General features: G+C 41.4%; 2 protein-coding genes across 3 annotated transcripts; one reads left to right on the top strand and one right to left on the bottom strand.

Moving 5' to 3' along the window:
* Nucleotides 1-37901: 37901 nt before the first annotated feature.
* On the top strand, nucleotides 37902-39358 carry LOC127649013 (transcription factor HES-1-like). Its single transcript, XM_052133897.1, has 4 exons — nucleotides 37902-38035; nucleotides 38143-38238; nucleotides 38333-38420; nucleotides 38916-39358. The coding sequence occupies exons 1-4, from the start codon at nucleotides 37907-37909 to the stop codon at nucleotides 39356-39358; spliced, it is 756 nt and encodes a 251-aa protein (XP_051989857.1). The 5' UTR covers nucleotides 37902-37906.
* Nucleotides 39359-45529: 6171 nt separating this feature from the next.
* On the bottom strand, nucleotides 45530-71472 carry LOC127648893 (desmoplakin-like). Of its 2 annotated transcripts, none has more exons than XM_052133708.1 (24): nucleotides 71098-71472; nucleotides 70742-70829; nucleotides 68885-69006; nucleotides 66893-67238; nucleotides 64944-65069; nucleotides 64521-64580; nucleotides 64239-64406; nucleotides 63062-63166; nucleotides 62751-62846; nucleotides 60731-60856; nucleotides 59326-59478; nucleotides 58995-59149; nucleotides 58768-58894; nucleotides 58255-58441; nucleotides 57260-57504; nucleotides 56267-56445; nucleotides 55958-56096; nucleotides 55653-55846; nucleotides 55386-55548; nucleotides 53556-53639; nucleotides 53360-53467; nucleotides 53105-53203; nucleotides 48794-50620; nucleotides 45530-48408 (listed from the first exon to the last, which is right to left on the bottom strand). In XM_052133708.1, the coding sequence occupies exons 1-24, from the start codon at nucleotides 71325-71327 to the stop codon at nucleotides 45919-45921; spliced, it is 7617 nt and encodes a 2538-aa protein (XP_051989668.1). In that variant the 5' UTR covers nucleotides 71328-71472; the 3' UTR covers nucleotides 45530-45918. The 2 variants fall into 2 exon arrangements, with proteins under 2 accessions (XP_051989668.1, XP_051989669.1); XM_052133709.1 differs by having other exon boundaries at nucleotides 45531-48408; nucleotides 50123-50620; nucleotides 71098-71471.
* Between the last annotated feature and the right edge of the window lie 617 nt (nucleotides 71473-72089).

Genomic DNA, 72089 nt, shown 5'->3' with positions numbered 1-72089 from the left:
GTTTTGTCTTCAGCAAATGAAATGCATGCTCAATCGGATTCAGGTCAGGTGTTTGACGTGGCCATTGCATAACATTCCACTTCTTTCCCTTAAAAAACTCTTTGGTTGCTTTCGCAGTATGCTTCGGGTCATTGTCCATCTGTACTGTGAAGCGCCGTCCAATGAGTTCTGAAGCATTTGGCTGAATATGAGCAGATAATATTGCCCGAAACACTTCAGAATTCATCCTGCTGCTTTTGTCAGCAGTCACATCATCAATAAATACAAGAGAACCAGTTCCATTGGCAGCCATACATGCCCACGCCATGACAATACCACCACCATGCTTCACTGATGAGGTGGTATGCTTTGGATCATGAGCAGTTCCTTTCCTTCTCCATACTCTTCTCTTCCCATCACTCTGGTACAAGTTGATCTTTGTATCATCTGTCCATAGGATGTTGTTCCAGAACTGTGAAGGCTTTTTTTGGCAAACTCTAATCTGGCCTTCCTGTTTTTGAGGCTCACCAATGGTTTACATCTTGTGGTGAACCCTCTGTATTCACTCTGGTGAAGTCTTCTCTTGATTGTTGACTTTGACACACATACACCTACCTCCTGGAGAGTGTTCTTGATCTGGCCAACTGTGAAGGGTGTTTTCATCACCAGGGAAATAATTATTCAGTCATCCACCACAGTTGTTTTCCGTGGTCTTCCGGGTCTTTTGGTGTTGCTGAGCTCACCGGTGCCTTCTTTCTTTTTAAGAATGTTCCAAACAGTTGATTTGGCCACACCTAATGTTTTTGCTATCTCTCTGATTGGTTTGTTTTGATTTTTCAGCCTAATGATGGCTTGCTTCACAGCTCTTTTGATCTCATATTGAGAGTTGACAGCAACAGATTCCTAATGCAAATAGCACACTTGAAATGAACTCTGGACCTTTTATCTGCTCCTTGTAAATGGGATAATGAGGGAATAACACACACCTGGCCATGGAACAGCTGAGCAGCCAATTGTCCCATTACTTTTGGTCCCTTAAAAAGGGAAGTCACCTTTGGCTCCGCCCCTCGCGGCTCTGCCGGCCTCCCCAGTGGCCACTCCTCCTCCCAGGCCCCCTGAACTGGTCCTTGCACCACGGCCATCTCCTAGGCCACCAAGACAGGCCTCTGTCCTGTGGCCACCTCCCAGGTTCCCCAAACCGGCCCTTGGCCCATGGCCTCCTCCCAGGCCCCCTGAACCGGCCCTTGCCTTATGGCCAGCCCCCGGGCCATCTAAACCTGTCCCTGCCTTGGTCAATACCACCCCAGCCTCCTAAACCTGTCCCTTTGTGCCCCCGTGGACTGCCTAATTGCCCCTTGTGCCCCCATGGACTGTCTCCTCTCCCTTTGTGCCCCCGTGGACTGTCTCATTTCCCCTCGTGGCCCCCCTTGGACTTCCTGCCTGCCCTCTGTGCCCCTTGGACTGCCTCCTTGTTCTTGTGCCCCCCCTGGTCTGCCTGTCTGCCCCCGGTGCCATCATTTTGTTCTCTGTGGGTTTTCTTTCTTTTGTCTTGGGTTTTTAGGATCGTCTGGAAGCCGATCCTTTGAGGGGGGCTCTGTTATGTATACCCTGTCTTGTTTTTTCGTTGCCCTTTGTTTGTCATTTTTGTCACTTTTGTAGTTCCTTAGTTTTCACTTTTGGCACTCTTGTAACTCCATAGTCTTGTTTTCCCTCGTGTTCATTGTTTTCACCTGCCCTTGTTAATTTGTCACTTGCTTCTGTTAATCACCTTGTCATCTAGTTTGTGTTCTGGTTGTTCATTGGCCCCTTTGTCTCACATTCTTGTATTTAAACCCTGTCTGTTTGTTCAGTCTCTGTCAGTCGTTGTTTGGTATGGTTGTATGGTATGTTGCCTCCCTGGTATGTCTCCCCTGCCCGTGTTTTTCTAGTTTTGTGTTTGTTTCCCCATTGAGGTTTTTTCCTTTCTGTTAGTTTTTTAAATAAAGTTTAACTGCATTTGGATCCGCACCTCCTCGTCTGCCTGATTCATTACAATATGAGCCTAGAATATATGAAAGTTCCACTTTTTGAATTAAATTACGGAAAAAAACAATTTCCACGATATTAAAATTTTTTGAAATGCACCTGTACATCAAAATAACAAAAGGGACAGTTTGAAGTCTAACATAAAACACAGTAAAAAGTGTTAACCAGAAATTGTTCCCTGACCCTTCAAAATTTTACTGATGCAATGTTATCAGGCTGATGCAATCACATTAAATATTATTTTTGTCTTATTCATATTACCACATGCAATACATTTTAGGTGACCAGACGAACATTTTTTTTACATTGAATGTTTCTAAATGAATCCCTGCTATATTATTTAGTTAAATTCAAATCAGTTTAAAATAAAACGTCTAGGTTACGTATGTAACCTCCGTTCCCCGATGGAGGGAATGAGATGATTTGTCGAAGAAGCGATACTAGTGCCGATACTAGAGTCTCTCTTGAGTGCCGAATATACCTCTGATCTATGAAAAAAGGCCAATGAGAAGTTGGCAGACAGTATTTGCATACCCCGCCCTGGACATACAGGTATAAATGCGGGAAAATACGTCTAGTTCATTCAGGATTTTTCTGAGCAGCCGGAAATGGTCCAGCCACTACAGTGGCTCGGCTCAGCGACGTGGCCGGGAGGACACAACGTCTCGTTCCCTCCATCGGGGAATGGAGGTTACATACGTAACCTAGACATACCCAGTCTGTCGCTCACTTCAACGTTGTGTCGAAGAAGCGACACTAGGGGTCCAATTTAAATCCCGCCATGCGCTGAGCCATGTACATGTACTGCTGACACAGGAGCGGGCAGGTATTTTACGTGCAAAGGCGACCGGCTGTGTCAGACTGCACGTACGAGCACTGACCTAACTGCGCACCTCTGTGGGTCTTCGGCCCAGGAAGAACACCAATTTGCTAACAAGCGCCACTTCAGGGCGTAAAGATGCCTGGTAGAAGGGGCTTTGGCTTGGTTGATTGTGTCTACGACGGTAGGTGGTAGACCAGCTAGATCTTCCACATCCCGTCCAGGGCCAGACGTGGAGGTTCCAAAGGTCTGGTTGCGGATGCCAGAGCATGCCCTGTCCCTGAGAAAGAAGGTCTTTCCTCAGGGGAATTCGCCAGGGAGGGGCTGTCGCGAGGAATACGGAGGTCTGAGAACCAGGCCTGGGTGGGCAAATAGGGAGCCACTAGTGTGACTTGTTCCTCGTCCTCCCTGACCTTGCACAGCACCTGTGCAAGAAGGCTCACTGGGGGAAAATGCGTACTTGAGCAGCCCCGCAGGCCAGCTGTGTGCCAGTGCATCTGCCCCGAGGGGAGCCTCTGTTTGGGCATACCAGAGCTGGCAGTGGGGTCTCTCGGGAGGCAAACAGGTCTACCTGGGCCTTGCCGAACCATTCCTAAATCAGCTGGACTGACTGGGGGTGAAGCCTCCGCTCTCCGCTGGGCAAGCATTGTCATGACAGCGCGTCCGCTATCACATTGAGGTTGCCAGGGATGTGAGTGGCACGCAGTGAACTGAGTCGCTGCTGGCTCCAAAGGAGGAGACGACAGGCGAGTCGTGACATGTGGCGGGAGCGTACGCCGCCTTGGCGATTTATGTATGCTACCGCGGTGGTGCTGTTTGACCTGATTAGGACATGTTTGTCTCGAACTAACGGGAGAAACTTCCGCAGGTCAAAGAAAACAGTCAAGCAGGGCCCCTTTCCAATGGCCCGTGGCTGGTTAACCGTTGCGCACGGCGCCCGGACCCAATTTGGACACCTGCTGCAAGAGGACTCCTGTCTGCAGAAAGCAGAGGCCTGTCCAGGGTTTTCTCGTGACTCAAGTCTGGGGCCAGTGCTGAAGTGGTCTCATCTGTTTCAACCCCAGCGGCGCGACCGCCGCGGAGGATGTCATATGCCCCAGGAGCTTGGAAAGGTTTTAAAGGGACCGCCGTGCCCGGCCTGAAAGCGGTGAAGCATTTTAGCCTATTATAATTATATTTATAATATAAATATATATATAAATTATATATAAAATATAATATAATTATAATTAGGCAACTCGAATGGAATACAATAACGATGACCAGTAGGATCGTTACAAACAGAATTTCCAATACAAATTACTTCAAAAGTGAGTTTAGACTGTTTTATGACACATTTCAGCCCTAAAAAGCTCTCAGAGTGGAAGATAAACAGGGCATAGAGATCATCACTTCTGAATGAAACACAACCATGAGTCATTTATATGTTACAGGGCACACAAAGCACTGCAAACCTCTTATAATAATACAGACATTGGCTTAACTTACCCAATGAGATGCGCTAAGGTGCAGTAACCCACTGCGGTTGCGAGAAGCCACGACACGATAAAGTATTGAATGTCACGTGAATATGGGATGCTTGAGAATTTTGAGCGTTTCATTAAAGTATACGGGACCTTGTCTCACCGGCCGAACTTTTTATGCTTTAATACGGGACACAAATATACGGGGGACAAGTCTTTGTGGTAATAATGATAATCATTGTCATCATAAATGTATGTATGTATTTTTAATTAGATTGAATTAGATAACAGTGTTCTCTTGGGTGCTGATTTATCAGCAAGCTGCTTTTAAAATCAAAATGATGTAGTATGAACTATGCCTACTGATCGATGAGGTGGATCAGCAGCCTTGTCAGGAGCTGCTGTTGTGCTAGAAGTGGGTGACAGTGTACCAACATGTACGATTCTCCTCGTAGCAGGTTCAGTCTTTCTCCAAGATGCTGTACATAGCGGTAGCTGGCAAATCTACAAGAGTGAAAGAAAATTATTATTACCTTTAAATCAAAGCATAACCCATTATTGATGTTCGCCCTGGTAGATCTTGCCAGGAGGCTGTGGCAGTACAGTGGCAACACACTGACCAAAATGTTTTGCTCCTGTTAGTTAGAATAAATTGCAGCATAGTCTGAAATGTAATCACGTTTTAAAGTTGAGTCCACCATAAACTGTGCATATACCAGCAATGACTGAGTGAGTAGAGATTTGAATAATGTTTTGCCCAATATTCTTGATTTGAATAACTTGAATTTTTTATGGTTGCCTTTTTATTTTGTATATATAGCTCTATGTGTTAATGTCAATCTTATCTTGCTTTTATTCATTTACTTTAACATGGTCTTGTGTTCACAGGGTGCCCACATAAAATAGTTGCTCTCATTGGTCACCCAGTATAAATAAAGGTTAATTAATTAATTAATGAATATGAACATAATCTAGGTCTGCAACAAAGTCATAACCATAGAGGTGTGCAAGCTGAATATCATATGACATAATACATCCTGGTATAGAATCTGATGTTCTCACCATGTGTCATCAGCCATATCACCCTGCAGCTCTTGCATAATTGCCCACTAATGCTAAGCAGGGTTGAGACTGGCCAGTACCAGGATGGGAGACATTCTGGGGAAAACTAAGGAAGTGGTATTGGGGTGCTCACCCTGTGATCTGTGTTACTTTTATTTATTTTTTTAAACAAAAATTTTCCTCTGAAATGAACTTTGTGAAATCCCTGGAGGTTTTCGATGCTTATTGTAAAGTTAATCATTTTAGCTACTGCAAGTCACACATGGATAGATAACTTTCTACTTGAACGCGTTGCTGATTGGCACACTCATTCTGATAAGCAGCAGGCCTGATTGACGTACAGGGTTGAATGGCCAACAATGCTTTGAAGTCAGAAAAAGCATTGGATAAGTTGCTAAAAATGTAGCAAAAGCAAATGAAGCCTGTCCTTTTAAGCTGGTATAAGTTAAGCTGTTATAATTTTTTTTTTAAATATTCCATGTAATTTAACCCATGCTTACCTTGTTTATATGGACAGCACATACATGCTACAAATATCCTGTAATATCATTTATGCAAAGTGTAGTTAGAATGCAAATGTGAGACTGTAGATGATGTTCATTTATTGTGGGCTTTATTAAAGGCTTAAGGCTCCCTGTCATATGACTGACCTATGATTTTGAAGTAAAACCAGTGACTTAAAAGACACACACAGCATTCATATGGTGAAGTGCACAAGTGGATCTCCTTACTATATTTGACTCTTTATTTGACTCAAATATTATATTTGATTAATGAGCATTTAAGAAGAATACAAAACAAGGAGAAAAGGGCACACTACTTTAGCAGTTCAAAACAAAATCATTGCTCTGTTTGGAGAAATAAAATGTCCAAAACCAATTACAGTGTTCTATGTACTTAAGTACCATGCTGTGATAATGGACTATACACTAGATATTCTTTTGTTTTAAGAGTGGCAAACTGTTCATCAATCAGTGTTACAATTTCTAAACACCTTGTTGACTTTCTTAATGTTCCTGACACAACTGGGAAAGGGTTTCAAAAACCTTTTGGTCAGTAAGAAAAACTCAGCCTAAACATTGCAGATTGCCGGTGCCAATCATATGACAATGGCAGCAACATGCAGGGTGTTATGATGTGTGTAAACAGGAGAAGGCAGACGGGGGTGTGGATCCAAGTGCGGCTTTTATTGACACAACACAAAAGAAACCAAACACGGGAACAAATCAAAAATCCACGATGGGAAAAGGCAAACCAAATACTGGAGGATACAGAGGGCGGAGAACAACAGGGTAACCTTGGAAGGAACAGACAGGCAACAGGGTAACCACGAGAGAGAGCGGACAGACTGACAGGGAACATGAGCAGCGAGAGTGAAACCAGACAAGAGCGTGACATGGAACATCAACGAACGACAAAGAGAAGGGGGAAAGCGGGGTTTAAATAAACAGACAAGGTAATGACAAAATAACAGACAGGTGCAGACAATAACACAGTGATCAGGGCTGGGAGTGTGATCCGGGAATTGTGGGAAGTGCAGTCTCACACACGGACAGTGAAACTCAGGGCGGACAACAGGGCAAACGTGACATGGAACAGGATCGGTGATGGGTGAAATGGAAAACACAGAGCAGACAACAAGGAAACGTGACATAAACGTGACTAGTGAGACAGAGAACACAGGGCAGACAACAAGGGATCGTAACATTAGCCCCCCCTCAAAAGGAAAAATTTCGTCCTAAAGAACGAAATAATAACAAAAATGACAAAACAACAACAAAAATGTTCACAGAGAGAGGGGCTAGAACAGGGGGAGAATTGATAGACAAAAGGGGCCACAAGGGACACAGAGACAGTCCAAGGAGGCACAAGGGGCAATTAGGCAGTCCATGGGGGCACCAGGGGCAATTAGGCAGTCCACGGAGGCATAAGGGGAAGACAGGTAGACCAGGGAGGCCGAGAGGGCAGGTGGGCAGGCGGGCAGTCTATGGGGGTGTGAGACGGAGACCGGGTCAGGTGGCCTGGGAGGCGTCAACCGGGCAGGGACAGGTTTAGGTGGTCTGGGAGGCGGCCACAATTTGGGGACAGGTTTGGGTGGCCCGGGAACTGGCCACAAGGCAAGGGCCAGTTCAGGGGGTCTGGGCAGTGGCCACAGGACTGAGGCAGGTTTAGATGGCCCGGGAGCTGGCCGCAGGGCAAGGGCCAGTTCAGGGGACCTGGTAGGTGGCCACAGGACAGAGGCCGGTTTAGATGGCCCGGGAGCTGACCACAGGGCAAGGGCCGGTTCAGGGGACCTGGAAGGTGGCCACAGGACAGAGGCCGGTTTAGGTGGCCTAGGAGGTGGCCGTAGGGCAGGAGGAGGAGTGGCCATTGGGGGAGCTGGCGGAGCCACATGCGGCGGAGCCAAGGAGGACTTCTGAGGCGGAGCAGTCGAAGACTTGGGTGGCGACGCCGAAGGAGGCGTAGGCAGTGCCACAGAAGACCCTGGGAGCGGAGCAGAGGCAGTCAGAGCCATGGGTTACACTGTGGGCGGAGCAGAGGCAGGCAGAGCCGTGGCAGACTCAGGTGGTAAGGCCTTGGGTGGGTCAGGAGGCGGAACCGTGGTGGGCTCTGGAGACGGGGACGGAGGTGGCTCAAGAGATTGAGCCGTGGTAGGCAGAGCCAAGGAGGACTTCGGAGGCGGAGCTGTAGAAGGCTGGGGAGGCGGAGCCGAGGGAGGCTCAGAGGGCGGAGCCGAGGGAAGCTCGGAGGGCGGAGCCGAGGGAGGCTCAGGATGCGGAGCCGAGGGAGGCGATGGCGTAGAAGGCTCAGAAGGCGGAGCTGAGGGAGCCACTCGAGGCAGAGTCGAGGGAGGCTCAGGAGGTGGAGCTGAAGGAGGCTCTGGTGGTGGAACCGAGGGAGGCTCAGGAGGCGGAGCTGTGGGAGGCCCAGGAGGCGGAGTAGAGGGGGACTCAGGAGGCGGCGCCAAGGGAGGCGGAACCATGGAAAGCCCTGGGGCCTCAGGAGGCGGAGCCGTGGGAGGCTCAGGAGACGGAGCCGAGGGAGATGGCGCCGTGGGCGGCTCTGGAGGCGGAGGCCGGGAAGGCTCAGGAGGTGGAGCCGAGGGAGGTGGCGCCATAGGAGGTTTCAGAGGCGGAGACCTGGAAGGCTCTGAAGGTAGAGCCGAGGGAGGGGGCGCCGTAGGATGCTGGTCGTTCGTTCTGTTATGATGTGTGTAAACAGGAGAAGGCAGACGGGGGTGTGGATCCGAGTGCGGCTTTTATTGACACAACACAAAAGAAACCAAACACGGGAACAAATCAAAAATCCACGATGGGAAAAGGCAAACCAAATACTGGAGGATACAGAGGGTGGAGAACAACAGGGTAACCTTGGAAGGAACAGACAGGCAACAGGGTAACCACGAGAGAGCGGACAGACTGACAGGGAACACGAGCAGCGAGAGTGAAACCAGACAAGAGCGTGACATGGAACGTCAACGAACGACAAAGGGAAGGGGAGAAAGCGGGGTTTAAATAAACAGACAAGGTAATGACAAAATAACAGACAGGTGTGGACAATAACACAGTGATCAGGGCTGGGAGTGTGATCCGGGAATTGTGGGAAGTGCAGTCTCACACACGGACAGTGAAACTCAGGGCGGACAACAGGGAAAACGTGACATGGAACGGGATCGGTGATGGGTGAAACGGAAAACACGGAGCAGACAACAAGGAAACATGACATAAACGTGACTAGTGAGACAGAGAACACAGGGCAGACAACAAGGGATCGTAACACAGGGACAGAAACAAGAAGTCCAAGTCAGATTGAGACAATGTATGTTCCCTGTGATAGCCATAGCCTTAACTTGGTCATAGCTGATGCAGATAAATCATCAGAGCTCTCCATCACATTTTTGGTGTCCTTCAGAGATTATTCAATCAATTCAGTTCTTCAGTACAGTACTGGACCATAATAACAGAACATGTGAAGCACTTAACCCTTATGCATCTTTCAACCACCAGATAGGAGAGTTGGGATAGTTGAGTCGAAAGTGTCAAGGATCCATTACCAAATGCCACAAATACTTGAGGACTTGGCTGCACTTATCACATTTTCACATCAGAAGAAGGATGCTGAGATGGTGTCTACAGCATAAAACCTTCAAAAACAATTAGTCATGGCATTATATTCTGTCACCATCATATGGTACAACATACTGTATCATTTAAGTTAGTAAATTACTTCAGAGCCCTAATATGTCCATGGAACAACTTGAGGATGAGCAAAAGGTGTCAGACAGTACCTAGACACCTGAACAGCATTTCAAAAGGGAGTTTTGTCTTCCTGTTATGGATACAGCCTGACATAGATTTTCCAAAATTAAGCATATTACACTTGGGAGGAATATGTAAATTTAACATTAGAAACTCTCGGTTTAGAAGATCCCCCTCTCCTTCACTCCATATCACAGCTACGCCAGAATCTGCTCCACGCCAGATCACAGCCAAGTCTGAGTCTGCTCCATGCCAGGTCACAGCCAAGTCTGAGTCTGTTCCATGCCAGGTCACAGCCAAGTCTGAGTCTGCTCCACGCCAGGTCACAGCCATGTCTGAGTCTGCTCCACGCCAGGTCACAGCCATGTCTGAGTCTGTGCCATGCCAGGTCACAGCCACATCTGAGCCTGCTCCATGGATATCAAGGCCAAAGCCTCCCATGGCCCCTTGCTCCAAGCCAGCCTTGTGCATCCCAGAGTAAGAAGAAGCTTCTGCTATCGAGTCTGTGCCAGTGTTCACAACTATAGAGGTCATTCCCCAGTTTCAGCCAGTACTTACGACCACAGAGGTCGTTCCAGATCTCTGCCAGTGTACATGACCACGGAGGTTGTTCCCAAGTCTCTGCCAGTGTTCACGACCACAAAGGTTGTTCCCGAGTCTCTACCAGTGTTCACGACCACAGAGGACGTTCTCAAGTCTCTGCCCATGCTCACTACCACGGAGGTCATTTTCCAGTCATCCATGGCTCCGCCTTCACGGCTTCACCCCTCGAGCCTCCCACAGCTCCACTTTCCACGACTTCACCCCTTGAGCCCCCCACGGCTCTGCCCCTCAAGCGTCCCATGGGTCTGCCTTCCATGTCTCTGCTCCTCAAGCCTTACACATCTCTGCCCCTCAAGCCTCCCACGGCTCCACCCCTCAAGTCTCCCACAGCTCCTCCCCTCGAGCCTTCCACGGCTCCACCCCTCGAGCCTCCCACAGCTCCCTCCACAGAGTCTTCCACGGCTCCTGTTCCAAGTCTTGCTGACTCCCAGGCCTTTTGACCTAGTCCGCAGCCACCTCCCAGGGCTCCTGGCCATCCACCTGATCTGCTCTGGTCTCCTTGGTCTCCAGGCTGTCTGCCTGATCTGCTCTGGCCTCCTTGGTCTTCTGGTCATCCTCCTGATCTGCTCTTGTCTCCTTGGTCTCCTGACCATCCACCTGATCTGCTCTGGCCTCTTTGGTCTCTGGTTCCATCTTGGCTCTACCTCCCTTACCAGCCTTCGTTTGGCATCAGGAGCCACCCATGGGGGGGGGGGGGTATCCTCTGTCTTCTGTTTTCCCCGGAGTACACTTCCCATAATTCACTGCCCTCAACACTGCCAGCTGTTCCCTATTGTTCTCACATGTCTTCCATGACCTCGTTTATCCTTGTGTAGATAATGCCCTGTTGTCTGGTCTGTCTTTGTCAGTTGTTGTGTTTTTCTCCAGTTCATGTTCCGGTTGCTATCTTGTTTGTAATGTTTGTTTTATTTCCCAGTTCCTAGTCTTGCCCTGTTTCAGTGTTTACCCTGTTTTTGTATTTGATTTATTTGTGAGTAAAGTTAAACTGCATCTAGATCTCGCTCTCGTGACTTCCTGCAAACATTACACACTTAAGCTGCGTACACACTGCCAGCGACATCGCGCGAGACAGCGACACCATCCCATTAATTTTCAATGAGAGCTGGCGACTTCCAGCGACACGAGCAGTCGCGACCGTTGGCTACCAGATGTGGGCGTGTCCAGCGACTTTATTCAAATGAAGAGCGACTTACAGGAGCGACAGCCAATACGAGAGAAGATGGTAGAGCTCACATGATGCTTCTCTCTCTCTCAGCTCCTGCAGTTATGGAAAGATCAGGGGACCTACCCTCTGCAGCAGCTCATCAAACTGGGTCCTGTCAAGCCTGAAGTACTGCTGGAACCGGACTTCATCCAGCCGCAGCTCCTACACCAGCCGGTGGTACTCACCATGCTGACTCCGAGATTTAATGGTTTTGTGAACCCAGACAGACCGGCGTTTGCGTTTTCGCCACAGATAAACAGTCGCTATGTCAAAGAGCACGCCTTGTTTCTCGTTCATCTTTGATATAAAGCATTTTATGTACTGATTCCATTTATATTTAGTCTTTTCCCTCCAAAATGTTTGTTTTTAGTGGCAAGAAAAGTGATTTACTGTCAACAGCAATGGAATGGCTTCCGTGAATGTCATTTATAAACGTTACTAGGCAACCAGTAGTGGGAACGCCCACTAGCGACCTAACCGCCAGCCACTGGCGACCTGCAGCGACAAAGTCGCTGGCAGTGTGTACGCAGCTTTAATGAATTGACCGCCTGTCTGGCAATCTTCAACATGTTTTACACTAAACAGGAGTGAACTTTGTGTGGAGTTTACGATGATTAAAATGCTGTACGATGATTATAAAAGATGTCAAATTATAGAATGTTGCGACAGGTAGAACTCATTTACGGCATTAACACAGCTCACAAAAATTGCATCAATGAATTAAAATAAGTGTTTAGTATTACAATATAATGATACATTTTGTACAATATTGTCTAATGAAAACAAAAACAAATTGATATGTCTGTTTTCTTCCTTTGGCTTTTAGGATTCAAGGATTAAATTAGACTTAAATAAATTGTAATGACTATTATGACTGCTGTGTGTGCCCAATGATACTGACATAAAATAATATAAATTTTTAAATAGATTTAGACTCCCTTTCCAAATCGCATGCTCTTATTCCCACTCACTGAAACGTTTTCCACAAACATCATGCCATGACTGTGTGCAGCCTTTAACTGCAAGAACCAGTCCAGAGTGGTCTATCGAGGAAAGTAGTGCAGGGTATATGCAGGTATACAACGTATTCCCACTTTTTATAAGTCTGCATTGCGTATACCCACTTCTAAATCCCCTCTGATGCGTATCATTCAGTAGTGACCCGCATTAGCCAAAAACATGACAGTCCAGCACATGAGTAGCTAATCCAATCGCAGTGTTTCCCATTAATTGACTAGTCTAATTCGCCCCACCACGGTCTCATAATGAACACAAAAATTGTTTGTTCTCTTCTTCCTGAGACGGCTGATGATGTTTGGAATGAACCACCACATCCTCACATGGTTCTACACCAGCACTGTAGAGAGCATCCTGACTGGCTGCATCACCGCCTGGTACGACAATAGCACCGGCCACAACTGCAAAGCCCTGCAAAGGGTGGTGCAAACTGCCAGACACATCATCGGAGGTGAGCTTCCCTCCCTCCAGGACATATATAAGAGGTGGTGTGTGAAAAAAGCTCGGAGGATCATCAGAGACTCCAGCCACCGGAGTCATGGGCTGCTGTCACGAATCCCGCTCCCTCGCTCCGCCCCCTCGAGCTTCCACGCTCGTTCCGCCCCCTTGAGCTCTCACGCTCGTTCCGCCCCCTCGAGCTCGCACGCTCTTTTTGCTCGCTCAAGCCCTCACGCCCACTTTGCTCCTACTCGCTCACATGCTCGTAGGCAATCTCCCTTCCTCGAGTTTCTCACGTGTTTCCAATCCCCCAGAACATTATGACCACCTGCACTCGCATCATCTGCACTCCTGCACATTAGTTTCACCTGCACTCGTCTCATCACCTGTCATGGTTTACACCTGCACTCGCCCCTATATATATCACTACCCTTTCGTCTCACGGTTGTTGGTTATTGTATTTAGTTTCCCGTGGCTTTGCCCCCCTGCTAGTCTCGTCTAGTTTTGACCTCCTCTCGTTCACCTCTTAGCTTGCCAGCTCCCCTTGTTCCCCTGTCTTTTGCTCCCTCTAGTCCCGTCTCGCTGATTCTGATTACCCCGGCTTTGACCCCCTACGCTCTCGTTGACCACTCTCTCCTGGATTTGCCCCTTTACCCTATCTTGATTCCCCGGCTTCGATTTAACGCTCACCCTGACCATTCTTCACTGGATTTGCCCCTTGATTGTACTTTTGCCTGCCTGCAATAAAACGCAGTTTGACTTACATTGTGACTGTCTCTTCTTGTGCGGGTTACAGCTGCTCTCACTGCTACCATCAGGCAGACAGTATCGCAGCATCAGGACCCGCACCAGCCGACTACATGACAGCTACATGACAGCTTCTTCCCCCAAGCAATCAGACTTTTGAACACTTGATCACTTTTCTATATAAACATGGTGTCTTGTTAAATGAGGCCCTGTGAGAGATTAGTTAGCACCACTAGACCCCGAAGCCGCCGCCAGGCGCCGCCATTTGCGCCATTTAGAATTTCAGCCGCCGCCAGCCAATAATTTCGTAAGCCAAATTGAGCCGCCATCTGATAAAGTTTGGCTGAGCCGGCTAAGAATTATTTGCATCAAATAATAATTCTATCACATAGAGACATACACACACAAAATATATAAACAATACACGAGATCTATTTTCCCACTGGATTCATAACAGCGCAGTCTTGTGCCCGTTGCTAAGATACACAGACTCACAGTGAATTGACGACCAATTAAAATTGCTCATTTTCCGTACAGAAGAAGCGATGCATTTTTTTCTCGCACTGAGGTGAAATGGCGGAAAGAAGCAAGCAAGGTAATTTTGATCTCACTTCTCACATACTTTCCTAATTCCTACTTACTTTTTTCTTAACTTAGGCCTACCCAGACTTTTGTTAAATCTTCAGGGCACGGTTGCACAAACACCTGAATCAAAGATTGATGTTATGAACCAAATATTCTGGAACGGAGAGATTTATAGCACTGAACGTGATATTACTGCAGTAACAAACCACCGTTTCCACATTGCTAATTCACGACGCATGCTTCAGTGTACATTGAAGTGAAATGTGCAAAACTTTGTCCAAAATAATAGGCTACTGATAACAGTGTGTGTTTATATTAAGGCGAGACACGGCAGGCAAAAACATAGTTTTTTTTACTGGTCAATTTTGAGATTTTTGGATATTTGTCTTCAATAACATGTCTTCTTTCAGACTTGTGGTGAAAAAAAGTCCGAAATACACATTTAGGTCTTTATTTTACTACACTTCGTCTGTTTGCGTCTGTAGATTTCTCATAAAATTCAACAAAAGTTTGCATTCTTAATCAAGGTGTAATATGATAAGCTTCATCCATGATAATGCCAAGTTATTGTATACAACTTAGCCTACATGCATTTAGCCTAAACACAACACATTGTAGGCTATGTGAAAATGTTTAGTAGCATACAGACTACAAAATAAATATGTACAAACATTGTGAAAGTAAAATCTGGTGTTTTCTTTATTACATTGTATTGCATTTTGTAGAAATATAGTGTAAGCCATGCATTGCTTTGAAATATTGAGATCTAGTAAATCAGTATAACATAGACAGTGGTGGACGAAGTACACATACCATGTACTTGAGTTAAACTAAAGATACTCAAGGTAAAATATTACTTAAGTAAAAGTAGAAGTGCTGCCTTTAAAAATTCACTTGAGTAAAAGTACAAAAGTATTTGCCTTCAAATGTACTTAAGTATCCAAGTACTATGATTTTTTATGGCCATAATATCCTATTATAATTTGTCACAAGACTCTTGCTTAACTCAGTCTACATGAAGACTAATGTCACTCTTGGCACACCAATCTATTAATAATATGACATTAATTAGTCAGATGTATATACTACTAATATATATATATATATGTATATATATATATATATATATATATATATATATATATATATATATATATATATATATATTTGAATTGAATACATTTCTTGTGTGTTTAATTTTGGAGGGAAGGGACTGTTCCCATAAGGTATAATACATTTACAGTATTTACTGTATATATTTTTCTCGAGCGTCTATGGTCATAATTATTACCATCCTAATGTTATGATACATTCACATAAACCTGCACAATGCCATTAAATATAAATATATATATATATATATATATATATATATATATATATATATATATATATATATATATATACACACACACACACACACACACATACATAGAATATATATATATATATATATATATTCTATGTTATGAGAGCAGCCAATTTCCTCCAAAATTAAACACAAAAACGTATTAATGCAGTGTTTCTGCTACTCTCCAGAAAAACAATGCTATTATATGCAAGTCATTTTAGTGTCAACATAATAAGCAATGTACATTATGCGTCAATATTTACCGATAATTGCTGCAATAATAGCTGCTGCTCTCTGCCCGCTTAAAATCATTGGCAACGCAATTTGTTTGGAACTATTGAGAGCTACACGAATCACGTGACACGCTGGCGGCGAGATCACTGTCGCAACCGTCTATGTTAGCAACTCTCATATTTAATGGCTCTGGGGTGCGTTTCCCGTACAACAACGTAACTTGCTGCTCCACTACCGTAGTACGATGCACTGTTGAAGAAATCAACTTGCTAGTCACGACTGTTTCCCAAAACCGTATTGTCACAAATTGGTTGTTCAACCACGTTGGTTAATGATGTCACACATGTGGTGAACTAAAAACTAATTTTACTGAATCTGTTCGAATTAATGATCGAATTAATGCTAGATGTTTTGCTATAAATTACGGACATGTCATCTGAGGACTCTCTCATATTTTTCTCAGTTATTTGCTTTATTTCCAGATTCAATCATAGGCTCGTTCTTATGCACTAGAGCACGTTCACACATGCACACTCTTCAAAAACGGTGCTTTAAATCTATTGACAAACTAAAAGACATAAAGGACATTTGTATGTCTTCTAAATAAAAGATACTGATTGTACTGAATGTCATCTTGCTGATTTGGCTCAAGATAATAATTTATTAAGCCCACATGTTATAATAACAAGAAACTCTGCTTCTAACCACAGGTCGAGAGCTGTCGTTCCAACCACACAACTCTGCGATGCTGTTTGCGAATGTTTGTTGGAACGATGGTTTCGGGAAACACCGACTCGTTGAACTATGATGATAACGACGGAACTTGCTACCATAGTTGGCTAACGATGCTTTTGGGAAACGCACCCTGGTTCAGGCTTAGCAGATGCCGCCAAGGCAAGTTCAAGACAAAGCGCAGCTGTACTGTGATTGGTGGCTCGTTTGACCAGTTACATTTTTATCCCTCATAAATAAAAAGGAACGACTGATTTTGAAAATGTAGTAGAGTAAAAAGATATTTGACTTTGAAATGTAGTGGAGTTAAAGTAAAAGTCTCCCCAAATTTAAATACTTCAGTAAAGTACAGATACACAAAAAAGCTACTTAAGTACAGTAACGAATTACATTTACTTCGTTACTGTCCACCACTGAACATAGACATCTGTAGACATGAAGTGGCAGCTTCAGCCATTTGCAGCTATGAAAAGTTTGGCGGCTGCAGCAGCCATTTAGGTTTTGGCTGAGCCGGCTAGCCAGCCAATAACTTCATCAGCCAGCCATTATTCTCAAAACAAATGGCTTCGGGCTCTAAGCACCACAGACTCTAGCTCTGAGTGAAAAATGTAGGTTGGGTAGTGTCAATGCAGCAAATTCTAGCCAATCGCTTTTGGCGAGGCAGGCCTTGGCTCTGTTTGTGAACAGCTGTCAGTTAAAACCTTGCTGGGGGTGAAGAGCATCATATATATGGGAAAGAATCGGGGGTGCTGTTTCTCAATTCAATTTATTTCAAAGTTGCCTACTGCAGCTTTAAGAGCACAAAACTGTTTACAAGAGCACAATACTAGCCTCTGTATTTTGCTCTCAAAGTGCACCAGATGCAAGTATTTAAATTTAAAATGTACAACATTTTCTTATGGGGGAGCATGCCCCCGAACGCCCCTAGAGGGTTGGAGGTCCACCCCCCCCCATAGTCTCACAAAATCCCATGGGAAACACTGCAATCGCATGTGAATAAATGCAAATACACCCTAAAAACACCCAGTAAAGACTGCCGTAGACTACCTGCAAGGTTAGAGAATATTTGTCCAATTTTCATGTGTGGATGGACTAAGGAATAAGGAATAGATCACGCAAAATTAATAATTATGTACTTGTCTCTTCCTATAGTCTTTGGGCCAGTATTGATTGCAAAATCTACACCTCTTCTGTAGCTAATATTCATTTCATAATGATCCTTACTCTGTGAAGTCAAGCAGCAGAAGTTAAGTGACAGTGTGCAAATACTATTGGCCCATTTTGGGGTGAACTAAATATGCAAGACTAGTCTTGGATGTCACTGTTCATCCTTTGCTGGGCCACTTTAAAAAAAATGGGGGGGCATAAATTAAGAGTATACCCACTTCTCCAGGCACCACTACACCACTGGGTTTATCCCTATTCATGTAAAGGTCTTAAGAGGAGAAAGAAGAGAGTGATAAAAATGAAGTAACATTTTATTCAAGATTAAATTAATCTCATTTTAATGCATCCTTACAAGCAGGGTCCAAAATCACATGTGCAACGTGTTTATATACTGTATCACATATCACATATAAATGTTCAACTAATGTGATGTAGCAATGTTTTTGATGTCAAACAAAGAATATTCAAACTAGTTAGTCCACTCGAGCCTACTCCCATTCCATCCATCACTCATGCAATTTGTCAACAATGCATCTTGCTGGGGGGGCCTGGGTAGCTCAGCGAGTATTGATGCTGAATAACACCCCTGGAGTCGCGAGTTCAAATCCAGGGTGTGCTGAGTGACTCCAGCCAGGTCTCCAAAGCAACCAAATTGGCCTGGTTGCTAGGGAGGGTTGAGTCACATGGGGTAACCTCCTCGTGGTCACAATCAGGGGTTCTCGCTCTCATTGGGGTGTGTGGAAAGTTGTGTGTGAAAAGTAATATGAGAAAATGGGATGAAATTAGAAGGAAAAAAAAAAACAATGCATCTTGCTTTTCACGTTGTATTCTGTGAAACTTTGGTAAAAAATATTTTGCTGCGTAATAAAATTAGTGAGTGCACCTTTAATCCATGAGTGGGAACATGCAAAGTGGCAGATATTCTTATGAAAAACAAGCATTTAAAATAAGACAAATGTTGTTTTTTAAAAAATTTTAATAATTTTATACTAAACAGAGTTAAATCGATCAAGTAATGTAACCAAGTTTAATATTTTTTGTTTCCCGAAAATGAGTCAATGAACAGTTATAAAACACATTTTAATAATTAGGTTAACACCGCTAACATGCATTGTGACCATACAGTGATCACCCCATTCACTCTGTATCAAAGCCATAATGCAGTGGGGCTCCTTACACTGTTTCAGACTTCAATTAGAGATCAATTATAGGCTTTACTGGCCACTGTGTGCCTGTGCATATGGGAGCTTAAAAGGCCACAACAAGGCTTGTGAGGGATTTTATGTAGAGGGTACAAGGGTATGAATAGCTGGGCTGAGGCAAAAGGAGTCTGGGATCTCATACAGCCTGGAAACAAATGAAAGCAGTTGAAATGAATATAGGAATATTCATGACCACATAAAGAAGAGTCATGAATTGATGTATCCACTATCATTATGGAGGACAAATCCTACAAAAAAAGAATAAATAAATAAACAAATACATACATAAATAAATAATAAATACTGTATATCCACATATTTAAATGTGCACGGAGATATACAACCAAATAAATAAATGCACCGATCAATGCAAAAATACAACAATATAATTATATATAAACATGTATTTGTGCACAAGTGTGCAGATTTATATATTTATTACTCCATCTTATAAATAAACAAGACCTAATTGAGGATAAAGCTCATTTGTACTGAATGTTCTGGGAAGGGAGAGCTTCAGATGATCTGATACAGACTTTTCAGGATTCCTCTATTTATGTAACTATTTAGATAGGGAGCAAAGAAGATCCATGTCGACAAACTTACTGTTACTATCTGCAAAAATATTGTCATACTGTGTAGTTGTATTTAAAGGGATAGTTCACCCAAAAATGAAAGTTCTGTTTAATTATTTACACATTGCATATCTTTCCAAACTATCATATGCTATTATTTTCTCCATGGAACACAAAAGGGATAATTCTAATAATAATAATAATAATAAAATAACAATCTTTTCCAAACAATGACAGTTCATATACAGGTGAAACTCGAAAAATTAGAATATCGTGCAAAAGTTCATTAATTTCAGTAATTCAACTTAAAAGGTGAAACTAATATATTATATAGACTCATTACAAGCAAAGTAAGATATTTCAAGCCTTTATTTGATATAATTTTGATGATTATGGCTTACAGCTTATGAAAACCCCAAATTCAGAATCTCAGAAAATTAGAATATTACATGAAATCAATAAAAAAAAAGGATTTTAAATACAGAAATGTCGGCCCTCTGAAAAGTATAATCATGCATATGTACTCAGTACTTGGTTTGGGCCCCTTTTGCATTAATTACTGCCTCAATGCGGCGTGGCATGGATGCTATCAGCCTGTGGCACTGCTGAGGTGTTATGGAAGACCAAGATGCTTCAATAGCGGCCTTCAGCTCTTCTGCATTGTTTGGTCTCATGTCTCTCATCTTTCTCTTGGCAATGCCCCATAGATTCTCTATGGGGTTCAGGTCAGGCGAGTTTGCTGGCCAATCAAGCACAGTAATACCATGGTCTTTGAACCAGGTTTTGGTACTTTTGGCAGTGTGGGCAGGTGCCCAGTCCTGCTGGAAAATGAAGTCAGCATCTCCATAAAGCTTGTCTGCTGAAGGAAGCATGAAGTGCTCTAAAATGTCCCAGTAGACGGCTGCGTTGACTCTGGACTTAATAAAGCACAGTGGACCAACACCAGCCGATGACATAGCTCCCCAAACCAACACAGACTGTGGAAACTTCACACTGGACTTCAAGCATCTTTGATTGTGTGCCTCTCCATTCTTCCTCCAGACTCTGGGACCTTGGTTTCCAAATGAGATGCAAAATTTGCTCTCATCAGAAAAGAGGACTTTGGACCACTGAGCAACAGACCAGTTCTTTTTTCTTTAGCCCAGGTAAGACGTTTGACATTTGAAGCCCATGTCCAGGACCCGTCTGTGTGTGGTGGCTCTTGATGCAGTAACTCCAGCCTCAGTCCACTCCTTGTGAAGCTCCCCACACATTTGAATGGCCTTTTCCTGACAATCCTCTCCAGGCTACGGTCATCCCTGCTGCTTGTGCACCTTTTTCTTCCACACTTTTCCCTTCCACTTAACTTTCTATTAATGTGCTTTGATACAGCACTTTGAGAACATCCAACTTCTTTTGCAATTACCTTTTGAGGCTTTCCCTCCTTGTGGAGGGTGTCAATGATGGTTTTCTGCACAACTGTCAGGTCAGCAGTCTTCCCCATGATTGTGAATTCAACTGAACCAGACTGAGAGACCATTTAAAGGCTCAGGAACCCTTTGCAGGTGTTTAGCTGATTAGAGTGTGACACTTTGAGCCAACAATACTGAACCTTTTCACAATATTCTAATTTTCTGAGATTCTGAATTTGGGGTTTTCATAAGCTGTAAGCCATAATCATCAAAATTATATCAAATAAAGGCTTGAAATATCTTACTTTGCTTGTAATGAGTCTATATAATATATTAGTTTCACCTTTTAAGTTGAATTACTGAAATTAATGAACTTTTGCACGATATTCTAATTTTTCGAGTTTCACCTGTAGTACCCACAGCTGAAAATCTGTGTTATCTCAAAAATGACAAAACACTCCATTAAAGTAGTCCATACATTTTGTGTGCTATATATCTTAGTGTATATAGTCTTCTGAAGCCTTATGATGCCAAAACCCCATGAAATGAATGTGATGCACCAGTTTGAATATGCAGAATCGAGAACGACATTTCAGAGCTGCAGCGGAAGGGAACATTTTCAGTCAGTTTAATGAAAATGTATGGTTATTAAATGAATGGTTATTGTATGATTTTAGACGTATACTAGGCAAGTACTAGACAAGGCAACTGTTGTTGTATGGAAAAGAGCTGGGTGAAGATTCTTTAAAAAAAATTCTGTTTGTGTTCAATGGAAAGAACAGCAGCATACAGGCTTTCAATGACATGGGGGTGAATAAATAATAAGAATTGTATTTTTGTATATTAATCCATAATCAAAAAGACTCCAGTGGTTAAATCCATGTCTTCAGTATAAATATTTAAGTCATTTTTACTGTCAATCGCCACTTTCACTTTCTTCTTTTGTTGTTAGTAATTCATATTCTTTGTGCATATCAGCATCTACTAGGCACAGAGGATCATTTATAGTTAAACCAGCATAAACATAATAATATAATTAACTGAAAAATAAACGTCCTGGTTACTTCCATAACCTCCATTGCCTGATGGAGGGAACAAGACATTGTGTCAATGAAGTGACACTAGGGGTCACTCTTGGGAGCCGAGACACCTCTGATCTTTGATAAAAGGCCAATGGGAATTGGCGAGTGGTATTTGCATGCCACTCCCCCACACATACGGGTATAAAGGAGCTGGCGTGCGAACCGCTCATTCAGGTTTTGTGCTGAGGAGCTGAGAGAGAAGGTCCCGGCCATTTCAGTGGGTAGTCCAGCCCTTATGGAGGGACACAACGTCTCGTAATGGAGGTTACGGAACTAACCAGGATGTTCCCTATCTGTCACTCACTCGACTTTGTGTTGATGAAGTGACAATAGGGGTCCCCTACAAAAATGCCACAACTAGCTGGACTGTGTTACGTGAACTGCCGGTGCGAGACGGGCAGACTACTGTGTGGCTCATAGCCAGTGTACCAGGCTGCCATGTAACCTTGTCCCCGAAGTGTCGTTCGACGCTCATAACAGCTATGAGTGTCGAACGACACTTCGGGGACAAGTCGACTGCCCAAAGAGAGAATAGGGACAGGCTAGCCCAGTCGTACCTTTTCCCTCTTTTTTTAGTTTTTCTCCCCTGAAAAGAGTGAACATTTTTCAACCGACTGAGACATCAGTGTCCACATGGGGATTGTCACTCCCAAGGGGAAGACACCGCAGAGACCACACCCGAGAGAGGGGGGGTATTTTGAGTGGAAATCCGTCACATGTTCTTGCCGACTATTGAGGATGAGGATGCCTTGTGCCCCAGGAGCCTCTGAATAATTTCAGTGAATAATTTCTGAATGCCTTCAAACAGATCAGCACCGACTTGGTGCACTCGTTCATAAGTCCAACTCCATACCGAGAAAAGAGATGCTCTGAACCAGGAGGAACGTTTCCCAGTTGACCCGAAGCCCTGACCTTTTAAAGCAAACCGCAGGAAGGTTCTGTGCCGAGGTAGAATCAAGATGTGGAAGTACGTGTCCTTCAGGTCTACCGCCGCAAACCAATCTTGATGCCGGATGCTTGCTAGAATCCGTCTTTGCATCAGCATCTTGAACGGGAGTCTGTGTAAAGCCCAGTTCGGTACTCGCAGGTCCAAGATTGGCCGCAACCCACCGCCTTTCTTCAGTACAATGAAGTAGGGGCTGTAAAACCCGTTCTTCATGTTGGCTGGAGGGACAGGCTCTATTGCACCCTTTGGTAGGAAGGTAGCGATTTCCGCATGCAAGGTGGGCGAGGTCAGTTGCCGAGCGTAGCTCTTGCATCAATCCCAGGGCGGAACAACCCTCGTGCAGTTCTTTCAGCACCTTGGCTTGGTGTACTTGCAGGAGAGCCATGGTGTGCAGGGAGGAGGCGGCTTGTATAGCGGCCCCATAGGCCTTGGCATCAGGGATGACATAAACCTACAGGCCATGGATGGGAGCTTTGGGCACCCGCACCAGGTAGCGGTGCTCTGCGGGCATCGCCGAGTAACCCCTGGCTGCCCCACCATTGAGGGTAGTGAGAGCGGGGGAGCTGAAAGATTGTGACTGAGCAGTGAAAGGTGCCTCCCACGACCTTGTCAGCTCCTCATGCACCTCTGGGAAGAAAGGAACTGGGGTGAGGCATGGCTGTGAGCGGCGGCGCGAGCCCAGAAACCAATCATCGAGCAGCGAGTGTTCAGGGGAGAGCGCATGGTTCAACACTAGCCCGACACTGCCCGGGAAAGCAAGTCCGTCATCTCCGCGTACTCCTGTGACTGGGCGACCACACCCAAAGGGGGAAGCCCAGTGGAGGTTTCTGCGTCTGACTGGACGAGACCGCTCTCCGACGCTGCGCTCGAAAGCTCATCACCCTTGAGGGCACCGAACAAGAGGTCGAACTCTCCCTGAGACGAGCCGGCACACTCATCCGGAAGCCTACTCGGAGCAAACGAGTGTGCTGGGGAATGTGAATTTCTTTAAAAAGTTGTTAGAATATACTCTTTTAGTTTTGAAAAAATACTCTTTTAGAATATACTCTGGTTCTGCCGAAGCACCCAGCGGCAATCTCTGCAGTACACCCATGCAGAGAGAGGAGAATGCCACTGTAATGCGCAATAAGGATCCAGGAGAACTGAATGGATGCCGTGGGAAATTCAGCTGTGTGAACATCAACCGCTCGGCTCCCAAGAGAAAATCTGAATGAGCGGTTCGCATGCCAGCTCCTTTATACACGTATGTGTGGGGGAGTGGCATGCAAATACCACTCGCCAATTCCCATTGGCCTTTTATCAAAGATCAGAGGTGTCTCGGCTCCCAAGAGTGACCCCTAGTGTTACTTCATCGACACAACGTCGAGTGAGTGACAGATAGGGAACTGACATTAATGGGTTCCTTTATTTTGTATGCATTTTAGTCATGCATTTTTTTATTTCAAATTAGATTAAGCAGGCCTACTCTGAACAATTATGCCACAGAACTGAATCTTCCTGATTCTTAGTGCATCAAGAATGTGTCTTTAATTCCGATTAGCCCTTGATTGCGCTTTTCACAATTTCAGTTTCAAAGAGACCTGGCTGAGATTCTTGGCACGCTAGCACACAAGAATCTTAAAGGAGTCGCCACCTCCTAACATATTATCATTTAAATACACATGGTAAGTCTATCAATGCTCTGAGACAGTTTATAATCGACATGCTAAGTAGGCCTTTGAGATTTGTATTTGTTGGATTGGGAACTACTTTCATGTTGAAATGCAAGTACTTACATTTAAACTGAATTTTACTTAATCTAAGAGCCTTTCTAAATTTGTTAAGGGCATTTGAATGGTAAAACAAAAGCTAGCTTTTCTTTTGAGCTTTGCTAATTCCATGTCCTTTACCTCAGTCTTCAGACAACACTAAAAAGGGCTTTTTTATTCTGAAACCCACCTCAGTGCTACAGAGTCCCCATCGAGTCCCCTCAAGCTCCTGTCAAGTTGTTGTGTATCATGTGTGGACCCTCTTTTGAATGGATATTGATAGCTTACATTCTAAGTGGCAAAATCAGAACTTAATGCGCTGAATGATATTGATAAAATCCTGTAATGTAATTGAAACTTTAACCTAATAAAATGTATTTTCCTAATGTTTTCTTATATTGTCAGGATATTTCCAAAGATGTTGGGTGAATGTTTGACTATTTAAGAATTCTTTTTAACTATTTAACCAGACTTCAACTGCATACACAGATGAGCCAAAACAACGCTCACAAGTGAAGAAAATACTGGTAATCGTCTCCTAAGAAGGTCACATGTCAAGATCTGGGTAGATTAGATGGTAAGCGAACAGTCATTTCTCGTAGTCAATGTGTTCAATGCAGGAGAAATGGGCAGGAGTAAAGCCTTGAGCGACATTGACAAGGGCCAAATTGTTATGGCCAGGCGACTGGGTCAGAGCATCTCTGAAACAGCAAAGCTTGTGGGGGGTACCTGCAGACAGTGGTCCGAGTATAGACAAACCACAAATTGGTGTTGAGCGCCCAAGGCTCATCGATGCGCGAGGGCAACGAAAGCTATCCCGTCTGGTCCGAACTGACAGAAGGTCTACTGTGTCACAAGTCACAGAAAATTTTAATGATGGTTACGGGAGGAATGTGTTACAACACAATGCATTGCATCCTGCTGCATACCAGTCATAGTGCCCACGATGACCCCTGTCCACTCTTGAAAGCGTCTACAATTGGCATGCGAGTGTCGGAACTGGACCTTGGAGCAGTGGAAGGTTGCCTGGTCCGATGAGCTCCGTTTTCTTTAACATCATGTGGACGGCCGTGTCGTGTGTGCCATTTACCTGGGGAAGTGATGGCACCAGGATGCATTGTGGGAAGATGTCAAACCGTTCAAGGGAGTGTGATGCTCTGGGCTATGTGCTGCTGGGAAACCATGGGCCATCCATGTGGTTTCAAATTATTTAAAAAATAGGTATGTTGTTTGAATTCAGAAATGGCTCAGAAAAGTGGTTATTCCTGAGAAAAGCTCTAGTATATATATATATATATATATATATTTTTTTTTTGTTTTTGTTTTTGTTTTTTGTTTTTTTTTCAGATGCTTTTAGCTTATTATGTTTTCTCATGCATGCACATATTGAGACATTTTTAATTGTGAAATAAGTGTCCAAAAGTGTCCAATTCCAAATAATGTAGTTCCAAAACAAAATAAGCCATAATATTAATAGGCAATTCTGCAAATCTTTTTTTTAGCCAAGCTTTATTTATTTTCTGGGATGCTAATTACCATAGCAGCAGGAAAAAGACAAGGCCGTCTTTTCTCTTCGTGTGAAATTTCCTGATCCCCACTCCCTTTACACACCACCGTATTTTCATCTATGGTGGGCACTGTGGGGTCCACTGATTTCCCATCCAAAGACTATAGCTGCTTTCTTTCCTGCACTTACAGGTCTCTTTGTTCCAGTCAAAAACTGGCAGTGTAAATGGACTCTGAGGTAGGTAAATGTATTCAGCGACATTAGCCGGGTGATTCTGTTGGGCTCTCTCTATGGGCCTGATTGTTTCTAATATTGTCCCACGTGCTTAGCACACAGGCTTGCTTGTCTGAAGCCTCTAAAACAGACAAAAGGTTCACAGGCTTCCTCTGGGCTCAGTCTGGGGAGTCCCTGTATCAAGGCAGGCAGCGGAGGAGGAAATAAGTGGAGTCACTTTAAGAGGAACCTCTCTCACTGTGTCCATTTAGCTGAAGCTTCTCTGTGTTCGGAGAGTCAGTCCTCCAGACTTTATCCATGCTTTTCAGTTGGAAGCCATTACGATTGCGTCTCAGTGTCAGCGTATGTCTGCTTACTGAAATCCCTTTCTTTCTTTCTTTCTTTCTTTCTTTCTTTCTTTCTTTCTTTCTTTCTTTCTTTCTTTCTTTCTTTCTTTCCTCAGAGAATAGCCAATTCAGTTTCTTGAACATAAAATTAAGAAAATGTTCTATTATCTGATGATACATATAACCCATATCTTAAGGTTATAAACAATGGAATGCAATGTGATTTATTTATTTTGTTGTAAGTTTATTTTCCAAGTTGAGTGCAAATAGGTGACAAAAACTTTTCAGGTTAAACTGGCAACTGTCACATAAATTGGTTCACCAAAGCATATTTAAACACCTGTTAATAATGCGAGTCAAATATGGCCTCTATATCATTTCCAACACTAAGGAGATGCTCTGAAGAGGTTTGTTTGCTCATGTAGAGCTCACATGTAAAGTCTGCTGCAAATGGTTTGAATTCACTCTCATGTCTGGCCTAGTAAAGAGTGGCTCATGTGGAGGGTCAAAGATTAGCATGCTTCCTCACTGATTACGCATTTGTAAGGATTTTGCAAAGATGTTTGTATTCCAGAGCAACGCATATAAATACTATGAAATGCTGGCATTAAAAATTAGAATTTTATGAGGCATATACAGTAGACCCATGAAATTAAAATGAAGTTTTATAGATTTTAGTCCATGTCTGTTAGCTTTTAGGCCCTCTTTATTCTAGTGTATGCCTGAAAGTTGACCAAATGTAATTTTAGCAGATATACACACTCAGGGATATGTTTTGCCTATAAAATGCTCTGTAGAATGAGAACGTCCCTCCCCTAATGCCACCTGCCAATGACTGACAATAGGAAGTTGTAGGGGTGGGGGATATAAGGAAATATTGTGATATAAATACATGAATCACAAACTACACATTTTCACAAAAAATTATTAAAAACTTTTGAAAAGTTCCTTTTTTTATTTAAGACAATGTCTTAGTGGTAGCCCTGCATGTACATTGCAATAAAACAAATATATGGTTTATAAATAAATAAATAAATACCTTATTTTAAAACATTTTGAAAGTAAAAGTGAAAGTGGAATTCCCTTACGATTCAGTACACTTGACATTGCGTCACTAAGCTGACAATATAGGGAGTGTCCTTCTACATAACCTAGTTGAAGCCCTTAATAACAGCAATTCCAATATGACTATCGTGTTTGAGATAAGCCCTTTTAGGCGTGAAGCTAATTCTACATTCAGTTTGAAATTAATTAGAATAAACAGTTGGTTTAAATACATTTAAATTATGTTTGGGGTACAGGGAAGCAGAAACTCAATGCCCTCTATGAGGACGCAGGGTAACACAATGTTAAATAGAACAGAATGTGCGGTAAGCAATAGAGGACTGCTAAAATACAATACTCCATGTAATCTAAGAAATACAATTTCCTCTACTGTCACTCACTCGATGTTGTGTCGATGTAGTGACACTAGGGATAATTCATGAGAGCCCCAATCACCTCCCATTCTTTGAGAAAAGGCCAAAAAGTATTGGCAATTGGATTTTGCATGCCACTCCCCCGGACATACCGGTATAAAAGGAGCTGGAATGCCACTCCATTCAGATTTTTTCTTCTGAGCCGAGCGGTTGTACTATCAGCGAGTTGAATATTACTGCTGTTCCAATCACCTCTTAAGAAGCGCATGCTGTTGGATTTACGGCACATTTCCAGTGGCTTTCTCTCCAGATTTCAACCTGGGTGCTACGGCAGCACTAAAAGAGTGTTATTCATGCTAAAGTGTATATTTTGTCTATTAGAGCACACACATTGACGTTGAACGTCTTTTTAAAGACACATCACCTCACGTGCCTGGGCAGTGATCACACTGTGCTGCCTCCGCCCTGCATGCCATGGCCATCCTGCAGGTACACCAGACCAAGGCACTAAAAGAACTGCATGTGGGTAGTCCTGATCCCGATGTGCTGCAGGAGCTGCGCTCAACAACCGACCTCGCCCTCCGGATGATGAAGGTCACAGCGCGAGCACTCGAGCAGGCGATGTGCACCTTGGTGGTCCAGGAACGCCACCTGTGACTGAACTTTGTCGAGATAAGGGATGCTGACAAAGCACACTCAACCTGGCCAACCTGGACTTTTCAGTGACACCGCTGAGGACTTCACACAGCCATCCAGCACATCTTGCCCCGGTGTGGCTCAAGATCCCGCACCCCATCTGCTCAACGAGGGCATCCCCCTGTGGCGGTGAAAACCCAGGTGGCTCCATCTCAACACGAGCCCAGTACTCAACCCCAGCAGAGAGCCCCCAGCAGGAAGCTGACACCCCTCTCTTGGGCCGGCACGAGGACCCGGAAGGCTCCTAAGTGCCCTAGAAATCCAGGGACCAAGAGGCCCTCCTCCTCAGTTGCTAACCTGCCCTATGCCTGTTTCGCAGAGCAAAGTAAGGGCTTTGAGCTCCCCCTGAGCACAGCCGACTCGGGTCGAAGCAACACTCCCTGATGTGATGTCGCCTGCTCCCCCCCGCCACGATCGTCCCCTAAGTGCCCCTCACCCAGAGCTTGAACGCGTGGCTAACGTTTTCCAACCCGTCGCGGTGGCTGCCCAGGACCATCAGACTCGGCTACGCGATTCAGTTCGCTATGCTGATTCTAGCACGCTCTTTAGAGTTGCTGTGCGTGCACAGGGATTTGGTGCTCAGGCACCTCAGCCGTCAAGGGCTTCGGATCAACTGGGAAAAGAGCAAGCTCTCCCCGGTTCAGAGCATCTCTTTTCTTGGCATGGAGTTAGACTTGGTCTCAATGATAGCGCGAAATTCCTGAAGTCATTTAGGTGGGGGACAGCGGTTCCACTGAAACACTTTCAGAGGCTCCTGGGGCATGACTTCCTCAGCGGCAGTTGATGCATATGAGGCCGCTTCAGCACTGGCTTCAGACTTGAGTCCCGAGATGGGCATGCCGCCGTGGCACACGTAGCTATCATGCCGCTCTGCTGCCACTTATTCATCCCTTGGACAGAGTTCCCCTACAGCAAGTGTCCAGATGTGTCGTGGTCACCACAGGTGTAGTCTTCTTTTCTAAAGAGAAGTTTATACTCATATCCTTCATATTGGATCCAAGAAAATGCCAGCCTGATCTCATCTCATTAAATACACACATTCAAAACATACTACTTAAAATAATCAAAAATATTGTTTTGAGACCATTTAGCTTTTGGCTATCCACATACTGTATATACATTGATGAGCCAAAACATTATAACCACTCCCAGGTGAATAACTTTGATCATCTTCCAACAAGGCTACATGTCAAGATCTGGATAGATTAGATGGTAAGCAAACTATCAGTTCTTGTAGTCAACGTGTTGAAAGCAGGAGAAATGGGCAGGAGTAAAGACCTGAGTGACAAGGGCCAAATTGATGTGGCAAGACGACTGGGTCAGAGCATCTCTGAAACGGCAAGGCTTGTGTGGTTCTCCTGGTCAGCAATGGTGAGTTCCACCAACAGTGGTTTGAGGAGGGACAAACCAAAAACTGGCGACATGGTGTTGGGCCGAGGCTGATCAATGTACAAGGGCAATAAAGGCTATCCTGTCTGATCTGAACCAACAGAAGATCTTCTGCTGCACAAGTCACAGAAAATGTTATTGATGATTACAGGAGGAGTGTGTCACAACACAGAGTACATCGCACCCTGCTACATATGGGGCTGCGTAGCCACAGACTGGTCAGAGTGACCATCATTTTGGCATGTGTCACCTACTTAAACATCGTTGCAGACCAGGTACACCCTTTCATGGCAATGATGGCAGTGGCCTCTTTCAGCAGGATAATGTGCCCTGCCACACTGCACACATTATTCAGGAAGGGTTTGAGGAACATGATGAAGAGTTCAAGGTGTTGTCCTGGTCTCCAAAGTGATCTCAATCCGATTGAGCATCTATGGGATGTGCTGGACCAACAAGTCCGATCAATGGCGGCTCCACCTCACAACAAACAGGACTTGAAGGATTTGCTGCTAATGTGCTGGTGCTAGATACCACAGGACACCTTCAGTGGTCTTGTGGAGTCCATGCCATGACTCTGTTTTGGCAGCACGCGGAGGACCAACATCATATTAGGCAGGTGGTCATAATATTTTGGCTCATCAGTGTACATATATGTTTATTCGTGTATTCTTTCTTTTCTATTTCTTAACTTGCTTAACAGTCCTTTTGAACTTCCTCATGCTGTTATCCTGTCTCTTAGAGATAAAATATTTTAAGATGTGGTGCCAAACTGAAAGTACATCAGTGTGAGAACTGTCCATACCTTGTGGCTGCCATTGATTTATCTTAGTAAGTTGTTGTTCACAGGCACATAAACACACTGTTTGGGGCTTTTCTAACTTGTTTTTGTCTCTTAGAATGTAATGATCTCTCTCTCTCCCTTTGAATATTTCTACAGTATTGTTTTCATTATTCATTTCTAATAAAACACTTTTTTAAGGAGAATAAAGCAAACATTAGCTACACATAAAGAGACCGATTTAGCCTATGGTTTGGTGCTTTCACACCACTGTGAGCTATTTTCTACATTACTCTAAAACCAGCCAATATAGTGTTACAGTAATATAACAGTGTTTCACAAACACGTGGGAAAAAAGAAAAAAAAATTGCTGCAAGGAAGAATGGTTTGTACATGGCATTACATTTATATATAAGTCTGTGGACCATGTTTCCATTATATCCTTCATTGTTGCACAAAGAAGCGAACACTGCTGTCCCAAATATGCCATTAGAAACTGTGTTATTCACAGCCTCTTATCATACTTATGGAAATAGAAATATGTGGTCTGTGTGAGGATAGTTTGGTAAAAGAATAAACAGTGTTAAATCTTGTGTTAAAAATTTAACTGAGTTTAAACTTGTAGCAGATGTGCAAACAAGATGATTATACTAAGTATAAAGTAATTTGTCTTGTCACTGATCCAATGCTCACTTTTTATATTTTATGTCATAATTCTTGGTCATTTGTGTTGGACAGCCTAATAGAGATAGCAAAGTAAATATGTGTGTGGGTGCGTTTGTGTACATATTTACAGATGTATATTTAGGTCAGGCTTTTTCTCACAGTCTATAGAGTTGATCCTATGTGTAGCAGCTCTAGTTCCCAAATGATCTCTAACCTCAAGTGTTGAAGTGCTACTCTAGAACTTCTCATATGAGTTTAGCAAGGCAAACATGAACGACAAAGCAGACCCTACCCTTAATAAATCAGGATTTAACCCTGACGTCTTCCCAGTGAATTCAGTCTCTGGACATCAGCTGAAGAGCTCACAAGCCTCATCAATCTAATGTCAACAATGAGAATCAGAACTGTCTGCGTGACTCCTCTTCCGCTCCTCTTTATATGTTCCTCAGCGTAGAACAATGACTGGAGAAGAGGGGTCACTTTGGGGGATGGCCCAAAACAGCAGTCCTGTGTGAAAGTCTTGTGCATCACTCTTAATGACCATATCCCAAGTTTACACATAAATAGTCAATACTTTTATAGGATAATTCCCAGATATTGTGTTTAACCATTTAGAGCATTGATAAAGACATTTAGCCATACCTATGATGCTTGGCACTTTCCACAAGGTTAAGTATAAAGTAATAAAGTATTTTTATAATAAACATTAAATAAAGTTCAAAACAGATACATAAATAATAATAAAAAGATTATGTGTTTAAATGGTTAACAGGATTTCAAGTAACATGGTGGCTAGTTTAGCCCTAAATTAAGCTATCACTCAATAGGGGCTAGCTAGTTTTAGGACCAAATGTTGGTTTTAAATTATTTATAAACTTTTGATAAATTTTTATCTTTCAGTTAATTTGATGACAGGATTGATTGGATGAACTTGACGAATAAAAAAAGATGAATGAGTTGATTAACTTGTTTCCCTACTAAATGGCACAAATGATGGTAATCCTTTCTATTTAAAAGCTTTAAAAAGTAATGGGACACTAAATTGCACAGTTTTAATAAAAAGTAGTAGCTTTTACTAATTTTACAAATAAGAAGATATTCAAAGCATGCTGTTTTAACTAATTTTTTCAGCCTCCATTTCCTCTAAAAACAAACATACACTTTTGACACTAACTCTAATTTTTGATGCTTGATATGATGCAGCCAGAAAAGTACAATAAAAAAGGTTCTGCACCTTTCTGGAAACTAAAGCTCAAAGCAATTACACATCTTTAAATTGCTTCAGTAATTGTAGAAATTTTCATAAAATATTTCTGATCAGACATCTAATGATCTCATCAGCCACTATCAAAAACAGATTATAAGATGTGATCTGTGCTGCTGTGGATGCATAGTCAGTATTTCGATTTTGTGACGCCCAGACTGACAGCATAAAGGAAGTTTGTTCTGGCAGGCCAGGGCAGAGGTTTGAGGGTTAGGGGAATGAAGAGGAACTGGGCAGAAAGGCCAAGCTGTCAAGATGAAGGGCAATAAGGCAACAAGGTTTTCCTTTTAAAAACAATCAAATCTTGACGTGGGAAAATGTTTTAGAGAAGAATGATCAAATTGTCTGGCTCATTGGGGAATGATTATGCTAAAGGAAGGGAGGATGCTCTATTTAGTCTCCTAGTATTGACATCATGAGGGGGAAATAATAGTTCCGCTTGCACTTTTATTCAAGCTAAAATGGTAAACTGAATAAAGATGTGAATTGTTAAAAAATAACCATTCAGGTGCTGAAACGTTTCAATTAATGGCTTTTTGCAATAGGTTGATTCAAGAACGGATGAACTAACAGTCGTCTTATATGCTGCCTTTTACAAAATCATGTTGTTTACCAGTAATGGTTGTATAGCTATCCTATGGCTATCTATTTTCTTTCCCTTGTAGGAGTTATTTATTGAATTAATTAATTTATGTTGGTTGCATGGGCACGGTGGTCTTCCCGAGCTTAAGCCCCGAATGTTTCTAGATATCAGCTACTAGTACCATTGAAGTGATAGTAAAATATAAATACAGAATATTTTAATATTAAGTAATATATAAGTAATAATGCTAGTTTCTCTTTCAGAATCAGTAATACCACAGTGTTTAAAGCATGCAATTTCTGATCTTTAAATATATTTGAGGCTGAAACAAAAGTAAATTGGCCTACTTTTAGCTTTAGTTACAGTATATTTACAGTAGATTATTCTGAGTTGTAATCTGGTACTGATTTCAAATTACTAAATGACTACAAATGAATGAAATTGTTGTCAGTAATTTAATCTCTCGGATTATCTCCACAGAGTATTCGATTCGGCTGGGGCCATCAAACGCTATCACACACATCGGGGAAGGTGTTATTCTTTCAGGGGGAAAAGACCCAACGGAGACCACATCCTGCCCAAAAGGGATGAGGTCAACATGTGGCAATACGACACATGGGCTCAGCAGCCGCACATGGAAGACCCGTGGTGGTAGGTCCCGCCACGAAGGACAGCGACCAGGAGCAGAGTGAGCTCTGCCCAAGGGAGATGCGGGTCCGCCGACAGGGAGACCGTACCGTGGAATATACATCAAAGGGGTTACCGGAGTAATCGGCACCTGTGGAGCACCTATGGGGGCCTGGATGCGATCTCCTCCGCCGAGTTCGCAAGCCATAGGGCTAGGGAGGAAGAACATCCAGTGTCCACAACTTCATGAACTCAACTGGGGGTAAAAGCACACGTTTTCACCTCAGGGGAGGGGAAAGGCCCTATACGCAAGCAATACACCTGCCAGCTGTTCCGTATTTCCGAACTCTACCTGTTCATACCTGAAAGAACACGGGACGCAACCGGCTCAACCTGGATATTGTCAAATCTAGCGATGTATTGGGTGTTACCAAGCCCGCTGCTCTGCAGATGTCTGCTATAGAGGTGCAATTCGCCAACTCTCACGAGAATGCCACAATCCTTGTAGAGTGTGCTTGAACGGGCGGGCATGGCCTGGGTCTGGTAGGCCAATGCAATGGCGTCCCCGATCCAGTGGGCAAGCCTTTGTTTAGAGACAGCACTCCCTTTCCACTGTCCACCAAAGCATACAAAGAGCTGCTAAGAGCGTCTAAAGCTCTGCGTGCGATCAAAGTAGGTGCGCAAAGCACGCACCAGACACAGCAACGGGGCAGCTGTGTCTGTGTCAGCTGTGTCTGGCCCGGGGCAGCGCTTGCAGGTTCACCACCTGATCGCTGAAGGGAATAGCCAGATCAGGGTCTCAGGATCACGTGAGAATCTGCTGGACCGAACTCCAGGCAAGAGTCGCTGACAGAGATCTCTTGCAGGTCCCCCACCCTCTAGATGGAGGAGAGCGCAATCAGGAGGGCAGTCTTTTCAGCTCGAGTGACTCTAGTGGCTCAAATGAGGCTTTACGAAAGCCCAGGAGGACAACGGAGAGATCCCATGAGGGGAAGAGGCATGGCCTAAGAGGATACAGCCTCTGGGCACCTCTGAGCAACCTGATGATCAGGTCGTGTTTCGCTAGGGACTTACCATCCACTGCGTCGTGGTGTGCGGCTATAGTGGCTAAGTATGCCATCAAGGTGGAGGGGGACAGCTGCCCCACCAGCCTCTCCAGTAGGAAGGAAAGCATTGACCCAACTGCGCATCTCTTGGGGTCTTCGGCTTAGGAAGAACACCGATTCACGAACAAACGCCACTTCAGGGCATAAAGCTGCCTGGTAGAGGGAGCTCTGCTTGAGTGATCGTGTCTACGACTGTTGGTGGTAAGCCACTTAGATCTACCCCGTCCCATCCAAGGGCAAGACATGGAGGTTCCAGAGGTCTGTGTGTGTGGCCAGATTGTGCCCCATCCTTGAGAAAGAAGGTCCTTCCTCAGAGGAATCTGCCAGGGATGTGCTCTCGTAAGGAGCATGAGGCCCGAGAACCAAGTCTGGGTTTGCCAGTATGGGACCACGAGGGTGACTTGTTCCTCATCCTCCCTGACTTTGCACAGGGTCTGTGCAAGAAGGCTCACTGGGGGGAATGTGTATTTGCGCAGCCCCCGGGGTCAGCTGTGTGCCAGCGTGTCTGTCCCGAGGGGGGCTCCAGTCAGGGAAATCGCCGGGAAGCGAACAAGTCTACCTGTGCTTTGCCGAATCGACTCCAAATCAGCTGGACCACCTGGGGTGGCGTCTCCAATCTCCACAGAGCGTTGCCTGCCATGACAGTGCATCCACTGTGGCACCCATGGCCATTGGAAGCGGAGAGATAATAACTGGAACAGCAGTAGTATTTAGCTCGCTGATAGTACAACTGCTAGGCTCTGAAGAAAAAATCTGAATGGAATTGCATTCCAGCTCCTTTTATACCTTTAAGTTCGGGGGAGTGGCATGCAAATTCCACTTGCCAATTCTCATTGGCCTTTTCTCAAAGAATGGGAGGTGTTCAGGGCACAACACTGAGTGAGTGACAGAAGGGGAACATTGTTTAGTTTTGCAATTTCATTCGGTGGCACTAGTGGTGCAGAAATTACATACTTCAGTTTTAATGTACTTTTTTGAAGCTGAGTACAAAAGCAATTTGCGAAACAAAAACTAACTTTAGTGCTTCATTTTTAGTATAATTATTCCTAACTTAACGATAAGATGTTGATTTAGAATGAAGAATTAGAGGGATCAATAAACTTATATGCAACCATCTAATCCAACAAAAGTAACTATAATCTAATCTAATCTAATTATGAGTATTTTAAAATGTACTTTAATCTAATTATAATTACATGACTTTTTTTAGTCTGATTACATAATCCAGATTACATGTCATCTGTTACTACCCAGCACAGTGTATATATACATTATACCTCACAGATGTAACATTTAAACTTTTAAAGGTGCACTCAGTCATTTTTCCCTGATTAAAAAAGTTTTATTTCAAAATAAATTAATAGCAATTTTGAAACAAATGTATAGAGGGTCCGCACATGCATGGGGGCAGTGTTGGGTAAGTTACTCTAAAAAGTTATTAATTACTAACTAATATTTACATTGTCTACAGAGTAATTAGATTACTGTACTAATTACTGAAAAGTAACTGCATACTTACTAATTACTTTCTAAACCCCTTATCAACCTGACCAGATGAAAAATACAAGGATAGACATGAAACTGTTCTTTTAATTCTTTTAAATAAATCATATAAAATCAAATAAATTATTAATGAACTGGCCAAAAAATGTAAGGGGTAGTGATAAATTAGAAAACATATTTTGACAAAATTTCGATTTTAAATGTACTATTGTTTTATATATAATTGTTCTAGAGCCTAAACAGTATTTAACACAATTACATAGTACATAGTAATTACAAGTAACTGTAATTAAATTACTGAAAAATTAAGAGTAATCCCTTACTTTACTTTTTCCAATGACAGTGCATATTGGCTGACATGTTTGAATCACATGACCAGCCGAATACTTTTCAAATAATCTCAGTAACCATCTTGTTATTTGGCACTTTCACTGATTAAAGTCATCATGTCTGACTGTGAATACTACATTTCTACAATGACATCTGAACCTGAAAATTGATGTTTGAGTGATACTATATCCACGACTTTAGATGTCAGTGTAAGTCCAAGATGACAAATAAATAAAAAAAATTACAAAGTGCACCTAAAGTGCAAGGATAGGTCTGAGCAATGCCCCGAATATAACCTGACCTTACAACAGCGCCCCTGTTTGGAAGTGAAGTGTATTCAATACCACTGATATAGTTCATATGTGTTGACAGTTGTAGAAATCTAGTTTGTCATAAACTTAGGAAATAAGAGTCCGCCCGCGTGCCATTGGTCATCGCTGTCGTGCTCCACCAATCACTATTAGGCCTATATTTTTCTACGGAGAACGCCATTGGTTTGCCGTTGGTTGCTGAGCGCCGCTCTTTTACACGCGCATCCTCCGTGGAACCGTCAGGATGATTGGTGGAGATCTGCTGCGGGAAGTGGATTTGAAGAAGTCCCGCACCAGTCACACGCGTGCATATATAATCAGCTGTTACGTGGACTTGATCTGCACAACTTTCTCACTGCGTGGAAGAGACAACAAAATATCGGCTTTTATGCAGGCAAACGTTCTGGAGCATATTCCTGATGATTTTCTTGTGAACGCATCACTATTTTACTGGGAACTTTTTAAATACAGAACACACTGACTAATTTTTACGCGGAATTGAACGGTAAAAACAGCAATTGAAAGGTTCCTGGAGAGCATGTCTTCAGTTATGGTCACATCCAAGCTGTCAGCCTCCAGCATGGGCCATGAGCACAGATGCGCTTTGAACTTGAAGCTGAATGCGACTTTAGAGACACCCAGCAGCACAGTTTTAGAGCACAGAAAGGTACATTTAACATTAGAATGTATGGAATAGCCTATGAAATTGTATATTTGTTTGAAATAAATATTGATAAAACGTTGGCATGTGACATTATTCTTTCTTTCTGGAAGTCCTCAAAACCAATTATGGAAAAAAGGAGACGCGCACGGATAAACAACAGCCTTTGTCAACTGAAGACACTTGTATTGGACGCACTAAATAAAGATGTGAGTTGAAGTAAAATTTCAATATGGAATTCAATTATACAATATTTATTAAGGTAGTGTGTGTTAAAATGGTTGTTCTTCGTTGTCTGTTCAGACTTCTCGGCACTCCAAACTGGAAAAAGCTGATATTCTTGAAATGACAGTGAAGCACTTGACAAATCTGCAACAAGCACAAATGACTGGTAAGTTCTATATGGGTAACTTTAATTAACAAGTAATTAATTATTATACAACGCTTACTAGATCTGTAAATGATGTACATTCAAACAGTGGCAGATTTAGGCATTGGCGACCTTGGGCAACCTTTGGTGGGGGGGCTGGGGGGGTGTTACAAGATGGTGGTACCCCCCAACTTTGGGGGCGTTCTCATGTAGAATCACCAACCCCCCCCCCCAAATCACAACCTCCTTTGGGGGCGTGTTGAAACGGGTTTCGCCCAGGGTGCTAAACGAGCGAGAACCGCTACAGCATTCAAATGTGAATATGAATGAATCCAATTTTCAGGATATTTCCAATCATTTGGAGGCATTCACTAATGATTTCTCAAGAATTATATAACGAAATCCAATGTTTCATAATTACTTTGGTTAAATCTATTGCCAATATTTGAGCTTTGGCATATTTCTGCGTTATTTGTTTGCTGCCTCTAATATTTGTATTTTATTATAATTCTTAAGCAACTTTTGGCACCAGTCTACACATGCTTGGCCAATACAGAGCTGGATTTAAAGGATGCATCAACGAAGTGATCCATTTTATGTCTGGTCATGAGAGTGTGGACACTGAAGTGAAGACCCGACTCCTGTCACATCTGGCCAGCTGTGTTTCACACTTGGACATCATGTCTTGTCAACCACAGCATCACCTGCGCTCATGCACGCCAAAACAGGGATTCAAAGCCCATGTGGTGCCGCACATGAACGGTTCACTAGTCGTGTTGCCTCCAGATGCTTCCAAGTTGAACTGCGGACTTCAGATTGTGCCATTGAGTGATGGGACGTTCGCTCTTTTGATACATGGATCATCCGGCATGACTGGGCCACATAACGGTGCGCTTCATGCTGGCGTGTCCTCTGGTGCACAAATGAACGCTCTGGACTCCCTTTGGAGACCTTGGTAGAGCCTCATGGAGTCTTTGTACAGTGATGTAATGATAACAACGATAACATAACGGCAATCTTCCTTTGTTTCAACGGGACTTACAGTGTTGGTACCTGAATTCAGCTGCATTTAGAAAATGGCACAATTCTGCTTTCGGATTTTAAATCGACATAATTTTTTCACATGGAAGTGGATTTTAATATTGAATATTCTATGTATATTAGACTGAGATGTTTGAATTTTATTTTTGTAATTTGAAATGTATTTTGAATGCTATTAAAATGTTGCTCATCTGTCAGATATATTGTCTGTACCTTAACATCATGGTTGTTGGTTTTTTGTAATAAAAATCATTATTGAAAAAAATGCCTCTTCGCAGCTTTATGTCTAAAAAAAAAAGTGTCTTACAATTGAAAAATAAAAAAGGACAATGCTTTATTTTATGAAAATCCAGGGGAGTAAACTTCTGGTGATTAAAATAGCATAATTACTCTGATCACAAGACCACTGAGCCATTGTTCAGACAATTAGACATAGCAAAAATGTAAAACATGATTTCTGTAAAATCCTGTTTAATCACAGGAGCTTAGAGTGCCTCATTAGAGTTTAAAGAAAGCTCAATGATAAGAGGAACGTTTGTCTTTCGTCTGTTTTCTCACTTTCAAGGTGCCACCAAGCTAGCTCTATTTCCAGTAAACTGTGATATAAAGACTTATTTCTGGTTGCTTTTTCTCCCAAAGTTTTGATCTACTTCTTCCTTGTGGAACCTTTTAAACTTTATGATTTTACCTGCAACCCAAACCAACTACGAGATTAAGACCAAGACACCAACATTAAAAAATATGGACCCCAATGACTAAAGTATGTCCCTACTTACCTTTAAACCCTTTTTATCTAACAGCTTAAACATTTGAAATAAGACAGATATAAACTGTGCCTACATAAACATTTCTAAAAGAAAAAACTTTAAATCAATGGATTAGTTGGAGTGTATATTGAATGAGAAGCAGCCAACAAGTGCCAAGCACACTTGGGAGCTCCCTAAATACTGTTTAAAACACATCACACACACTGTAAACCCTAGTTGTAATTCCTAGAAATATTAAGTTGCCTTAATTGAGTATTCCTTGAAATGTCAGGTTTTGGGCTCATTTCACTTATTTATCTTAAAATTCCATAGATTTAAGATTTTAAGTGTTAATAATTCAAAACTTTTGAGTACAAAATTGGGGCTATGGGGAATGCCCATAATGTTTTGCACTCTAGTTAATTCATTATGTTTGCTTGGTCAAAGGGAAGTTATGGGGGCTTTTAAATAGTTGTCATTAAGAATTTATAAAGGTTTTAGCTCTTTTTGTAGTATTATTTATGTTGTTTTGTTGCAACTGTGTTTCGTGTGATGTCACCTTTGGGGTGCAGTGTCCCATTTGATCAAGTTGGAACCTATTGACTAATTTTCTTTATGCATGTGCAGTTAAAGTGCATTTATATATGCATTTCTTTGGATAGTTTTTTTAATGAATGACCTAGAATCAGTTATGATCTTTATTTGATCTGTGCTATTGTTTGATTTAAAATTGAATAAATTTAAATGATTAACAACCGTAGAACAACATTATTTCAATAGCAAATCTGAGTTGTCTACTTGCATCTACTTAACCTGAATAGTTAAGTTAATTCTATATGAACATCAAGTTAATTGAATCAAAACTTAATTACAGTACATATGTTTTGGAGAAGGCATTACTCAATTAAATTGAGGGAATGAGTTTACTCAATCAAATGAGTACATTAATCTTATTAGGGTTTAAATGCAGGATGCACCTTGTGAAGCTGGTTCAGACATTCTGAAAAATCCCACAGCAGTCAAAAAAATAAAAAATGTTATGATAAAAGAAAAAGTAAATTATTACGGAATTTCCATTCACTGCATTTACAAATCTAGACTTTGGTAAGGTAATGAAATCTTCCAAAACAAGCTATGTACAGCACCAAAGTGATGTTTGCCATATGTAACAAGGGTGGTGTTTTGGTGGAGAAGCAAAAAGTTGCTAGCGTGAATTTATTAGTTTTTTTTAGAGTGTGTTGCCAAGAGTGGTAACTATCTAGCAACACTGAAGAAGCTAAAATATAGGATCGTTTTAATTAGTTAAACTTTCAAATAGTAACAATAAATAATAAGTGGCTGTGTCCAAATTTTTAGTAGTATATTTTGTATCACAAATTGTTGCCAAATGAATCTGAAAAATTAAAAGGACCACTCATAAACATGTACCCATGATGGTCAGTTGAGTTTTGTAATTCCCATTCATTCTTTCATAGTTAGATATCCTAGCAGGAGTCCAATGGTTTGCAGCACAAAACAAAAAAGAGACTTCTTCCATAATGGAGGAACAAATTAATGAGCATGCCTCACTCCAGCTGATGGGATCTCGAATGGACCATGTTTCCCAGCATCATGCCCCAACATTGAGATTGAAGAGGTGATGTTGATAAGGTGATTTACATGGCATGCATCAAAGAAACTGTGATGCGCTTTAGCACCCTGCTGATAAAAATATGTCATCCTACTTCACCCTTTCTGAGCAGTGGAAATGGTCTAAATAAATTAGATGCTAGAGGGTTACTGTCAATGACCAACTCATAACATCAGAAACCCTTATTTTATAATGTGATATAGGGAAGATGATCAGTACCTCATCAGTAATTAATTTGTAATGTTTCATGCAAGTTCTCTTTTTTTTCCCCTCTATTAGCCCTTTACCCATTTAATACTGTATTTGTATAGCTCTTCTAATATGTTTTTGAACATTCAGTAAACGCAGAACAGTGCAGGTAACAATTTTAACCTGCAGGAAACAAAATAAGACCCAATAGAAAGCTGCAAACAATAAATATATACAGTATATACTGTATATCATTTAATGTTAATCCTGATTAATCCAATTATACTTGCAATAATCATGAAGTTGTATGTTTGTCTGATGTTGAACAGAAAAGATGCAGAAAGCCAAACAGACACTCCCCTTTCCAGCGGTGTCTTTAGATGTGAGTAAACAGGTGTGCCCTGTCATGCATATTTGTGGACATCCCTTCTCTTACATAATGGTCTTACAGAGGGTGTTGTGGGCTTATGATGACATCACATTCACTGCCCAGAGAGCTCAGAAAGTGCTTCAATATAAATGGCAGCCAGAACGAAAGAGGTCTATTGAATTCACTAGCTGATTCTATCCACCAAGACCTTCACCTAGACTTCTCTTGTCAGAGATATCCACCCCTTTCACAAAACATGAATCATGAGACAAATGTGGCCTAGCAGAGTATGGAGAACAACCGCTTCTGTGAGAGATTCAGGAAAATGTCAACAAGGTGCCTGAGCATGCTCATATCACACTGCTGCACCCCTACATTCAGGAGTTTCTTTTTTTTTTTCTTCCTTCTTTCTAAAGCACTCAGCCTCTTTATAAATTGTATTCTTCCACCACTTGCAAAGAACAAGAGGACATGAATGATATTTTTTCTGCTGTAGAGCCAAATTGATTCCAGGACTTCCTGCTGTGGCAGATATGCTGAATTTGAATGAAAATGGCCCCTGTTGTTGCAAAACTGTGAAAAGTTCTTAAGCAATCGTATCTTCCCAAAAACCAGAATGATATAAAAATATGGGCTAAACTGTAGAATTGATTGTTGTCCCGTGCAGGTAGCTGATTTCCTACATAGCTGTGCTAGTATCATGTCTCTCATATCTGGTCCATTTCTTCTCAAATATATATATATATATATATACAGCTCTGGAAAAAATTAAGAGAACACTGCAAAATTATCAGTTTCTCTGGATTTACTATTTATAGGTATGTGTTTGAGTAAAACAAAATTTTTGTTTTATTTTATATATTACTGACAACTTTTCTTTCAAATTCCATGTAAAAATAGACCTTGAATAATCCAAAGAAAACAAGTTCATATACATTTTTAAACAACACAATACTAATGTTTTAACTTAGGAAGGGTTCAGAAATCTAAATTTGGTGGAATAACACTGATTTTCAATCACAGATTTCATGAGTCTTGTCATGCTCTCAACCAGTCTTTCACATTGCTGTTGGGTGACTTCTGGCACAAAAAAATCAAGCAGCTCGGCTTTGTTTGATGGCTTGTGGTCATCCATCTTCCTCTTGATCACATTCCAGAGGTTTTCAGTGGGGTTCAGGTCTGGAGATTGGGCTGGCCATGACAGGGTCTTGATCCGGTGGTCCTCCATCCACGCCTTGATTGACCTGGCTGTGCGGCATGGAGCATTGTCATGCTGAAAAAATTATCCTCAGAGTTTGGGAACACAGCAGAAGGAACTAGTTTTCTTCCAGAAAAACCTTTTATGTGGCTTGATTCATGCATCCTTCACAAAGACAAATCTGCCTGATTCCAGCCTTGCTGAAGCACCCCCAGATCATCACCGATCCTCCACCAAATTTCACAGTGGGTGCGAGACACTGTGGCTTGAAGGCCAATCCAGGTCTCCGTCTAACCATTAGATGACCAGGTGGAGGATTGGTGATGATCTGAGGGTGCATTTTTATGAATGATCTGACTGAAGATATGTCATACTCCAAACTAACTAGTGTTTTGTGATAAGTGCAAAATGGGCTGGGGCAGCTCTGGTCTGGACAACAGATTTTTTTACCCCTCAATAAAAGAGAAAGATTTAGGGAGGTCACGTGACCCAGAGCGAGATGGCTGCTCGAGTTCTCGGCTCCGCTCTAATGTTTATTCATTTGGCATTTTTTCCTCCAAATCTTTTGCTCTATTCCATTCTACAGACCTTCAGTTATGTCTGACCCCACTCCGGACAAAGATTTTCGGATCAACTCGTTCGCAAAAATGCAAAATAAAAAGACAAAAAGAAGACCACTCACTCCTCGCCGCCAGCAGAAGCTAATGCAACAGATGCCCAATCGGACATGGTGCTGGTACTTACTGAAATAAAAGCCAATGGTTCTCATCTCGATGGGATAACTAATCGGCTGGAGGGAAGAGCTGGATCAGTCTCCTCTCTACAAAATTAGTTTGCGTCCCTCACTGAGAGGATCGAGGGCATTGATACCCGTCTAACGGAGGCTGAAGTGAGGATTTCATCCACGGAAGACTCTGCAGCAGTGTCCGAAGGCCAGCTTGCTAACTTTCTGACTAAGGTGGAACAACTTCAGTCAAAAGTGAATGATTTAGAGAACAGAGGTCAACAAAAGAATTTGAGAAAAGTTGGCCTACCAGAAGGAGTGGAAGGCTCCGGTCCGCTCACGTTGTTTCTCCGTTCCTCTATCCCCAAATGGCTAGACCTGCCCGCAGACTTTCTAACCTTGGATATTGAAAGGACCCATAGATCTCCCTCTTTTGCACTTACAATCCGAACTCACCCCGAGGAGTGTGCTGGTTCGCTTTTTGCAGTTTACCAAAAAGGAAACTGTTCTGAGGGCAGCGTTAAAGAAGACGATTACCCTGCTTCGGTTTTACTCTGACTTATCTACCAGTGTCCTGCAGAAATGTCATGAGTTCAGCTCAGTGGTCAAGATTATGGCCTCTTGTGGCTTATATCGTGGATTCGCCTACCCCGCCCGGCTCAGGTGCTTACATCTGGGGAAGTTTAGCTTGTTCGATGATCCGAACTCAGCTAAAGTTTTTCTGGACTCTCTGGACAGATAACTCTGATCTTTATCTGTAATTTACTCCTTATCTCTTGGAGGACTACCCTTCTTTTTGAACCCACCAGACTTGTAAGTGTAGCTTTTTTATATATATATATATTTTATTTATTTATTATTTTAAAAGAGAAAGATTTAATTTAACTAAAGGTTGATTTTAGCAGTCTAAATGATTTGCCTCTGGACTGAATGGAATCTTTCCTCCTAAAAAGTTTCATGGATTCTTTATGATTGTGCTCAATAAGTTTGAAACAAACTTTCATTTCCAACCAAAAGGGATGAAAATCTAATGGTTTAGGCTCAGTAGGATTAGAATTTTCTTCTTGACTAGCTCTTCTTGGAGGTTTGTTCATCTGAAAATAACTTCAATGTGTCCACCCCATCCACCTCTTGACATTTACCATTTCATTCTTTACAGTCCCATGTCTAGTCTCACAAATTTGAAACTAGAATATTTAATAATCCTCATATAAATTGACAGAGAGAACAGTGCTTTCAATTTTGACAAGCTGATTTATTGTTTAGATTACTCCATATAATATACACGTTGATACAATGCAAGTGAGATAAAAAAAAAAGAACATATAAAAGAAAAAATATTTGAAAATGGTTACACCAAATAAATCAAATAAGGAATGATGACAGTATGCTAAATGTCATTTAAAATTTGCTTAGTTTAAATCACATTAATAATCTGAAAACCATCTTAAAAAAGGTACCCAAGAAAATGTATAAGCACTAATTGGCAAGTAAAAACTATCTGTTTGAAATAAATCTATATTCTATATACCAAACCCATACTTGGAAAATTATGACTAGAAGCTCATTTTTAAATGTGTATTTTACATACTAAGCATAGGCGTTACAGCTAAATGTGTAACTAAGATATGATGTAGCTGTAAGTACTTGAAGAGGTGTAGTCAACACTGCCTCTGCGTGAGCCGCTTCTTGAGCCAGTACGAGACCCTGCTCTGGAACCTGTGCGAGAGCCTGGGCCTGAGGACACATTGTAGGGGCTGCTGATGCCCTTTGTAGACATAGAAGTTGCCTGGAGCATCTTCATGCCATTGTTCTCCTCCACCATGCAGTTGTCCATTGCCTCTTTGTATGAGATTTTTAGTTTGGTTTTAGGACAGGTAATGTTCTTAATGTAGTTTCTCGTATCCTGCAGCTTTTGTGCCCCTTTGCCATCGAGCCATCCTTTGCGGATGGCTTCCTCAATGGTCACCCGCCGACCAGTTTCTGGCTCTATGAGTCCTCCTGTCAGGTACTGAAACTCAAGAAACCTCTGCCCTGCATCATAAGGTAGCCATTTTTCCTTTATGGCTTCAGCAGCAGACAGTTTCTTCTTGGTCTTGACGTCCTCGAAACCTATGTAAGCCTTCTGTGCTGGTTTTAGCTTGACAGCCATGTCTTCATCAATGATGCTCTGCTGTACAGCATCTGTCAGAGAGAGTCTCTGGCCAGTGGCAGGATTTATAATACCTCCAGTGCAAATCTGGGCTTCCAAGAGCCGCTGAGCGGTGATATTGTCCACTATTCCACGTCGTTGGGCTTCAGGGATTGTTATCTTCTCTAGGGTCTCTGTATCAAAAATGGCTCCAACTGGACTCTGGTCATCAAAAATATCAGACGGAGGAGAGAGTGTGATAGATACACTAGCAAAACGCTTGCGAATGGTTGGAGATGATGGTGCAACCTGTGTGGGACTACTGCAAGTAGCAATATCCTCAGGACTGCTGGAGCATATGGCAAGCTCAGAGCTTTTGCTTTTACTGGTGATCATATCTGCAAATTGAGTGAGTGTCAGAGTCCCTGCACGGTACTTGTCTAGGCTTTGTTTATCAATAACACCCCTGTCTAGGGAATCTTGAATATCATACTGATTTCCAGTTTTGCGATCAACAACAACTAAGCGTTTGCTGCCATCAGATGCTGAGATAGTGATCTCCTCCCACTCGCACTCTTGTTCAGAAAGTTCCAGAAAAGTGTCATAGTCAATTAACTCTCGATGGTATGCTTCCCGTACAGTCATCTCTTTCCCTGTGTCAGGATCTACAATCACCACTCTCCTCTTGCGGAGAGTGTTCTTTTGAGATGTAGTTTTTTGTGGCTTCTTCTTGTCCTTCAAAGGCAAAAGGATGAGCCCTGTCTTAGGATCTGTGATGCACCTTTTCTTCAGTTGTAGATAAGTGAGGTGTTCATGGGTGTTGGGGTCAAAAAAACCTTTGGTGTCGTCGCCCTCATATGTCAAAATCTCATTCATTTCACGGTCAAAGTAACCTTTCTTGTAAGCCACTTCCACATCAATACGATGGCTCCCTTTTGGGTCAATGATGCCACCACTGGCTATCTGAGACTCAAGCAGTCTAATTCCATGACCCCTCTCAATCACCCCTTTCTCAATAGCTTGAAAGAGGGAGATGATTTTTCCTGTTGCTGGATCTTTATATCCTGTGACAGCCTTCTCAGCAGAGAGCAGTTTGTCTTTAAACTCCTTTCCCACAAGAGCCCTCCTGCACCCTTCTTCCACCGTCATGCAAACATTATTGACTGGATCAATTATGAAACCAGAGGCAGCCTGGGCCTCCAGGAGCACCAGTGTGGTTCCCCGTCTAGTCAGACCTTCTTTCATGGCCTGGTAAAAGGGCAGAACCCTGTTGTTGGCCTCATCATATATACCAGCGATGCAAGAAGAACCACCTAGGTATGATTTGAGCCTATCCTCAATATCCTTGCCAGTTAGTTTTCCTTGGTTTATTTTATCCATATCTGTTTGAGTAAGCAAGTTGGAATCCACAAGCTCTGCAAGTGAGACCTCACCACGTAGACCTTGCACTGTTACTTTATGGGAACCACCATCACAAACAGTTTTAGAAACCACATCAATCTGTGTATGCTTACAGCATGGAACAGGACACTGTTGCAACCTCCTCAGTTCAATTTCCAAAGCTTCCCTCTTCCGAGAGAGCTCTGATATTTCCCTCTCTGAGCTGTGAAGACGACTCTTGTAGCGTTCTTCCACACTTCTTAGCTCAGCAGTCAATCTCTGGATCTCGCTCTGCAAGGAGGCCCTGTCTCGCTCTGCTTTGTCTCTATCTAACTCGCCCTGTCTGATCTGCCCCTCTTTTGACTCATATTGGCTTTTCCAGTACTTGAAATCCTTGTTAATTTTGTCAATTTCATCCTGGAGGCGTTGCTTTTGTTTCAACTCAGATTCCAGTGAGATTTTGATGCGTCTGAGCTCCTCTTCATAGCGCAGCTGCTTACCTTTATCCTGTTCCAACAGTTTCAGTTTGCTTAAGAGACTGTCTCTCTCTTGCACAATCTCTTTGTAGTGGGTATCAGACCGCTGGATCATCATTGATGTCTGGAAATATAAAAGATAAAAGTTTCATTTAGAAACCATTTCAGATTAGAATTCATAGAAAAATGTCTGTATCTCAACACAAATTAATATGATGAACACAAGGCTAGAAAAAGCAACATAAATCATGCAAGAAGAGATTATTTAAGTTTTGACCTTGAAAAAAAATTCAATTTTGAAACAAAATTGAATTTTTTGCAGAAGAAAATTTTAAATATCAATTTGCAACCATGTATTGTTTTGCAGAAAAGTTGTTTTCAAAGGTCATTGAAGCATTATCCAGCAAAGTGTTACCAGCAAAGCCATTTTCATTTAAGCCATAAATCTGATGGATTTTCTGATTCAACTGATTTAGAAGGAAAATCAGTAACGTCGGTCAAACAAATACCTCCGAGAATTGCTTTTGGATTTGGGCAATTTCCACCCTTAAACTTTCCCTCTCTTGAGTCAGTTCATTGATTAATTCTTGCAGTTCCAGTGCCCTGTTATTGCTGGTTTGTAACTGGAACTGAATGGCTGACAATCGGGATGCACTTTCACTCTCAATAGTGCTCAGGCTTCTTTTTAAGTCATCCCGCTGCAATCGCATGGTCCTTAGTTCCTCCTCAAGCCGCAGATGCTCTTTGGTAAGATTCTGAGTAAGGCTCTGCAGCTTTTCAATCTCACTGGTGCTCTCATTTAACATGCGACTTTTTTCTTCAATAGTCTTATAGAGAGAATCATTCCGTTGATTGGCCTCACGGACACAAGCCTGTTCCTTTAAGAGCTGCTTCTGTAAGGCCTTCAATTCTGCATTTACCCTGGTCAGATTCTCTACCGTGACTTTATATTCCTTTTGGCTTCTATCCAACTCATCTTTTAGACTGCGAAGCTCCTGCTCATTCTTGTGTCCAGAAGTACTTTCCTGCTCTTGATGGACCCGTAGAGTGTTGATAGTAGTGGTATATTCACGGCACATCTGATTCACCCTTTCCAGCTCAGTTTCTAACTTCTTTCTTCTTGTGAGCTCATCCTGGTTATTCTTCTTATCTTTTTCCAGTTCAGCCTGCAACCCATTCACCATTGACTGCAGTTCACTGATGCGACTCTGCAGTCTGGTGCTATTCTGTTCCAACTTGCTCTTCTCAATCGTTTGCTTCTCCATCTCTCGCTTGAGGATGAGCATTTCTTGCTCTGAAATCTTAAGCTTGTTAATGACCTCTGTGGTGGAAGTGTGCTTAGTGAGCAGTTCAGCTTGAGACTGTCTGAGGCTTTGGTTCTCAACCTCCAAGGCTTTCCTTCTCCTGGTCTCATCTTGAAGGTTCTGTGTTAACGAGGTAATCTTATGGACCTTTTCCTGAGAAACTTTGTTGGCCTCTGCCAGTTCAAACTTGTATCTTGTGTCAATCTCTTCTCTTTGATGTATCATAATCTGAATCTGTGACTCTAGTTCCTTTTTGCACCGGCTACCCTCTGATGCTGAAGACCTCTGCTGATGTACTTCCTCTTCTGCTTTCCTCTTTGCTTCTTCTGAGCGGCTGAAAGAGAGCTGCAGCTTCCTAAGTTCTTCTTCCAGGTCTCTTTTCTCAGAAGTCAGCCTGTCCAGCTGGAATTTTAGTGTTGATGATTGCTCCTCCTTCTGCTGTGTTGTCATGAGCATACTGGTCTTGGTGATGTGGATCTCAGATTCATAAGTTTGCTTAAGGCTATTAATGTCCTGGGTCAACTGGGATCTTACCTTTGAGGTCTCTGACTCTGCTGCACAACGCCGGGAGGCCTCATCCTGGAGCTGTAATTTCAGCCGTTCAATCTCCCGCTCTTTGTCTTTGATGGCCCTTTCGAATTCACTTTTGGACATGTTGAGCTCTTCCAGTTCTTTCTGTCTCTTGCGCATAACAAGCTCATACTCCTCCTGCTGGTTTGTGTATCGCTCCTCAGCCAACCTCTTTTTGCGTTTCTCATCCTCAATGAGAAATGAGAGGCGAGACACCTCATCTTGTAAGCTCTTCATTTGATTCTGGGTGCTGTCCAGGCTTTCCTTGGTAGCATTGCACTGCCTAGCCTGGGTTCTCTTCACCTCCTCCATCGATATAAGCTCCTCTTTAGATTGGGTGAGCTCCAGCCGATAGCGAGTCAGAGTGTCCTCCAGTGATTTGTTCTTGTGGGTTTGATCTAGAAGGTTATCCTTTAGGCGCCTCATCTCGTCATTCAACAGGTCAAATTTGGTGGTATGCATCTAATTAAAACAAAGTTTCACATTAAATTGATCAGTGGAAGGTGTAAACCATTCAGAATAAGTAAACTTTTAGATAAAACAAGTGGACACAATGACCACATTTACATGCACTTAAAAAAACAGTTTATTCCAGGGTTTTGCAGAAAGTGGTGTTCTGCAACATCATGTAAACAAGAACGCAGATTTCCTTATGCCATTTAAGGGATTAAGAGGGAGTGGTTTAACATATCCAGGTTTCTCCCAGAGAACAAGGCTTATCTGGTCATGTAAACACAAAGCTGCATTCTAACAGGTTTATGAGAAATGTGTGCATATGTGTGAACAGATCATAGGACGGAGCCCAATAACTAGTCAACAAATTGGAAAGAATTAAAATTGTTTTGGAGTACAGTAGGAAAAGCACATACACTATAAGCTCTACCTATTTATACACACCAATGTAAAATATTGTACAGTCCCTCACGTTCGTGTGTATGCGATGGTACATGGAGGGAATCCTGAAGTTTAATGTAAGAGGGAAACCCCACTATTGAAGAGCAATTCCCCTGTGGGTCGCGATAGAGAGTTAATAAAACAAACACAACAACAACTCTGGAATATCTGGGAAAAAAAGCGAAATTAAAAATAAAATAGTGAAGTCTTCTTCGACTACCATGTTGGTTATTTACACAAGCATCACAGGGAAATTACATTGCTCTGCAGAAAGCTGCTTACTGAACGAGCCACATGTATATGGAAGTAAAGAGTATGCCACTTATGCCATACAGTGCATGTAAACCAGAATGCCACTTTCTCACAGTACACCGCTTTCTCGCAATAAGCCGCTTTCTGGTGTCCATGTAAATGTAGTCATTGTAACCCAGAAAAAGATAAAGCTGCTATTTGAACTAATTATGAAAATTTTTGAAAAATACAACAAAACATGACATTCTCTTATAGCAGGGCAACATTTTGAGTATTGTGGTTCCTTGAGGTTTCCTTTTTGCACTAGGTTATGATTAGTTCACGTGCGTGTTCACATGAATGAAGTGAACAGCCAATGGAGTGCTAAACAGCGTGAGTCACATCTCAAGAGAGAGTCAGCGAGATTTAGAATTATACGAATTTAAACACAGCTATAACACAGCACAAGAGGACGTTAAAAGATATGATCAATCAAATCACATTTACACAACACGAATGATGACTATGAAATCATGCATAATTATAATACCTTTACACAGCACAGAGGATCACTAGTAAATTATAAAGAATTTAAAAGGTATTTACACAGCTAAAAGAAACATTGCTGCTGCTGCTCGAGCACAAAAAAAAAAAAAGAAAACTGAATGTGGTGAAAATATTAAAATAGATAATATATAAAGTTACTTTCACATTGATATAGGTCCACAACATTCAGGCTTGTAATTTTAAAAGTTTAATATCTTGATTTTAAATGTAAAAATGACTAACTTAATATCATTGAATACTATTACACATTAATACAATATCGAATAATAAGGAGCAGGTTAGCTGATTAGCGTATGTAACTATGGCGATTAACCACGATGAAAGCTTATCCACTTTAATGGTACCACAAATTCAGAGTTCACTTAACCTAATTTTAAACTTATCTAGATAACTGCTTAATCCTGCTTTGTGAGATAGGCCACTGGTGTAACCTCAGCACTTATATACTTAGCCAATTGTTCTAGTGTTTGCTACACACACTATATCTGCATGTTATTATAATTCACCTTGGTAACGACACTTGTGAAAGATTTCCATTGCTACTGAAACTTCCTCTGATGTACTGTGCAGAAGGTGGTTCTATGTCGTTGTTGTCTCTCCCTTGTCTTTGTGTATTCTCTCGCCCTATCTTTTACTCTACTCCTACTCCCCTTTCACAAGACTGGGCCATGGTGGAATTAGCTATTTCCTGGGATTGGTGTGTGTTGAAGAGTCTGGGCTATTTAAATTTAGCTTTCCGCCCAGAAGAGAGACTGCTCCCGAGGCCAAGTTGCAGCCCGGTGGGCCATGCCGTGTAGCTTCCCGTTTGTGTTTAGTGGTTGCTATTGAGTGTTTACAATCCATGTTGATTTTATTGCTGTTAAGGTGAGAGCTAATGTGTCCCAGAGTTAAAATGTATTAACATTGTGATCAGCTATTGTGATGGCTAGTGAGCCATAGCTCTTTACTAGACTCTTGTGTGATTCTAGTTCATTATTTTAATAGGAAGCTGTAGGAGACAAGGGCCTTTCCTTTATCTTTGAAACAATTTTCTCTTGTTTATATTTAGTTATGGAGATAGGGAAGTTGTCTGTATTTTGGAATGATTTTCTTATCTTGATTAGGAAAGTCAAATCTTATTTGGGGGAGTTAGAAATGTTTTGTTTGTTTTTGCCATTCTTATCCACAAAGTCTTTGCTGATAATGTTAATAATAAAACATAAATTCACAACAGACCTTTTTTCAGCTTTCTTACACACACACACATTTTCTTACCTCTAACTCCTGCATGTTTTTCAGCATTTCCCCAAGGAATTTGTAGTAGTCACTTGAGCGTGTCAAGAGCTCTATGTAGTTTGACTGCAACACCATTGCCTTTAGCAAAACAGTAACAAATTAGTGATGGAAGAAAAAGTAATGTTGTCTCATAACTCATTATCTACTCAAACTAAATGTTAATTTATCGTAATGTTAAATCTCATATTGAACTCTAAATGTGAACATTTTCTCTGTTGAATCTACTATCATTACCTCCTGCCTCAGTTCAGTGGCTGGAGACTGAAGCATAGTCTTCTTGATGGGAATGTTGAGCAGAGTCTCCAAACCTGCACTGTAGGAAGCCAACTGGAGCTCATAATCCTGTGAAAACATAAAGACTTAAATAAGCCTTTTTGCACTTTTTGTATATATTTCTTGTAATCATGAAGACAAAAATTATTTGTTTCACCTTTATGGAGGCACTACATGTGTCAGAGTCTCTGATCACGTCATCCACTTTTTCCTTCTTTCCCTTTATCTCAGAATACAGCGCCTAACAAAATTCACAAATAATTCACAAAAAAAAAATACGAAAATGTTATTTTCGTATAAATTTGCATCCCTTCATATAATCCAGTTACAGGTTTTTAACAAGCAAGTAAATACACCATGGCTCTGTCCCAAAACCTATCAAGGTGCTGTGCTCTTTCTACATAGACAGCAAGTCTGTTGACAGTCTCCCACACAGTTCTAAAAACAGTGCTCCTCACGTGAATGGCACAAGACACTAGCCTAAAACTCACAGTCGATTCCGAAAGATGGATATCAGCCCGCTAAAATGCTCTCAGTGAAATTGCACCTATAAATTCACCTCCTTTAATTTGCATCCATGCAAAATATTAAAGTTAAGAAAATATTTTTAAAATCCATAAACTAGTAGTACTACATAAACTAGTTAACCTCATTAAGTTAACATGACCTTTGCCTCATACAGCTTAGGGAAGAAGTCTTGAATGTACTTGAAGGCAGCCGACTCCTTATCTAGAGCTCAGACAAATTGTTTCACAAGGCCTAATTTGATGTGCAGTGGTGGCATTAGCACCTTCCGGGGGTCCACCAGTGGCTCCCACTTGACGTTGTTCCTCCCCACAGAGAACTCGGTCCGCTGTGGCCAGTCCCACCTGTGGTAGTGCACCTTGGTGTCCCTGCTGTCCAAAAGTCAAAGATAGCAGGGAAACATGGTAAAACCGCCTTGGAGACCCATCAGGAATGCCACCATTTTGAAGTCTCCTATGACCTCCCAGCCATACTCATCATACATCAAGGCATCCAGCAAGGTCTTGATGCTCTTTGAGGTGCACGAGTGAGACAGGGGAAGAGGCGGGTACTTGTAACCATTATGAAGCAGCATGGCTTTGAAGCTCCTGGATGAGCTGTCAATGAAGAGGCTCAACTCATTCTGGTTACAGGCGAATCTGATTGCCTCGAACAGAGTGGTCACATTGTGGCAGATGCAGAGCCCATCTTGACGAGTGAAGAAGCTAGAAAAATGTTGGTGATGCTTTGCGACTTGCACACTTTCATCCAATAAGTTCCACTGCTTTAGCCTAGACGTCAAAAGCTCGGCATTGAACTTGATGAGACCAAGATCTCTAATCAAGTCGTTGAGTTCTTTTTGGTTGGAGTAGTATGGGTTTCTCTGCTCAGCTCCACCTCTGAAATTCCTCAAAATCCATATCCTTGATGCTCATCTTAATAAATTCAAGGAGAACATGGGAGTGTACTCGGAGGAGCAAGGTGAGCGCTTCCATCAGGATATACTGGAGTTTGAACGCCGCTACCAAGGACAGTATAACGAGAACATGATGGGAGACTACATTTGGGGGCTGATTCGTGAAAGAGATTTAAAGTACTATTGTACATCTCGGAAAACTAATCACTTCTGAATCTTTTGTAGTCATTTCTGTATTACTTTAGTATAAATACATGTTAATATGTTGTTTTTTTAGGACTTTATGTAAACAAAAAGACACAAATCTGCCCATTTTCTCATTGGAAATAGGTACATTTCAAAATATCACTGTCCTGGTCACAAAAGAAAAGTTTGTGTGGAATAATAGCCATTTTCTATACTTAGGAAATAATCACTTCACTTACTACCCAGGAACCAAAAAAATTTAAATTTATTACACACTGTAATAATCACATGTCCATGTAGGCAGCCTACAAGATGCTAGAACAACTAATAAGATGGACTTAGCATGCATTATTTGTTTGAGATATGGTGTGTTGGACTGACTTTTTGTTGATTGAGGTGGTGGACTAAGTTATCCATATTGCTGAATTTAGTGATCTGGAGGGCATCTTGGCGCTGACGTGTCTCCTGAATCCATTTGTTCATCATGGAGCTCGTCTGCTTGTAGTGATTCAGCTGTTTCTCCTGTTTTTCTAGGTCCCATGTCCTGGGAAGTAAAATATCCCAATGTTGGATATCCCAATGATGCATGTGGAACTTCAGAAAAGAGTCAGAACAAGTTCAGAATCAGCACGTTACATTCTCCCCTACCTGCTGTCGATCTGGGTCACAATTCGTCGCCACCGGTCTGTCATTTGTCCGACGAGTTCTGAGTATTTGGACAGATCAACATCGCACTGATGGAAAGACTGGTCTATCTGACCGTTCCAGTGCACAGCCTTGGACAGCTCAGACTCCAAAGTCTTCATAACTCCTTTCTTCTGCTCAAGTTCTGCTTTCATGTCCTGCAAGGTACAAGGGCAGCACTTATTCAAACAATATTCCAATATCAAAGGAGACGAGGAGACATTTCAAGAGTTTGTAATTTATATGAACCGATAAACATTTAAGTTCACCTTGAGAGTCATGCGGTGCCTCTCCACTTCATCCAGATTAAGAGAAGAGGTCTCTTTCTCTGTAAGACGAGCCTCGTGGACTTTAATGATGTCCTCAGCCTGCAGGAGGCTCTTCATCAGAGCTTGAAGAGCCGTCAGTCTGAACACATACGAATTTGCACACTAAGATTCCGTTCACATCATTTACTGTACAGTTATTGCCGCCATTTAATTACAAACTCAACAAGTCCTTCTGAGAGTGGGATGCATATTTTATTACAAATTATCATGGTGAAGAGATACAGTATTGGCCATTTTGAATGTTCTTGCCTTTGGGTATAAGCAGCTGAGAAGCCTTGCAGGCTGCCCAGTTTCTGGTTAACGTAGTCCAATTCTGTGCGAAGGAACTTGGTCTGCTCTGCGTTGGTGCTGCCCTCCAGCTCCCTCAAAATCTTCTCCCTTAGACGCAGGTACTCGTCCTGTATGGTGTCCAGATCCTGATGCACACGCTGACATTACAAACCAGAAACAGAGCATTAGGCAGCTGTATTAATTCAGCAATTAAACCCAACTTGGTGTACGTGTAATCACACTCAAAAACAAGAGTGTGATGGTGTTGAATTGGCCAAAGACTGCCATGATTGTAAATTCTTATTACGTAAAAAGGAAATGGAAATCTATAAATGGTCCCCTTGGACTACATTTGGCAAACAAAAAATCCATTCCAACACTACTGCCCTAGCTCTATTTTAGAGACCTGCAGAACATCATAGAGGCTTCTAGTGGCCAATGGCTGATTTAGCTGATAAACAGTCTTAATTTTAAACAGTCTTTGTATTGTTTAATCATTTAAAACTTAGCAAACTTCATGTTGCAAAATGTTTTGCTTGACAAAGGTGCTATCTTTCTTTAAAATAGATAGCCACTTGGTTTGTTTGTCAATGCCACTTGGCAATGACATTAAAGCATTTTGAAGTATGCTTTTAGTGTCCACGTTCTTTTGGGGGCCACATTAGTTCAATGCAATGACAGAAAATGAGATTAAATTGCTGAAATTAAATTTGTTGAACAATCTTAACTCTAAACTCTCTTAAAAATAGAAAAACAGAAAAAGTGCATCTATTGACAGGGTTATCGGTAGAGTTAACACTCCTGTTAATCGATCAAGCGGGCACAGAAAAGGCTTGTAATCTCAAAATTGACAAATCCTGTTGGGTTAATTTGTCAAGCCATTATATCGGTCTATCAGTAATGACTACAACAGACTACAACTGTGCTAGTGACATTTGTTTGTCAGCTTTACATTAGTGTTTGTGTGTGTACCTGCAGCAGCACAAGTCTTCGGGAACACTCCTGTACGCTGTTCTCCTTCAGAGGAACATGGAGATGCTGAAGCAATCCTGACTCCGCTGCCTCTAGTCTGCGTCTGAGAGTGCTCAGGTCTGACAAGAACCCAATGTTCAGACTTGAGCCGACCACCTTCTTTCCATCTGTCTCCACCTTCACCTGCTTCACCTCCTTCACAACGTCAACATTCTTCACAACGTCAACTTTCACCCCATTCTCCCCTGAAAAACATATAAAACTAAGGATCAAACAGTTCATTTAACACAGTTCTCAAGTCCTCAGGTCTGTTCCTTGTTTATTGACTTTTTAAGTCTGCTTGGGGATCCAGAGAGTGATTCAATTCTTAACTTAATTCAGAACACCTCAGTTACATATGTCCAACATCATACCAAAAGTATGGAGCCCCCTACACTGTTTATAATAAAGGTTCCTCTAATTAGAACTAAAAGGGCTTTATAGCCTGATGCCATATAGGAGAAAGTTCCTCAAAGAACGTTTATTCTCTAGCTCTTTAGAAAACTATAAATGTTCTGGTGCTATAAAGAACCCACAAACCAATACGCTGATCTTGGACCCACATTGACACCTAGTGGCTTGGATGCAGCATCATTCATAATCAATAGTTTTTAGTTACTGATGCCATTGTAGAAATTCACTATTCACAGTCAGCCATGATGAATTTAATCCAGGAGTGAAAGTGTCCAATATCAAGGCGGTTACTGAGATTAAGCAAGTAGTATTCAGCTGGTCATGTGATTCTAACATGGCTGCCCCCATGAATGGACCCTCTCCATGTAGAATAAAACAGCTTTTATAAGGTTACTGATATGACTGGAGTCTTCATCACATGTGATTGCTTATGATTTTAACTTTTTTAATGAGTTTAAGTCATTTTTTTGTGACTTTCTAAATTAAGTTGCCAGGTATGTAAACGGTATATGTTCTGTATATGTGCAAGTCTCTGATCTTACTGTAGGTGGGCAGTTGGATCACCATCTGGTCGTAATACGCTTGTGCTCCAGAGTATTGTTGCTCCATCTTTCTCTTGTCTTCATCTCGAAACATCTCAGAGCCGTGACTGTTGCGCATAAACTCTTGGTAATGGAGCTCAAGACTCTTAATGATGTTACGATACTCCTCAGGGCGCATTTGTGACAGCTAAGAGAGAAATATGGACAGAGAGACAAATACATATTTTTAAATATCTATTGGAGACAGAGATTGAGACATTTGTAAAACCATTCTCAGCCCAATTCAGAAAGCTCAATATTTAAGACTTGTAAGGGCCTTTTAGCTCACTCAACTGAATTTAGTCGGCTGAAATTAAAATATTCTGTTGGCTTGCATTAAAAGTACAGTATACCTCTGAAATAGACTATAATTTTCTATAGTCTTAGTATCTAATATATCAAAATGGTTAATGTGCCTTTTTGCTTCTGCACTAAGAAAATAAAAAATATAGTAAATACTGTAGTAATTCATACCATGGAGAGCGTAAGGGTGTTGATATGTTGAATGTCCTTCATGCAGTATTTCCAGGAGATAAGACTCTTGATGTTAATGTACAGCTGATTCCAGATGGACATGATGGCTTCAAAGTACTGCTCATTCCTGTCAATCAATCAATCAATCAAAAGTGTTAATCAATGCAGTTCTTTGCTATTACACTATCAGTTGCTCTATGATCTGACTGTATGTGTGTTTGTTGTACTTCTTTGCGAGGCTTATGCTCAGAGGATTGGGTGGTGGTATAATGAGGCACACTGATGGTATGAGCATGTCCAGTCCTCCAGGTCCAGTCACTTGCCACTTACTGCGCTGTGAGTTGTCTTTCAGAATAGCTTCATTTCCTTTCATTATGCCCTTCTGTAATACACAAACACAGTGATTCATTCAACTTTTGCAGAAAACAATTCAAACTACATGTACAGAAAACAATGCTATTTCTTAGTGTGTGTTTAATTAAAATTCCAGTTCTTAATTCAAACTTCTACTGTAATCAATGGAGACTAAAGAAGAGGACATGAGTGTGTGATGTTCACCTGATCCTGTTTGAAGTCACACAAAGCTTGCACCATGATGGGACTGCTGCTCTTCTCCTCTGAGTTACGAGGCTTCAGACACACAATGTTTTTGGACTTGCTGGCCAGTGTCTGTACCTGCCTCTTATTCTCAAAGATCCTCTCTTTCTCTTTCTACACACATACATGCACAACCATGAATAAAAGGTGCCGCAACAATTGATTTGCATAGCGCATTTACATTATATTTACATAGGAAATGACATCATAGGATTTCAGATGCAGCGGCTGTGTTTGTTGTTACTCAAGAGTAGCCTACTCTATGGTAAATGGTCTTCACTTATATAGCGCTTTTTTAACCTTAGAGGTTACCAAAGCACTTTACGCTGTGTCCCAATCACCCAATCATACACCAATGGAGGCAGACCTGCCATGCAAGGTGCTAGCCTGCCATTGGGAGCAACTTGGGGTTCAGTGTCTTGCCCAAGGACACTTCGGCATGTGGAGTCGTGTGGGCCAGGAATCGAACCGCCAACTCTGCGATTGGCAGCTGACTCACTCTACCACCTAAGACTATTTGTGCTTTCAGATATATCAAAAATGCACATTCAAAGCCATGTATTTATAATTTGTCATTTCTTTCCCATCATATCTAATCATATATTAAAGGAAAAGTTCACTCAAAAATGAAAATTCTCTCATCATATACACACCCTCATGCCATCCCAGATGTGTATGACTTTCTTTCTTCTGCATGACACAAATTAAGATTTTTAGAAGAATATTTCAGCTCTGTAGATCCATATAATGCAAGTGAACGATGACCAGAATTTTAAAAGGTCCAAAAAGTGCATAAAGGCAGCATAAATGCAATTCATAAGACTCGAGTGGTTTAATCCATTACTTAAAAAGTGATCCAATCATTTTTGGATGAGAACAGACCAAAATATATTTTTTAGTTTAAACCTTGACATCTGCTGTCTCCTTGGTTGATTTAAATGATTCAGGATTGATCATGATTTAAAGCTCAATTATTGTGTCAAACACTAGGAAATGTAAACGAGCTTGAAATCATGATTGCTCCTAGTGACTGCAATGGCAAAATGTACAGTGAGAACGGGGTTATATTTTGGTTCCCAAAATCGACCGTATCGCTTCAGAAGACATTGATTAAACCACTGGAGTCTTATTGAATACTTTTTTGCAGCCTTTATGTGCTTTTAGGGGCTTCAAAGTCTTGGTCACCATTCATTAGCATTGTATGGGCCTACAGCACTGAGTTATTCTTCTAAAAATCTTAGTTTGTGTTCAGCTGAAGAAAGAAAGTCATACACATCTGGGATGGCTTAAGGGTGAGTGAATAAAAGAAATCAGAACATTCATTTTTTAAATTTCTTGTGCCGAATATATCAGATAAGGCTGTCACCTCCAGATTTTTGAGCATTTCTGTGAGGTTCTCCAGAGGCGTGGTCTTGTCACAGGTGTATTTTTTACGGATGCCATCATGGTCGCTCTGCAGCTTGGTGTAAGTCTCATTGGCCTCCTTGAAGAACTACAAAAAATAACACACACCAAACAACCCATTTAAGACAGACAAAAAACTTTACAGATGTCTCAATCACATATTTGTCATATTTTATTGCTTATTTTAAATATGTTCTCTGATCGTAATCTTGAACAACCGTTTTGGAGATTTCTGAGCTTTTTATACTTCTTGTTTATGTATAAAATAGCTGCCCAGCCTGTCCGGGAGTGTAACAAAGTTGGACGGCTGAGTGGACAAATTTGCCTTGAAAAGGACTGACTGCACTCAGCAACTTAACGGTAAAACTTTAAAACTTAAGTTTTGAAGCCAAATATTCATTAAACCACACCAAACGGCGTTCTTCTTCGTTAAAAACCCATGAAATTGCTTGACGACCACGGTTTTCTGTCATGTATTCAGTGGCTAAATCTTGAGGGCCCATGAAACGGAGGGGGGAGAGGAGGGTGGGGGATTGTATGCCAGTGCATGGATTGATTGACAGGAAATTTGGACAGGACATTTTTAAAAACCTTATGTCACAGCCATGGAACCATAATTTGCTACTTGGTGGGGGAGGGACATTCTCATATTTCATTCTGGTTTTAGAGAAAATCACAGTACAGAAACTGCCCTTAGGGTGACAAATGACTTATTGATGGCGGAAGATGCTGGAAAGTGCTCCATTTTAGTGTTACTTGATTTAACTGCAGCTGATCATTCTGTTTTAATTGACACATTAAAGAGCTGGGTGGGGGGTATCTGGGGTGGCTTTAGACTGGTTTGTGTCCTACTTGACAAATAGGAAATTTGTAATGTCTGTTGGACATGAGATATCCTCCTCTTTAAAAGTTAATTGTGTGTGTGTTCCGCAAGGATCCCTGTTAGGGCCAATTTTGTTTTCATTATATATGCTAACGCTTGGTTCTGTGATTTGTAAATACAACATTCATTTTCATTGCTACGCAGAATTGTATTTCTCATTGAATCTCAATGATCTCTCTAATTTACATTTTCTTCAACGTGTATAGTAGATATAAACATTGGATGGCATGTAATTTTCTTCAGTTAAATACTGATAAAACAGAGGTTGTCATAATCGGCCATGATTAAAAAAAAAAGTCAGATTGAGTCAGCACTTAATCAAGTGGTCCCACATATCAAGCAGGTGGTGACAAATTTGGGAGTCTATTTAGATACTATTTAAAAATTTTGAATACCATGTCAGGAAGCTGGTTCAATCTTGTTTTTATCAGTTTAGCAACATTTCAAAAGGTGAGAAATGTCTTGAGTTTCAAAGATACAGAGAAGGTCATACATACTCCAGTTTTAGCTTCTTTGCACTGGTTACCAATTCATTTTAGAGTTGATTTTAAGATTGTATTAACTACATATAAGACATTACATGGGTTGGTGCCTGAATATTTTGCAGAACTTTTAAGACCTTATGAAACAGTTAGACCTCTTAGATCTTCTTGTCATGAACTGTTGGCTGTTCCAAGGTGCAGATACAAAACAAAAGGCTATAGAGCATTTGTAGAGAAGGCCCCACAATGATGTTACAGCCTGCCCAGGGATATTAGATCTGCTGAATCTGTGACTTTTATAGACTTGCTTTTATTAATATGTGAATATTTGGGGTTTTACTGTGTGTGTTTTTGATTTGATGTTTTGTGAAGCACCTTGTGCTTAATCGCTAATAGGTGTTTTAGAAATCAAATTATTATTATATTCGAGAGGGCATTTGATTGGAAAAAAATCTTTGTTGTGTAACATGAGTAATCAATTTTCCCAGAAGGCAATACTGTAAATTGGAACTGTGTACATCTACTATCAATGGCCTTAAAGCTATTAGACATGGACTAAATGCCACAAAACTCCAATTTTAATTTCAAGGGGTCTTTAAGATTAGGACGGCTCTTACTTGGCTGTAAGCAGCATTCTCCTTAAGGTGAACATCAATGCATTTGGTGATCTGCAGTAACCAGCTCCACTGGGTTTGCAATGTGTCCATGTACGCCTGAAAGAGCAAGCAAATTAATTCAACACCAATATATTTTAATATGAAGAATACATCAATTACTGGCTTGATTTTGTATCATCTATATAGACTTACAGAGAAGTCAAACTTGATATAATGCTGTTAGACACTTTTAATTCAGAAACTTGCCACATGTGAATGAATTTTAAATATTTGCAGATTCAGTCTAGTTGTGTAGGGAGGAGTTTGCACACCTCTATTTTATCTGAGGCTGGGTGTTGGCTCTTCAGTAGGTTGTCCACCTTTGTCTTCAGTTTATTAAGATCTTTCTCTTTCTCCTCCAGCTCACTCATCAGTTTCTGGTAGGAGGGAATAAAGTGTCATCATCTAAAAATATGAGTGGCCAGCAGCCAAATCACCGTGTAGCTCAACACTGGTTGCCACTGAAGCTAAGCAAGGTTGAGCCTAGCCAGTACCTGGATGGGAGACCTAAGAAAACTAAGATTGCTGCTGGAAGAGGTGCTAGTGAGGCCAGAAGGGGGTGCTCACTCTGAGGTCTGTGTGGGTCCTAATGCCCCAATATAGTGACGGGGATGCTATACTGTAAAAAGGCACTGTCCTTTGGATGAGATGTTAAACTGAGGTCCTGACTCCCTGTGGTTAATAAAAATCCCAAGTGTAAAAAGAGTAGGGGTATATCCCTGGTTTCCTGGCTAAATTCCCCAATTGGCCATCAATCGTGGCTTCCTAATAATCCCAATCCATTAATTGGCTCAATAATTCTACTCTCTCCTCTCCACCAAGAGGTGGCGAGCGTAATGGTGCACTATGGCTGCCATCGCATCATCCAGGTGGATGCTGCACACTGGTGGTGGTTGAGGAGAGTCCCCTGTTCACTGTGTAAAGTGCTTTGAGTGTAGTGTCAGAATAGTGCTCTAAATGTAATGATCATGCATTCAATGCTTGGCAATCGTCCTACAAACATTTGATTCCACTTAACATGTGCTCTTTATGTTGGTGGTAACAAACCTCAATACTCAAGGTTGCGATAGAGTTACCGTCAAATGTCTGTGCCATTAAACCGGATGTTATTCTTCAAGTAAGCTGCTCTCTCTCTCTATATATACAGTATATACTGACTTTCTCTAACTTGTTCAGCAATATTCCCTTCCAAATGTTGCTCTGCCATGACAGGAAGGAAAACTAAACATTGAAGAACGTTGAAGAAGACAGTTCACGCTAAAACCTGCTATACCGAACTCCGTGCGACAATGCTGCCAAAGCATATACTTGCATTGCGTTATGAATTGAGGTCTTACAAACTTCAAAACACAATACACACAAAATAAACATTGCACAGTTAGAAGAATATGCTTCGGGTGTATGGGTGTGTGTGTGAGTGTGTGTTTCAGCAGAAGAAATTGTTCTTACTGAGTAGCTTTCTTGTTTTTTGGGGATGTATGTGTCAATGTTTTTATCGCCCCAGTCAAACACTAGCTCCTCTTCCTCTCTGTCATTAACCCACATGATGGCTCTCGAGATCTCCTCAATGATGTTCTGCAGGTCTCGCAGCTGAGCTGTTCGCGCATGGGACATTTTCTGCATGAATGAAAGAAGAGCAAAATAAACATTCATTTGTGGCCCTAACACTTTATGATCATACTCATTTTAAAAGTCACAAGAAAGACCCCCTTTTATTCAAGTCTAGCTAACCTGTAAACTGTCCCATTCTCGTTCGAGGGCATTAAGCCTTGACTTGTCTCCACTCTGCATCTGAAGGGGAAAGAGTTGGTCAGTGTACAGTACCATGATTGGACAAAATTCAGAATTATTAATGAATTAAATAATTAAAAACTCCCTTTTTAATTTATGAGTCGGGATTTAAAATTGGAAGTCAGGAGGAGATTATTAAACGGTTTTCTGTCTAGTTTCGAAATGTTCAAGTTGTATCGATACAGTGTGCATCAACAACAGAATTAGTCATACTTGGCTCATTTCATGAGTGTGTGTGTGAACAGGCTGCAAGCAATTAAGTTTTAGCTTAATCAATTTGAGTTAGTCATGTGTTAGCAAACACATATTGAAAGAGTGTGTATTTTTGCTTTGTGCATGTATGTGTACCACACACAAACTCACCAGCTCATCTCGCACTCTATCCACCTCCGCGCTTCTCTGAACTGAACTGTGGAACCTGTTGTGATTCATGATTTGTTGGCTTATCGTCTCTGAATCTTCACCGAAGGGTGCGGTCTCAATAAGCCGCTACAACACATAAAAAAACAGCAATCCAGGTAAGTGCACGTGAACAAACACACCCATTAGATTTACACACCTCTTGGAGTTTCCCTCGCTGTAATTATCATCCGTTTACACGGTTTAGACATTTTACATAACTACACTCAATCATTTCATCTTGATTCATCTTAAACACATGATTAAAAAAACAGCAATGACTGGGCCCTCATAATGAGAATCAAAAATCACAAAATAATAAACTTGTATTAGGATTAGTGACACCAAAATGAAAAGCTGGTCTTAATTTACAAATGCGCAACACAAAAGCTGAGTTTTCAAAGAATATCCTGGCTGCAATTGTACATATAATGTAAGTGAATAAGGACTGTGGCTGTCAAGCTCCAAAATGACCCCAAAAAATAAATTAATAAATTATAATAATAAATGGCACCATAAAAAGATCTCAAAAGTTCATGCTACTTGTGTGGGATATTTCAAGTCTTCTTTAGTCGAACAATAGCATTTTGTTAGGATTTGTTTTTACCCCTTTATTACACTGTGATAAAATTAAATTACTATTCTTAAAAAAATGCATGCATGTAGATGCTTGTATATGGTTGTATAGATGTTAATGATTAGTGCAGTTTATGACATTTTCAATCCTAGCCTCTAGGTGGCCGTTTTTAACTTTAGCTCTGGACTGTGGCGGCTCTTTCATGCTGATCTAAGGTCAGTTTTGAGTATTATTACATAAGGTCTGGGAATGAGGATCAAGGTCCTCGATGATTACGGTGTTGTTTTAAGTGACTGCACATATTTCAACCATTCACCCCTACAGATCTCAACAATGATAAGAACACAAACCAGTTACACTCGAGTCACTTTCACCACTTTTGTCCTGGTTGCTTTTGCTACAACCACTCCCTGTTTTTTCCTCTCTCCTTCCTGCTCAAGTGACACAATGCATGCTCTGTCTACCCTGTGATGAACTGTGCAGGGGGGTGTTTGTGTTGCGGGTGGATGATAACAGTGGAACATTTGAACAGAGATAGAAATATATTAAAGAGCAAGAACGAAAGACACCAACAAACAAACAGTAAATGTTGTAGAGGAGGAGTTTATGATGGGGTGAACAGGTTTTTGGGAGTGGTGTGACAGTAAAATGGGAATGGTCATGAAACAGCGGGTGTTTCTCTGCTGTTGCCGTGGAAACCACAAGTAACAACAAGTCAGCAGCAAGGCGTCACAAGCGTGTCCACAGACACTACTCCACTATTCTCTCTTTTGTCATCTCATTTTTTCACACAGAATGTGAGATAAGCCTGAACACATTCACAGTTGGCGAAACAGCCCAGACATGAGGGCAATGGAGTGCGGTCATTATGAGCCGCACGGCCCGTAAACCCTTCACTACTCTCATTTAACAAGGTGGGATCTCAGCATGATCATCTTAACATGTTGGCTTCTTTCCAGAAAGCTCAAGAGAAACTTTGATAACACATCTGCTTTTTAAGTAACAATAAAGAGAAGATCCAGAAAGGCATATTACATGCCAAAAATGAATAAGTAGTGCTCACTGGCTACTCACAACAGGAGGGGATTTTTTTTTAATGCTTTCATGATTTAAAAAAAAAATAATTATGTCATTTTTTAAAATAGTAAAATACTTTTTCCTATCTCAGATTAATGTGCAGAGACAAACAAAAGTCATTTGTTTCTCTCAAGCTAACTGTATTTAAATATTCATCTATTAATGACTTATTCACATGTAAATATTCATTTTTACTGTAATGCGAAATGCAAGAAAATGTTCTCAATTTGTTGTTTTGAATGGTGGCTTAGAAACAGACCTTATTCTGGTTGATCCATGCAATTGCGTCTTGGAAGCCCTTACTGGAGTCTTCCCAGCCGGTGTTGTTGCTGATCCTCCTCATAGTGTTGCCCGTGATGGTGCTTTGGATGCTGGGGTCTTCCCAGCCGGTGTTGTTGCTGATCCTCCTCATAGTGTTGCCCATGTAGATGGTTTGGGTGTTGGGGTCTTCCCTGACGGTGTTGTTGCTGATCCTCCTCAGAGAGGTGCCCGTGATGGTGCTTTGGATGCTAGGGTCTTCCCAGCTGGTGTTGCTGGTCCTTATCATAGTGGTGCCCGTGATGGAGTTTCGTATTCCTGCATGCATGCTGCTACATTCCTCTAGACTGAAAAAAAAAAACCCCACCAAAGTTTAGACTCTTTGCCCTGACTTGATGTTTCTTTGTAGTTCATCAACATCACTTAGTTACTGACCAGTGATCCATTTACATGGGCAGTTATAATCGAGCTACCGCAGGTTTTTGCATGATCACACTATAGTTTTAATCTCTCCAAGTATACACGGCACCATGCCATGCGCAATTCATAGCTGAAGGAAGGACGTCAGCTTTTGCCTGCGCTGAAGTAGTTAGCTAACTAGATCATGAATAAATTGACGATTATGAAAAGATATAGTCTGTCAATATCTTCCTAGCAATCACTGGTATTTTTATAGGTTTGTTGTCTGAAAACTTGGAAGTTTTGTATCTGTCATTTGCTCTAAGCTGCAGATTCAATAAATATCATTTTTTCTGCCTCATTCTATGAATGGAATCCACATTAGGTCAGTAAAAGAAGCTGTTATAATAACCACTCGATGATGATTGAAAGTAATATATATATATATATATATATATATATATATATATATATATATATATATATATATATATATATGCAGAAGATAATGTGTAATTTGTCATGTTTACCATATTGCATTCATGGCACTAATGCTAATGCTAGCATGCTAACCTTGGCTATAATATACACCTGTTACAATCTTTTATTGTATTTTATGATGGAAATGTATATGTATAATAAGAGTGTTACAATGGCAGCCAGATAAGAGGATTAGTCAATGGGCAGAAAACAGAAGAAAAAAAAGAGTAATAATAATAATAAGTGCCACATTAAAGTGTCACAGGTGTGAATGGCTTACAGACTACTAATCCGTCCAAAAATGAACATTTCTGGTATTCACCATGTGCCCCTGATTTAAAATGGCATAAATAGCCTCTGAAGAGCACTTTGAAGGGACAACAATCATAAGCCATGTTGTAAGTTCGCTTCTATCAGAATTTCCCAAAAAAATTACTTAAAAGGTGAATTCAGAGTAAACATTATTTTTGAGCCCCGCACTTTCAGCCCTCCAAAGCTCTCACAGTGGATGGTAAAGTCTTGAAAGGGAATAGGGCATAGTGATGATCACTTCTGAATGAAACGCACATGTGTGTTGTTGTTTCACTTCTTCTCTGCTTTGTGTTGCATCTTCCATATTAAATACACCTCACGCAGCACCTGTTTCTGGAAGCATGCACATAACGCCGAGACCTATAGAGCTGTTCAGCCGTGTTGCAAATTTGTAGGCAATCCTGGAAGTCTGATTCGCCATGGGTTCCCTCTGGATTTTCCTAAAGGATTTTATAATGGGGTTTTTGAACTGAAGGTCTGTGGTTATCATTACTTGACGTTGGCTCACATTACATTTCATAAAGTTGGTTGAGAGAATGATCACTATGATGCAGAGCAATCTAGACAAACTGTGGGTACTTTGAAAAAGCTAAAAAAAAAAAAAAAGATATTCTGGATTATTTTAGAAAATTTTTGGTCATTATATCATTCCCATACTTCCACTTCTGTTTCATTGTTATGATGACTATTATAATTGCAAAATGTGGAAATAGTCATAATAAATAATGAGTAGGTTCATCCAAACTTATAACTGGTACTGTATGTGCCAACAAACATTCAGACAAACACACAATGCAATTACCCTCTGAGGACCATGTCATTGGGCTGACCAGCTTTACTTAAGTCAATAGCACACTGCTTGAGCTGATCTAAAGCTTCCGCTGCCATGAGCATGTTTTTGTCCACTTCAGATGCTGGTCCCATCTGCAGAAAAATTACACATTTAAATACCTTATCCACATTAAACACATGGAATATCACTCAGTATTACAAGTGGACAACTTAAGTTACCCACAGAACAATTCCTTGGTTTTGTTCCATGAGCAATTTTTTATCACCCATTTGCCTTCACTAGTTCATTTTAAGTGGTCCTGAAAAACACTATTTTAAAAGTACAGATATTCCGAATTCAATATAGTCTCTCAATTAACATAAAAACTGCATACACAGTAATTATACAACAATTAACAACATTCTTTCAAAAACAGATTTAGATGGAGTATAGCACATCACACCGGACATGTCAATTTCCCAAAAGTATTTCATGACAATCATCCAACTGCGGGAAACATATCTTCAAATTATACCTATTCCATTTTGTTTTAAAAGGAAAGCGCGACTACAAAAAAAAAAAAAAATACTCAAACAAACTCAAATATGACATATATGCCATAATTTATTATATTATTGAAAGGGATAGTTCACCAAAAAATTACAATTCTCTCATCATTTACTCACCCTCATGCCATCCCAGATGTGTATGACTTACTTTATTCTGCTGAACACAAAGGTTTTTAGAAAATATTTCAGATTTGTAGGTCCTTACAATGCAAGTGAATGGTGACCAGAACTTCGAAGCTCCAAAAAGCACAAAAATGCAGCATAAAAGCAACCCATAATACTCCAGTGGTTTAATCCATGTCTTCAGAAGAGATCTGATATTTGTGGGTGAGAAACAGACTTTAAAGTCTTAAATTAAGATTTAATTTAATATTTTCCCTGTGCAGTAGGAGGTGATGTGCATGAAGAATCTGAATCGGCAAAAACAAAAGAAGAAAAATGTGAAAGTGAAAGTGGAGATTGATAGTAAAAATAATTTAAATATTGCTCTGTTTCTCACCCACACCTATCATACCGTTTCTAAAGACAGATTTATCCACTGGAGTCTTATGAATTACTTTTTATGTGCTTTTTGGCGCTTCAAAGTTCTGGCCATCATTCACTTGCATTGTATGGACCTACAGAGCTGAAATGTTCTTTAAAAATCTTAATTTGTGTTCTGCTGAAGAATGAAAATCATACAAATCTGGGATGACATGAGGGTGAGTAAATGAAGAGAGAATTTTCATTTTTGCGTGTACTATTGCTTTAACATTGTTAAACATAATTAGAGAGACCACAGGAATTTCCACTGGTGTCTGAATCATAATTCAGAGGCTTTTGCACATCTCCAGGCTTCAGAGTTTGCCTGACACAGTTTCCTTTTCAATGCACAAACACTCCACTACCCAATGAGGGTTCACTGAACCTCATGGGAGTTCTTGCAAAAGAGGACGGACTACAATAGTTAAGTGACTTCAGTGGCATTATGAGAAATCAGCAAATAGCAAGGGCCCTCCCTACAAGCAATGGCACACAAAAAATAATTACTTCGAAGAGTTAGACTCAATTTCCCTGCAGATAAGATCCTAAACAAACTAGTTGCTGCCTATTAGTATAACATGAGGCAATACAGCTGAACAGCTAAGCTACTATACTGGCCCCAGATCAGCACAGATCACGTAATCGAAGATCTCCAGGAGGGCCAGATGTAAATGGATAGCTCACCCAAACCCAGACAAACAAACTTTATAATCATGCAGAAGGCAGTGAAAGCTCTAATCTCTGTGTGTACGTCACGTGGACTAAAGTATGTGGTGTGTGTGTAAATGACACTTACATTCTCTAGGACGAGCTGAGCTTGATGCAGGCTTCTCATACAGTCACTGTAAATCACTTGAAATTTGTGAACAGACACGGATGACATGCTAAAAAAAAAGATAAATCCCCATAATTAAAAATAAAATAAGTAAATAAATACAATATTAAAAAATACATGTTTTCTTTCTGTTAAAGGAATATTTAAGTTTATCTTTTTAACATCAAGTTAAGCGCAGTTTTATAAAGAGAAGACAATTCAAAATGATTTTTGTTGGAAATTAACATTATGTCACAAATCGTCTATTTTCTATGGGTCTCTTTAAGTTCAAGAATGTAATGAAGAACAAGAGTAATTATTTATTAATGGGAACTCACCTCTGTTGTCGTCCTCCTCCTCCTCCTCCTCCCAGTGAGCTTCTGGAGAAATTGTTTTGAAATGACTGCGTATAGCCATCATTGTATTCAGCCTGGAATCTATTTCCACTCACGGACATCTGGCCCAGATCAGTCCTGGGTAAACTGTAGCCTACCGCGGTCAGATCGGGCCGAGAGTTGGATCTGCGGCTCAACTGGTTTAGTCTGGTCTGTGATCCGTATAAACTCATCTCTGTGGATAACTTCAGCACGTATCCAAAGGTCAGTTTCTCCAAAGAAAAGCGCAGTTATAGTTGTATATGTCCTCTTGTTCTCCTCTTCTCTCCGTGCGTGTCTTTCCCCGTTCCCGACTGCGCCTATACTGGCCGCGGAGCTCCAGATAGTTCCGGTTTTGGCCGTTAGACCACACCTAGACCTGCACCCGTCTGTCTCACCGCCTGAAGACACAGTTCTCATGACATCAAAACATTCCCACACTCTCCCAACAAATTCTTCAGGACGGTCGAACTAGGATTTATTTTTCCTTCATACGGTCATGTCAAGTTTGCCGCGTAGGCCTAATCTCGCTCCTCGGACTTTCATTAAACATGTCAAAGTATGTTTTTTAACCGTCTAAATCTGAAGAAGTCGTGCAAACTTATTGATTTATTTGAACTTATTTAGCTTTTGTGTTTCTACACACTTTCATAGACTGAACATTGAAATGTATTTTTCTCTTTTTAATTATTGTATTATTTTATTTTTATTGTTTTACTTTCAAAAGCTGAAGATGACACGTACATTTATTTATTTATTTGCTTATTTATATTGGTTTTGTGTTTAAACACATTTTCATAAACTGGACATGTAGGCTAAATATATTTCTCCTTTTTTAAATGAATGTATTAATGTAAATTTATGTTTTTATTTTCATACATTTTTATGTTTAGTTTTATTTATATATTTTGCATTTAAGTTTTTAACAAACTTTTATAAACTGAACTGTAAATGTA

Source organism: Xyrauchen texanus, chromosome 9 (assembly GCF_025860055.1).
Source record: "Xyrauchen texanus isolate HMW12.3.18 chromosome 9, RBS_HiC_50CHRs, whole genome shotgun sequence".
Lineage (NCBI taxonomy): Eukaryota > Metazoa > Chordata > Actinopteri > Cypriniformes > Catostomidae > Xyrauchen > Xyrauchen texanus.
The sequence above is the reverse complement of the archived record's forward strand: the minus strand, read 5'-3'. Positions and strand labels throughout refer to the sequence as shown.

Bases quoted from the DNA above. Each gene is read 5' to 3' on its own strand.
- LOC127648893 (XM_052133708.1), bottom strand. From the start codon at position 71,327: ATGAGTTTATACGGATCACAGACCAGACTAAACCAGTTGAGCCGCAGA. The intron at 69,007-70,741 runs GTAAGTGTCATT...ATTTTTCTGCAG, and splicing joins CTCAGCTCGTCCTAGAGAAT to ATGGGACCAGCATCTGAAGT. The intron at 57,505-58,254 runs GTAAGATCAGAG...TATGTTTTTCAG, and splicing joins GATCCAACTGCCCACCTACA to GGGAGAATGGGGTGAAAGTT.
- LOC127649013 (XM_052133897.1), top strand. From the start codon at position 37,907: ATGTCTTCAGTTATGGTCACATCCAAGCTGTCAGCCTCCAGCATGGGC. The intron at 38,036-38,142 runs GTACATTTAACA...TCTTTCTGGAAG, and splicing joins CAGTTTTAGAGCACAGAAAG to TCCTCAAAACCAATTATGGA. The intron at 38,239-38,332 runs GTGAGTTGAAGT...TTGTCTGTTCAG, and splicing joins TGGACGCACTAAATAAAGAT to ACTTCTCGGCACTCCAAACT.